The sequence below is a fragment of the Mycetomoellerius zeteki genome, unplaced genomic scaffold (assembly GCF_001594055.1).
Source record: "Mycetomoellerius zeteki isolate Tzet28-1 unplaced genomic scaffold, Tzet1.0 scaffold223, whole genome shotgun sequence".
In the NCBI taxonomy this organism is placed as follows: domain Eukaryota; kingdom Metazoa; phylum Arthropoda; class Insecta; order Hymenoptera; family Formicidae; genus Mycetomoellerius; species Mycetomoellerius zeteki.
This window is the reverse complement of record NW_017257198.1, coordinates 1,192,277-1,256,375: the sequence shown is the minus strand read 5'-3', so window position 1 is coordinate 1,256,375 and position 64,099 is coordinate 1,192,277. Positions and strand designations below refer to the sequence as shown.

The following is a 64,099-nucleotide window of genomic DNA, read 5'->3' as shown; positions in this document are numbered from 1 at the left end:
ATTTTTTTTATGATATAGATAAAACTGGGATTAGTATGACATCAGTCATAATTCAAAGACATTGAAGTACTTTCATATTTAGAAGATAAATATAAGGAATTAGATATTCTTAATTTGTATCCACATGTCAAACAAATTTTTTTTAAATATGACACATCATTGCCGTTATCAGCGCCAGTAGAGCGCCTTTTTATTTGTGGACAACAAATATTAATTTCACGTAAAAACCATTTGTTAGACGAAATGTTCAAAACACTTTTATCCGTAAAAAATAAAGATTAATGAAAATACACATTTTTTGTATCTAAATGCCCAATTTCTTCACTTCCAGACAAGTTGCGGACACCTTCTTATCCAGGAGATATCTCTATTGTATTCTGGAAGATATTTCTTAGATAAAGTTATCTAGAGATGAAGAAATTGGGCATAAATCGTTTTACTGCCTAATAGTTAGTTAAAAACAAAATTATCTTAAAAATTATCTAGATAAAAATTTTTTTAATTTCATCTTTTATCTAGATTAATGTGTGTTGTGTGTGTGTGTGTGTGTGTGTGTGTGTGTGTGTGTGTGTGTGTGTAATCATACATAAGTAAATCCGGCCGGGCAACCTCCACGCGGTACACCTTGGGTAATACTAATGCCGGCGGTACTGTAACTTTTAATCTTCATAACTCGAGATTTACTTAATCAAAAGATACTTTATTATAGGGTTTTAAAAAGCTCTTGACATCGACTATTAGATTCTAGAATAAAAAGTAGGATGTTCCATTTAAAAAAATCAATGTGACCTTGATCTGACCTTAGCAAAGCCACCTAAGGTCAAACTGATATGATCAATAAATACATCTTTTGGAACCCCACAACTTTGGTCTGAACATATTTTCGATTGAATCTCATCCTGCGGAGATACAAAGGGTGTACGGGTGGTCTAAAATACCCTGTATATATAATAGTATATAAAAGTTAACCGACCTCGTTAATCTTGCATCTCATAGAATAGACGTATGTACCTACGTGTCGAATACAAACGTGGACTATACTCGTTGCCTATACGAATACATTAGGAAATCACACCCCTGGGGGGGTGCATTCCAAAATCAACCTTGGTCAACCTTGTTGGTTGGAGGTTTGGAGGGGGATATACTTAACTAAGGTAGCAGTTATTTTGGAACGGTCTTGGATAGTGTGGGATGGTAGGGAGGGATTCCGTTCGTAAATGACCGATTCCAGTGGAGAGCTCAATTCTTCAGCTTTTCACATGGGAAGCTAGCGATCGATTTGTATTGGGAAGCTAGCGATCGGTTTGTGGTGAGTCCCTTCTAAGAGACGATGTTTTTTAACTTTTTAATTTTAAGGTCAGGAAATATGTCACATCGACTTAATGTAGTACACGTATTTTAGTCGGTATTTATTGAGAATCGTTATCTTACCTCCGATTTTAATGAAATTAATTGAAATCGTTCACAGAAGTTTACAACTTTCTACGCGAAACGCGGGGTCGGAGGAGGAGAGAAGGCGAAAACCTTCGCAATCGCTATAAGTACATATACATGTGAAAGATTCCTGCTCCCCTCCTCACCTCGTAAATCGAAAGTTGTAACAGATTTAACGCTTAATATCTCGATTCGCAGGACAGTCCCGCACTTTTCTGCTAGATTCTTTCATTTTGTGCAAAAATGCGTCGAATGAGCCTAATTTCATCGAAATTGGAGGAGAGGAAGTTCTTCTGAATAATCATCGATACATTGCTGTCGTCAATTTTTCCACGCCTTTTACTTTGGTAACCCTTACAACCTTTCTAATTTTCGATGTCATAAAAGTTACCTCTAAAGTCGACCAAGTAAGTGTTTTGGAACGGTGCTACAAATTAACCATGAACCGACCATGATAATTTTGAAACGGCTTGTGGTAACTAAGGTTGATTTTGGAACGCACCCCTGGTATGCAATACGGTAGTTACGATCTCCTTTCCAACAACCACCACAGTCGTATAGTTGCAAGAACAGAAATTATTGAACTCGGAAAATCGAAATCTTTCGGTAAATTTAGGAACTTCCCAGACAACATGCATGTCTAAAAGACGTCATAGAGACATCATTTGGAACACATATATGTCTAATGGGCTCTTTACAATAAGCTATTACTTAAGTTTTAAGTCTTAAATTATAAAACATTAATCAATCACAATCGAATGTATAAGAAGAATAATCGATTATAATTAATCAATTTCTTATAGTTTAAGATTAAAGCTTAGGTAATGACTTTAGGTAATGAGCTATTATAAAAAGCCCATAAAAGATATCTAAAAGACATCATAAAGAGATATAGACAATGTGTCTGGGTTAGAGCCAATATATACCAATATATTTAAATAATACATTAAAAATAATTTTAAAAAACAATTATAATTCTTAAATCATGAAAATAATATAAATTTTTTAAATTTTTTTTCGAATTTGTCAAAAGACCGTTGTTGATCATATCGAGGTAAATTGCTTGTACTGATCGCTGGTATTGAAGAGTACCATCACTTTAAACACTATACGTACTGCAGAGATTGTTGAGCCATCTGTTGGTGATATTTTTCATTCTATAATCGTTATTTATTATTTTACTATTTATTTTTGTAATTATCGAAAGGATATAAATAATTGAATCAAAATGAAATATCATAATAAACGTGTAAAATAAGATTGATAATTCTTTTTTAAGCGAGATAAAAATTTGTACGATTTATAATCATCACGATAAAACCGATTTCAGTTTTTTCACAAAACAAGTTGCAACAAAGTCAATCTATCAAAAAATTCTATGCGAATGAATTTGAAAAGAGAAAAGGAAAAAAGAGGATTGTTAGAAATTTCGTAGAATAATTGCATTAAACATCAGTCAAATGTGTTTTTACTCTGTCATAAGAAAAAATCGAATATTTTTCTAAAAAAAATCGTGTTCAGACAAATAATAAACAACAATGATGTATTTGAAACACTCGGAATGAATTGTATTCTGATTTTCATCTGACAATGAATATCTATTTATAATCCGCTTTACTTCACAGAAAGCAGTTCACGGTGCTCTATAGTTAAGGCAGTGAGAGAAATGATGAACCTTCAGAGAATCTAGACCCTCTATAGGGACGATATATCGTCAGGGAAAAGTTATTTCTCAAAAAAGGTTGAATTGTATGTGAATTGAGCACAGGTAAAATTTTAGAAATTTATTCAGATCGAAAGTTCCGTTGTCCCAAAAAAGGGACCATCTAGGTATACGATGATGAACGATTAAAATGTTGGTGTTAAAAGAGGTTACGCTCTTGAATTTATTATATGTGATTGCTGGTTAATATTGTTGCAGTTAAAAATCGTTATGCTCACTTATCGATAGCCGTGAATATATTTTGATGACGCATTATGCAAACTACATTATTATTATAATAATTGATGTACTCCCTCTTTTGATACCAAGAAAGACATGATCAGTCGAGCGATGACAACACGATGCAACGTACCGACTGGCGTCGTGAACGAAAACAAAATATGTCTTCGTACTCGAGCGAGCTGTCACGCTCGCAGGAATATTTGAGTTTTCGCAGCTCCGTACCGCTCAGAAAAATTGTTGTTGACGCCGACGGCACAAAGGTACTATTCTGTATTATTACAAATAAATTAATTCTGTATTAATTTACACGTTCGATCTCTAGTTAATTTATTTTCCTCTTTTTATTGATTTTCACAAAGTGGCCTCATAATTCTGATAAGTATAAGCATAGAAGTAAACAAAGAAACGGTAACATTTTGAAACGTTTTTACAATTGTTTTAGGGATGGAAGGTATACGATTCTAATCCAAAAACTATCAAATGTCCACTTATATGTCTTCCGCCTGTCTGTGGTACTGCTGATATTTTTTTTAGACAAATATTAGGTCTTGCTGCCAAAGGTTACAGAGTTATCTCGGTAAGTTAAACGATAAGCATTCTGAAGCATTTCAATATATGTAAAATAGTATAAGAGATGCAATTTTTTTTATATCTTGCTAATGTATAAATTAGAGGGTAAATAATAACTTGATTTTTATAGGCTGAGGCACCAGTATATTGGAGTATAAAGGAATGGTGTGACGGATTCAGAAAGCTGTTAGATTATCTAGAACTTGATAAAGTCCATCTTTTTGGCGCTTCCCTAGGTCAGAACGTACAAACAAAATATTCACTTTCAAGTAACAATAATTTAATCTAATAGATGAAATTTTATATTCACAGGTGGTTTTTTGGCACAAAAATTTACAGAGATAAATGCACACTGTCCTCGAGTAGTATCTCTGGTTTTGTGTAATACCTTCACAGATACATCTGTATTTAGTTATAATGATTCCGCAGCAGTGTAAGTGGGATATTTTAAATAGTAATACTTTTTAATGTAAGCGTAGATAAAATAATATAAATTTTTTTTCTTTTCGTAGTTTTTGGATTTTACCTTCATTGGTATTGAAGAAAATGGTAATGGGAAATTTTGCAACGGAGAAAGTCGATGGAGAGATTGTAGAAGCAATTGATTTTATGGTGGAACGGGTATGAATCTTAATTTTCTTCAAACTAATGAAAGATAAAAGATACAAAGAAAAAAATATTTATCCTAAATATTATATATGTTATGCATACGTTTTAATTGTGATTTGCAGCTAGAGAGCTTAACGCAACCCGAATTAGCGTCTCGTTTAACAATGAATTGCATAAATTGTTATGTACAACCTCAAAAGTTATGTCAATTACCTGTAACAGTAATAGACGTTTTTGACGAATATGCGTTATCAAATACAGTTAGAGAAGAAGTGTATAAATGCTATCCAAATGCAAAACTAGCACATTTGAAAAGTGGTGGAAATTTTCCATATCTAAGCCGATCCGCTGAAGTTAATTTACATTTACAGGTAAATACATTTATGAGATACAATTATAATTAAATCAATTATCGATGGCATGACATATAGAAGCATTTATTTACAGATTCACTTAAGACAATTTGAAGGTACGGAATATACGGCTTTAGAAAATGTTACGATTTAGCGCGATGCATTTGCGTTAGGAAAAATGTAATAAAATCTAAAAATTGTATATAAATATTAATTAAACAGAAATTCTCCTTTGCTCATATGCGGATATTAAGACTGTAGATAATCTCTATGCCTTTTGTATCAAGTAAGACGTATTATTTCTCAATGTTCGTTCAATGAAGGAATAATTGTTATATAATGCATAAGTATTCTAAGACATAATTATGTAGCTACTAGGAATTGTATGACATATATTGTTTAAGTCGTTATCTAATATTTCGTTTTTAAATATAAAAAGTATTTATATTTTGTAATAGCTTGATCTCATTTTAATTGTAAAAAAATCTTTTATGACTTATTCATTATCACAAAATAAAACTCTTTAATAATTTATAATATATAATAGCTATTTAAAAAATAAAAAATATGATTTTCTAATTCTTTTAGTATATGAATTTTGTACAAAATATTTTTAATTATTACATCTGTATGAATTTAATAACAAAATATTCTCAACAAATATATTTTATGTATTATTTCCTATTATGTACGAGAACGTATTTAATATTTTCGTAAAATTTCATATATAGTCTGTTTAACATATAATCTAACATAGTTTAACATACAGTCTGTTATTTTTATTATAGAAATAATTTCAAGTTGTTATTTTTATTTATTATGGTGTGTAGTTAGAAGTGACCATAGTTTGCTGGGTCGTCTAACCGGGAGACCGTATAAGAACTTGCTTGGTATCGATTCCTTCGAGTGTGCCTCTCTCGCGTTTCTCTTTTGCAATCTCAGATTACAGGGCCTGTTTTGCCCAGTATACACATGACATTATTATCTATGTATGTTACCTTAGAATTTTTCTCTGTTACTTATTATTTTTTAATAAAATTTTAATTATTTATAGTTTACTTTTTTTGTTACATGAAAAATTTAGTTTATATTTTTGATTATGTTTTTCTGGAAATATACGATATTTGTATTAAAGGACATAATTTTTTAACTTTATAATTTAATGCTAAAATATTAGCATTAAAACGACAAAATTTATACATTAAATACATCAATTCATAATCATAACAGACACTAATGTTGTACAAAAAATATTCACGAGATTTATCAAAAAAATTAATGAGTTTTGACTTGTGCTGGTAGATATCGATATAACGATAAGATTACGGTTATCATTGACTGAATATTATGCCATACTAATCCGTCTGATAGTTTGACACAATCTTTGCAAAGAACGACGTATTTCAGAGCTCAGTCTCTCACCTGCACGTGACGCGAACAGACAGCCGGCATCCGATATCGCGGTATTCATCGTGACATGTGGCGGTAACGATAAATTTAATCGTTTTTATATAAACATTGAAAGAGTCGAACATCACATTCGGATAGATACATCACGTAAATTTAATCCAATTATTTCTTTAATGTTCGCGAAATTTTCCTTCAGTCATAAATTAGAACATACATTAACGAAATGTTCTATGTGCAATTATTTGTGTATTTTTGTGTATTAAATAATTTTTACAGTTTAAGAAAAGAATATAAGATTATATACTGAATTCACAAAAGATTCAATCGCCGTTCAATCTTTATAGTGTAAAACATAAACTCTTATGGTTGTTCTACAATATGCTCTTTGTTTCCTGTTTCTTGCTTTTTACCTTTTGCTTTTTTCCTCTTTGTGATCGTTTTATCGACAATTATATTTCTTGATATGTGTTTTCTGTTTCTTCTGAAGTTCGTTAACGTTTATTTCGAGCAACAGAAAACGAAAAACAGGATAAGAAGCAAAAAGGCAAGATACAAAAAATAGCAAAAAGCAAGAAACAGGAAACAAAAAGCACATTGTAGAATAGGCTTTATGGATGTGTGTGTTTTACATAAAAGTAACATGTCTAACATGGTTTACTGAAATTGGTATTCAAATTTTTTTTAGTTATACTGGTTTTAATAAAGTATACTTTGAACCGTCGAGTACAAATAATCGGATTATCATAATAAGATCTTATGTTATTAATAATCTGTACCTAATCTCTCGCGTGATATTATTAAATGTTTTTCGTGTCGTATATGTTTATAAACTTGTCCGCGATCATCACGTAACTGTCCTTTAACAAGAAACTATCATAAAAGAAAACAGCTTGAAGCAAAATTCAATCAAGTGAAAGGAATGCTATAACCGCAGGTTTGCCTTATTGTTAGAAAGAAATAACGTCGTTACAAAAATTTGTCTTTATTATTATATGTTATAAACCGTAAATTTATTTAACTTTTGAATTTATTGTTGATATTTACGTAATTGAAAGACCTTTTTTCCTTTGCGAAACCGCAGTAAATAATTATTACATGTTATTCGTAATTTATTATAGTTACATTTTTCGCAGAAATAGGATTTTAGGAATGTTATCGTAATGGATTCACCATCAGAACTGTGAAAGTTTCCATCTTATCTTGGAAAGCTCACCTCTTTAAAATGGATAATGAACAAAGGCCTCTCGTGAACAGCGGAAGAATAGCAACGTCCACGAAAATCGCTTATGCTCTTGGACATGTTTTCAATGACCTAGCAGCTGCTATGTGGTTCTCCTATACCTTAATCTATCTACAACGAGTTGCATTATTAGAGCCTATCGTCGCTGGTGCGCTTTTACTCTTAGGTATGTACTCCATCTATTTATGCGCGAACGATGCTACATTAGTCATACTATTGATTAATGTTCGAACGATCTTCATTCAAGGACAAGTAATCGACGCCATTATGACACCCATATTTGGTTTCCTAATTGATCATTATTGCAACAAAAAAATTTGGCACATCGTTGGATCCGTGATGGTTACCCTATCCTTCCCCGTAATATTCGGCGGTTTTGTCAATTTATCAACTACGGTTGTGATGCTTTTATATGTAACAAGTATTACGATATTTCAAACGGGTTGGGCAGCCGTACAAATCTCTCATTTATCGATGATCCCCTCGTTAACTAATTCCGTTCTAGCTCGAGCAGATTTAACCGCAATAAGGTATGTGATTTGTGTAACAATCCTTTGAAAACGTGGGACTCTAGATAGTAATTGTAATGAACAGCGAGGTCTAAATGTTATTTCAAGATAAATTTACTCCTAGATATTCTGCTCAAGTTGGTGCGGCTGTGGTAGTTTTTGTAGTAACATGGATAGTTCTACCAACTAGTGGCAAATCGATGGTTCAATTGGATCAGCAAGATGACTATAAATTCAGAGTACGTAAGAAAAATATGAAGAAAAAAGACGGCAAAAAAGATATGCATGTGATTCTGATTTGCAGAATATCGTTCTGATCCTCACAGTTTTCGGTTTGATTGCGACTGTCTATTTTCACATTTTCCTGAAAGCGAATCTCTTGGACCAAACAATGTTCCTAAAATCGGACATCGAAAAGTCAACCAAGCCGTCGAATGTTTCGTTGAATCGTCGAATATCATGGATCGACGTCACAGTTTTATTAAGAGTCGCGATGCTGTACGTGGCGAGCAGATTATTTATCACTCTCGCTACGATATATTTGCCGTTGTATATAGAAGAGACAAAAGTTGATGGTAAGCAAGCATTGGCCAGTGTGCCATTAGTATCGTATGTATTCTCATTCACGGCCGCTTTACTACTCAAATACCTCAACAGAATTTGCAGTACCAAGGTAAATTTTTATAATAAGAAAAAAAAGAAAAGGCAAAGAGATGCTAAGTGTATTTTTGTTTCGTTGAATCGTAGGCTTGTTACTTTTTCGGCGCTGTAATTGGTATAATCGCCGCCGTTGTCACGGAATTTGTCAGAAGTAACTCAACAGTCGTGTACATCGTCGCCGTATTAATTGGCGTGGGAAGCTCTATCACGATGGTCACCGCATTGAGCGTCACCGCTGAATTAATCGGCTGTCGAACGGAACGTAGCGCGTTCGTATATTCAATTGTCACTTTCCTCGACAAAATCATCACTGGTCTCGTAGTGATATTCATCGAGAAATTGTGAGTAATCATCCAAATGTCATTTAATCACAGATTTCAGCCCTTCCATAATACATTAAAAATTGTTATAAACAAATATAACTTACTTTAAGGAAAATTTTTACTTTACGGTTTTAAATTTATAACGCAAATTAGGTTAATTCATTGTTTCTAAAACTTGTCTTCATTTTTTTTTTCAGGAGATGCGACGACAAAGAACTTTGTCCTACTTATAATCGAGATACATTGTCCACCGTTTGTGCTTCCTCAATGATACTGGGACTTATAACTTTGCTATCTGTATCGCGTTCTCTTACTTAAGACATTAATGAATTAATATTTTTTATATGTTGTGTAAACCAGGGTTGAAAAGTTACTTTTTAAAAGTAACGCGTTACCGCTAAAAAATCGTTACTTTTCGTAACTTTTTTTGTAATTATACGGGAGACGGACCTACTCATCGATTTTGATGAAATTAGGATCATTCGACGTATTTTTGCATGAAATGAACGAATCTGGCAGAAAAATAAGTGTCACTCTGCCCGGCGAACCGAGATATTAATGATTAAAGTTGATGACTATATATATTGAGGTAAGGAAATCTGTCAGATTCGTTTATTTCATGTAAAAACCCGTCAAATATATGATCCTAATTTCATCAAAATCGATGAATAAGTCTTCTGCATAATTACACTTTTTTAAAATATTAAAACAGACTTCTAAGACAGAATGCTATAAGATAGAATATAAACTAAATATGAGATACTTAGAAAGATATTGATCTTTGAACATTTTTATCTTTTATTAATATTTTACATACTTATGTTTAATTCTATGGTATTTTATTATATAACAGATATTTTAGTTTTTAGTGTTCTTATGCTAAAGCGAGGATAATGAATGAAACAAAAATAGACAAAAAGTTTTTGATTTATTTATTACCTACAATCTTTATTGTCTGTGACGGCCGTGGTCTATAAAAAAGTAACGATCAAGAGTAACGAGGTAATTTCGAAGTAACGATACAATTTCGTTACTCGTTATTAAAGATTAAGGAAAATGTAACATACTTTTAATAAAAAAAGTAATTATGTTACATTTTTTATTAACTAATAAAAAAAAGTAACGAAAATGTGAGCAAGTAACGCGTTACTTTCCAACCTGAAGTAAACCATATAATGTATTTTCTTAACATTACTAGCAAACGATAAAAAATGTTTTATATTTTATTTCGTATCATTCTAGCATTATAGCATTGTTTTTTTATATTAAATGGTAAATTTATCATAACGATTACACTAACCTTTCGGAATTGACAAGGAAGTTAGCACGTCATTCTTACGAAGAAAATAATGACAGTAGCACTTTTTACAGTTTTACAGTTCCTTATAAAAATAAAAAAGAATTTTGCATTTTTTTACACCAAAATTAGCACGCCATATTTTCAATTTTGATTTTTTTAATATAAAAAATTCGGAATTCTTTTTTTTATTTTTATAAAGGGAATTGTAGATGGACAGACTATGGAAAGTGCTACTGGAACTATCGTTATTTTTTTTATATTAATAGAATGTCGTGCTAATTTTACAAATCCAACTGACAATCTACGGATCTACTAGACCGTGATTCAATTATAAATCTCTTTATAAAAATGTAAAGGAAAATGAAATAATTCAATTTTCTTTATATTACTTCGACAAATTTAGATTATTCTTATTAAAAATAATAAATATTAATTTTTTTTTATAGAAGTAATATCATTTTGATTTCTTCAAAATTAATTAATGCTGTTTAATTATCATGAATTAAGTGAATTATATCTAGCGTCAGTAATTGTGTTATAAATATTTTGATGTTAACTTCGAAGGGTTAATTATAGCGAGTTCACAAAACGCAGATATTTCTATTTTTTATTTCTTTTTTATATTAACCTTCACAATTTGCTTTGGCGACTGCGTACACAGTGGACCCACATTTGGGTCACCTGCTAAAGAAAGCATTGAAATTGTAGGAAAACAATTATGCATTGTCTACCAACATATAAATGGTCTGGACAGTACACGACGTCCGCGACGTCCGCACAGTCTGAGTTTATCTTTCCAAAAGGAAAAGAGATAACTAATACAAGGAAAGAAAGGTTACTAAAGTTTATTGTTGAGTTTCAAAGAATCCAGTAGCTACCTGTGGGGGGATTAAAGATTATTGAATGTGCACGTACGACCCAGAAAAGATTTCATCATATTAACGTTTCGAAAATATTAAAAAAATATATTTCATGTATTTTAAAAGTTATGTCTAAAAGATACTATTTAAAAGCTGTTTAAAGTATATCTAAAAGATATTCGTTCAAAATTATCAAGACATGACGTCTAAAGATATACAGCAAGATATTTTTTAAAAGCCTCAAAGATACCTTTTTGCCTATCTGAATAATCTTGTGCGGAAGATATTTCTATTCAAATCTCTTAAGAGAATAATCTATAAGAGAAAGAATGATAACGATCCATTTTTCAAATTTATAGTATCTTATAAATTATTTATATTCATCAAAGCGATTTCGACCAAATTCCAGTCAATTTAATCGATGATTAGTCAATAGAATTATAGCAAAATTTCTATATATACAAAAAATTAATATTTCATTTACTTTATCGAAATAATATAAGTATCGCTTGATTAAGTTAATCGGAAATAATAATGCGAGAGATTTTTCATTAGGCAGTAGACACACGTGTTTCACTCTCACCAGGGTGTTTTATCATTCGCGCAGGATTTATCATCCGTGCCGGGTTTATCATCCGCGCAGGTATTACTCCGAAGTTTTAATTCAGATGTCATGACGTTGACGGTTCGTGGTAAACGGCCGTTATAACCGTTCGGACGGAAGGTGGATCGGTGGATAGCCGGATAGCGTCGCTCGGAGCAGCGGTGGTGGCGCGAGAGTACGATGACCCGTCTGTTCGCATGTTACGCGCTGGCTCGTCGCGGTTGCGTCGTAGTACGTCAAGGCAGATATTCCCTTTATCGCGCGTAGAAAGCACACTCGGGACGAAGAAGGGAGAGCGTTAGACGGGCGGCTGCCATTGCGCAGCCGCTTATTTTGTTCGGTGGGAGAGAGGCGGGCGGTGACGGACGCACGTTTAGCGGGGCATGGCGCGGTGCGCGTTCTAGTAAACAAGTTGTGTGCGAGTCGCGCGGGGAATCTTGCGCCCTGACCGAGCAGCCGCGCGATATTTATTTAACGACGCGACGCGTCGCGTCGCCCGTCGACCTCTCTCGAAGGATCTCGCATCTCGCCGTTCTGTCCAGGGAACGCTGGGGGAAACGCGGCCGAGGGATAAACAAACTCGGACGGCGCTTTCGCGTGTTATGCGTTCGCGGGTGTGAATGGTGTTGGTGTACGCGGAGAAAAGTTACCGCCACTGTGTGTTCGCCACCGGTCCTGGGATCTCTAACGAGGAGGCGATCTTCGATCGTGCTCGACGGAAGGAGCCGTCGGCGCCGAGTTATGACACCTCGCAACGCGTTTTTGGGGCTTCCGACTAGACGCCGTGTCTCGGTGAGTCCTATCCTCCTTTCGGTTCGTTCTCTCCTTCGCGTCGTTTTCGCTTTTTCGCCGCACGCGCGCGAACCACCAGCTCGTCTCATTTTTCTGTGACGTTATTCGCGGTGTAATTCGACTACTATCGAGTACGTGGAATACCGTTGCAAGCGTGCGGGCTCTCCGAAATAATACCTGTCTCATGAAACATCTAATGGACTTGTTTTTGTCCGTTTTCGGCTTTCGTCGAAATGTTTTTCCCTGTCCCTCCGTTTATCTACCTATTTATCTATCTCTCCTCTACCTGCTCCGAATCACATTCCTTTCCTCGCTCCGTCCTCAATAGAGAAGGAACTCGATCGGTGGCAGCGGCGGTGGGGGGGGGGGAGTAAGGAAAGAGAGACACGGGGGGAGGGAGAAGTGCGCGCGAATAACACGCGAAATTTTTTCGGAGCAACGCGTCGCCCTTGGGCGTTGTTCCTCACGTCGTCGTAATAAGCTCGACGATGCGAAAGAGTCCTTTTCCACGAAGCACGCATGCTTTCGTCGTGCTCGACGCGGCCGCGGCGTGGCCGCGACGGCGACACGAGTATCAATGGCCTCCGCGAGCGGCGAGCCCGCCGTGAAAATTGCTCGTTTGCTTACGAGAGGGACGAGTAGAGGACTCGGATCGCCGAGAGGAAACGGAACGGCCGGGTTCCACGTACGAGACCGGCGATGACGATTTTTTTTTTTTTTTTTTTCGAGGAACACGACGAGGGGAAAGAGGACGCAGAAGGCGGACCGCCTCGGCCGTCGTTTCTGCGAATCTCGGTGAGGTAAACGTGCACGATGTCGTTTCCTTCGGTAAAAGGCCCCGGCACGTCGATAGGCAGAAAGCAGCGTGGCGACGGTTACATATCGCGTCCCGCGATATTTCTCTCTTTAGTCACTGACCTCGCGGCTGTTCGGCTAACCTCGTTCGCCGCCGCGCCACGCCGCGCCACGCCGCGCCGTCGCGTCGCAAGAGAGCGAACGTCGCGACGACGTCGCCCCGAGCTCGGGGAGAGGACCGTCCGACCGTGTAGAGTCTGTAGAGAACCGCGAATTCGGCTCGGCTTGTCTCGGCTCGCCTCGGCCCGATTTCAGTTCCCGTCAAAAACCCTCTTTCGCGAGCACCTTTGTGCTTCTACTTTGCGGACACGCACTCGCGTGCACGCACGATTATCATAAATATGTATTGTTTGCCCGCGAGGTTTGCGCCCATGTTATTCCCTGCGATTAATCGTACTCGCTCGTTTTATCACGTCGCTTTGATCCGTTCTTTAGCCCGCCCCGTAGAATAAATAAACAACGAATGTCTTCCCGTCTTTCCTTTCTTCTCTCGGATTCAATCTTCTGGAAAATCGAACATTCAGGACTCTTACGTCGGATTGCCGACGGCGTCGTTCGTTTTGGCACTGGATAGATATCGCTGTGTTCTCTTTTCCAAAATCACGCCGGCGGCGATTTAATCCTTGCGAGGTTCTATTTTTCGAAGTCGACGGAATACGCCTTGTTAGCCGGAATCCCTTTTCTCGCGTAATCGCGGCGCCGAAAATGGACGCCGTTCCTTCCTGCGATTATTTGCGAGTTGGCGAACAGTGCTACGGCAGGAGGGTATCGATCGAACGTTCTTCGTGGTTGATTTCTGATAAGAAATGTTTGATTGATAGCAACGTGTCCAATGTTCTTTACTAGATATCGAATGAACTATACGCAACTCACGTATTATATTTGTAAGAAAAGTGCATCTATAAAAAGAAGCGTTCGTTACGCGCAAATTATTTCTCAAGGAGTTAAGAAAACGAGAGAGAAAAAGGGAGACCGGCTTCGTTCAGCAGAAAAAGCAACCTTGCAACCGCTAAGGTCTTTTATGTTTTTTAAATTTTTTTTATTTATACATTCACAAATCCAGTGAGGAACTAAGAACAAGAATCGTTTGACAAATTTTTAAGATGGATTTAAGCGAGATCGTTTAATATGATTAATTCTTACTTAATTAACTCTCACTGGATTGTGAAGTGTATGAAACGATCGTACGAAAGAATATCTTACGACGGTTGTAAAGGTACTTTTTCTGCTGAACGCAACCATCGGCGCGTGCGTGATGATCTTTGGATGACGCCGGAATCGATAGGATCGCATTCGGAATTGAGATCAATTCCCGCGGCATTATTTCGCACACTCGATACCGCGTTGTTAAATGCCCTCTTATTAGGTTGACCGTACGGAAAATAACGTGGAACCCGTATGAGTAACGACGACGTTTACGACATCATAGACATCAACAGAAGTTGTTGCCTGGTGTACCTTAACTAACGCGAAAGAAGTAAAGTGTCCGCGAGAGACGTTTAGCCTTGAAAATATTCGTAAAAATGATATTGGATTATTTGACGGCTGACATTAACGACAAGTAATAACGTTGAGCCGCAATGCTTAACCCTTCCTCTCTCCCTCGATCTTTCTCTTTCTCTCATTCGTATTTTATTATTCCTACGAGCGCTGGCGGTTCGTTTTATCTCCGGGCGTCGTCACAAATTACAGAACGATGTCAATGATTTTTTTTTTCCCGAAACTGTCAGATACGTTGATTCTGGCAAAAGTGAGCCCGTAGGCTATTGTTTCGCATCGATAACAGCAAGGTTGAAAACGTTTGTTTCCCGTTATTTTCGAGCAGCGTACTATACTACCGTTTTATAGAAATGACAATGACGTCTAGACTGCCCGCTTGCGTCGTCATATCGTAATTGGATAGCTTGTTCGTTCCCCGAGCAAAAGTACTGCGCCAACGATGGCACGGAATGTCACCGCTGTTGCGCTATTAACGCGTACCAAGGGCACATGCACCCAATAGAACGATTGGCCGGCATTGTTATACCTACATACTAAGGGGAACTTGTGGCTCCGAATATTGCCAACATTTATGACGCTTGACAATTGAAAAAAATTGACCGATCAAAATCTCATCAAATCGTATTGAAATGAAAATCGATCGTAAAGCAGAAGATCTCACCGACACGCGGGGCGAGCACGAATAATTTCAATAACTTATTTCCCTCAGGGTATCGACGATTGCTCAAGATTGCAACGTTACGAGTTGTCGATATTCACTGAAATCACACATTTCCATGGCGCTCGCGGCTCGGTGCGTTCTCGCCAACGGCAAAGATGCATCTCGTAGTGCAGCGTGTCCCGCTTTACGCTGTTGCAGTGTCTTACATATTTTCCGTAGAACATAAAATCGTCGCGTCATCGCTGCCGCTCGTCATGCTTCTTTTTGGTGCTGAGGTAGCTGTTTTTCTTATCGTAACTACATGTTGCGCGTGTCCTTGTCCGCTTTTACGGGATTTCGACTTTCTATTCGAGTAACGAGAGCGTACTCGTTCGGCACAGAAAATCTAATTACCCTCGTGTGATCTATAGAGTGGCATACAACGTCGAGCGTGACCGTGTAGCGCGAACAGTTATTTAGAGATCGGATCTTAATTTGCTTGCTAATTCGTTAATTGGCTCGTATTACTTGTCAATGGTACCACCTACGGCGATTTTGTTCTAAAAGATTGCGCGAGCGAGTATTGTTTTGCAATAATCACGTGCATAAATACGCCGGCACAAAGTAATTTGCGATTAATTAGTATTATTTGAGCACTTATTATCGCGCTGTTAACACAAGATTGGCGCTCGGAAGAAAAAAATCTATGCTTCAAACTTGAGGACAGTAACTGGGTCGTTCTCTGTCAAAGAAAAGAGAAAATTAGACTAGATCGTGTAATATAATGCAATATTTGAGGGTATTTAAATTTGGAGAATGTAAAGATAATAAAAGTAAGAAAAAAGATTTCTCTTTCGTACTTTTTCTATTTGCGGAGAAATGACGTTTTGAATCGGCAGTTTCATTTTGGAGCAGCAACGTGTTTTCCGTGACGTCTATTTTTTGTTTTTATCACCAGCTAATCTGCATTAACTCATCAGTTTGAATACAATTAACCCGGTTCATGTTTATCGAAGCATCCGTTTCTCGATAACGCGCGCTCGCCGAAGAATTAGCGCACCATAGTTTAGCTGAAAACGTTTTACGTGAGCGAAGGTGTTTCCAAATACTAATTCGGCCGGTGCTAAATCAGCGTTTTCACGCAAGAACGACTATTCCATTCGTACCGCGCCTCGCATCTCGATCACCGTGCTTGTTTTACCTACATAGATGCCGGAACGTAAACCGCATTCCGTACAAAGTGTACCGGGTGTCTTGAGAGTACAACGCGATGAGTGGGGGGGGTATCTCTCTTCAGTTTTTTTTTTTTTTTTTTTTCAAAAGTTTATAGTGTTGTAACAACGAGACGAGAAGCAAACGACGTCACCCTTCTCTCATTGAAACCGTCGTTAAATATGCAAACTACTATAGTGCTGTGAATGCGATTTACGTACCTACATGTGTTCGGACGTATGTGTGTGCGTGTTTGTATGTATGTATGTATGCACGCACGTACATAGGTATACGTGTTTGCTGCACGTACTTTCCAGGAACTATATTTCATTCGAGCCGCATGTGTGCACCTTAGGAACGCTGCACGGACCTAAAACCACTCGCGTATTTCGCCACACTATATCGAGACCGAGATCTAACATAATTGTCGACTTAATGATTATGACTCATTACTGAGCAATTATTTAGTTACCTTTAAGATAGATAAGTGATCGCAATACCCCACGCATAATTATTTTAAAAACTTTGTTTTAAAAAGGAAAACAAAAAGTATTGCCAAGAAGTCTTAAAATTCATTATTTTTATATTCCTTTGTAATAAGAATGTAAATTTAACTCTCTCTCTCTCTCTATATATATATATATATATATATATATAATTAAAATATATAACTGTAAGAGATGAAATTTGTTTGAAATATTCCGAGTACTCCACTTAAGTTAAAGGTTAAAACCATTAACTTAATAGCTTTTTTCATCTTTTTCTTTATTAATATTAGATATTTATTTATTAATATAAGAAAAAGTACAACTTTTTCACAAAGCTGCACATCGTTCTTTTTTCGTCTTTTAAAGTTTCGTTCTAGGATGATTGCATTTTCTCTCATCCATTTCTTTCTCATCTCCTCTCCAAGATTTCCGTTCTTCCTCTTTCTGTTCTCATCTCGTTTTTTTCTCATTGTTCCTGTTTCTAAATGGTGCGGTCGTGCGCTATCTTCCAATATCCTTCCAACGTAGATATATTTTGTACTTAGACAAGTATACTGTAAGAACCTCTTTCTCAATAATAAAGTAGCGTATTATCACCTCTTGAACGATTGTCATCCATTTCTCGTTGTTTTTTCCTATTTTCCGCGTTATTTTCCGTATTTTCGTTCAATGATTAACCGTCGTATCGATCGTATGCAATTTGCCGAACAATGTAGATTGGTTGTCGAATCTACCAAGTATCCGAACGATATTCTTTCATTATTATTGAATTATTCTTCGCTTCGAGTCATATTATACTTAGCATTCGACCGTTGAATAGGAATCTCAAAGAGCTTGCTGAATAGGTTTTCATAAGTGCGTTATCGAATAAATACGCACTTGGCAAGAGTGTGTTGTGCATATATAAAATAATCATAAACATGAAATGCAGTTTTATACATTGTATACGTTATAGCTTTATATACGACGGCGCATAGTGATGTTAATGAGGAAGGGGATGTTAGGTACCAAATTCTTCCGTTGATCATCATGCTACACAATAGAAAGGGGCTCGATCGGTTTCCGGCCCCACCGTTGGATGGCGGCTCTATGATCCCTACGCTCCTCTCCATCTCGAAATTGCGTCATATTCTCTCGAGACCGTTGCTCATATTTGTCAGCCAAAATTCCTTTTATTTATTAACCGATAACTTTTTCTTTAAAGATACGTATATCGAGACCGAGATCTAACATAATTGTCGACTTAATGATTATGACTCATTACTGAGCAATTATTTAGTTACCTTTAAGATAGATAAGTGATCGCAATACCCCACGCATAATTATTTTAAAAACTTTGTTTTAAAAAGGAAAACAAAAAGTATTGCCAAGAAGTCTTAAAATTCATTATTTTTATATTCCTTTGTCATAAGAATGTAAATTTAACTCTCTCTCTCTCTCTATATATATATATATATATATATATATAATTAAAATATATAACTGTAAGAGATGAAATTTGTTTGAAATATTCCGAGTACTCCACTTAAGTTAAAGGTTAAAACCATTAACTTAATAGCTTTTTTCATCTTTTTCTTTATTAATATTAGATATTTATTTATTAATATAAGAAAAAGTACAACTTTTTCACAAAGCTGCACATCGTTCTTTTTTCGTCTTTTAAAGTTTCGTTCTAGGATGATTGCATTTTCTCTCATCCATTTCTTTCTCATCTCCTCTCCAAGATTTCCGTTCTTCCTCTTTCTGTTCTCATCTCGTTTTTTTCTCATTGTTCCTGTTTCTAAATGGTGCGGTCGTGCGCTATCTTCCAATATCCTTCCAACGTAGATATATTTTGTACTTAGACAAGTATACTGTAAGAACCTCTTTCTCAATAATAAAGTAGCGTATTATCACCTCTTGAACGATTGTCATCCATTTCTCGTTGTTTTTTCCTATTTTCCGCGTTATTTTCCGTATTTTCGTTCAATGATTAACCGTCGTATCGATCGTATGCAATTTGCCGAACAATGTAGATTGGTTGTCGAATCTACCAAGTATCCGAACGATATTCTTTCATTATTATTGAATTATTCTTCGCTTCGAGTCATATTATACTTAGCATTCGACCGTTGAATAGGAATCTCAAAGAGCTTGCTGAATAGGTTTTCATAAGTGCGTTATCGAATAAATACGCACTTGGCAAGAGTGTGTTGTGCATATATAAAATAATCATAAACATGAAATGCAGTTTTATACATTGTATACGTTATAGCTTTATATACGACGGCGCATAGTGATGTTAATGAGGAAGGGGATGTTAGGTACCAAATTCTTCCGTTGATCATCATGCTACACAATAGAAAGGGGCTCGATCGGTTTCCGGCCCCACCGTTGGATGGCGGCTCTATGATCCCTACGCTCCTCTCCATCTCGAAATTGCGTCATATTCTCTCGAGACCGTTGCTCATATTTGTCAGCCAAAATTCCTTTTATTTATTAACCGATAACTTTTTCTTTAAAGATACGTTGTTTTAATCCCTTCAACCCTGTGTATATTACAATGTATATCAAATTTGAAGACATTATCCGTTGAAATTATTTAATTTTATCGAAATCAGATGTACGTAATAATGTACATGTTGGAAAAATAACCAAAATTTTGAAAAAATTAATTTTTTAGTATGAATTATTGATTAAAGTGTCTTTTTGAATTGAATTAAAAAAAAATTTTAATACAGTCTCAATCAGGTTTGAAGGAGTCTTGATACTTTGAATCTCTGCTTCCATGTATTCCGTATATACGTTCGCTAACGCTTCCTACTATTATAAAATCTCCGCTTTTTTTCAAAAATACGAAATTGAACAAAAAATATTCTCACGCCCCTTGTTACCTTTTTCTAATTTCTGTTTACTACGCTGATAAAAAAAAGGCGAAAAAAATAAATTGATTACATGGAAAGAGAGACATGGACGGACTCGAGTCACGTAGGGTTGTCTGGAAGCGACGACGAGTGGTGGTGGCGGTGGCGGTGGCGGGCGGGGTCCGTCCTTTCCTTACTGCGCACTTTCTTACCCCTCCGCATTCGACCCCCGATGACGCCGCGGCGCGGCGGTAGTTAGTTCGCTTCGCGAAAAAGGCGGCGGCGCATGCTGTCCCTGTTATCGTACGCGACTACCTCGCGCTCGCTCGATTAAACGCCTATTAACGGCAACGTATCTGCATATGTGTGCGCGCGTGTACGTGCACGAGGTACGACGTGCGTGGACGACGACGTGCTACGCACCGCGGGCGTGCATAATGTACCACGCGTCGCATCGACGCACGGTTAACGTCCAGCCGACACGAGGCTGCCGTGCTCGCGGCCACTTAGACAGCGACGACGGGGACAGCGACCCTTCGCTGCGTACCTCGAGCGCGACATCCGATATCTCGTCACTCGATGTAGGTATTAGATAAGATGACGACTCGCGAACGCGCGCTTTTTTTCCTCCCCTCGCCACGGCTTACACGGCCGCTCGATACGTAATGAATCCTGCGACGACCAACGTTTTATATCGTCGCGTTGCGATAACGCAGCCGAGCGATGATGGAATTCGCACTTTGCAGAGGAGGGAAGTCTCTTATTCACGCAGCTGGACATTGACTTCCACGAGATTTCATCTGAAATGGAGCGTATCGAACAAACGGACGAACGATCGTATCTTCGATATCGAATTGGCAATAATTAAAACGGCTACATGTTGACGTCAATAATGACATCGAACTCGTCGGTGCGTGACGCGAAGTTATCGAATCGCAGAGTTCGCGATTTTAGTTATCTCTCAAAAAATATTGTTTCCACTGATACACGAGAGACTGTGTCGAGTGTATCGCGGCTGCGCGTTAGAATTGGTCATTGTAACTCGACGCATTCTCGAGTAACGAAAACCGTCTTCATCGAGCGGAGGTTCCAGTTATCATAGCACAGTCGTCCCACACGTTTATTTCGCGCACGTGCATCGTCGCCTACGATAGGTTTCCTTAGAACTCTCTGTGCGTCGGAGCAGATGATCGGAACCTTGAGTGGCTGCGGTTTGAATAGATGCGCGTATTGTGACGGAAACTCGGAAATCCATTGCATTGTCCGAGTTTCCCGGAGAGATAAACTTTAACAAGGATGTAGATAGGAGCCTGTCGATACCGCGGGGAGAAATACTGATTCTTTTCCTCGTCTCGAGCGTATTTTCCATGTTGAAATTCGCTCGGTCCTGACGCGACCGTTAAATACCTCTCGCTTATCTCAATTTTTAATTTTACTTCACGATACTTATCAAGCATCGAGTCAAGCGTTCCACGCTGAGAAAAAATATCTGGTTGAAAATAGACTAGAAAATTCTAATTATATCAGTCAGAATTCCAATTACTCATCTAGAATTTCAGTAGATTCAACCAGAAGTTCTGATTTGTAACAAGAATTCCAATTAATTCAATCGGATATTTTTCTCAGTACAATAGTCGCGATTTGTCGAAGAGAATAACTTCTCGTTCTGACACGAGCACGCGGCACGACCAGTAGTAATCTTAACTAGTAGTCATCGGACGGTTCAGCTCGTTATTAAGCATTACCTCGCGCATTCCAATGCATATTATATCCGCTTTCTAACGGCTTTCCACGAGTCTGCGAATCAATTTCGCGACGCAATATCACGGACGTTATGTGGTATATTATGCGAGTGTTCATCCATTACTTTGCCGAGTTATATCTCGGATACGAAATTTCAATTCGTTTCGTATTTTTTTAAGAACAGCTTAATTTATCAACAGCGTATATCACTTTGCTGAATCAACACCGTGAGAAGAATATTCAAAGAAGAATTCAATAACTTTTTTTATTCTCTAATTTTTTTATTATTGTATAATAATTCTAAATTATTAATGTAATATTTACAAAAATTGGGTGATGCGATCCGGCAGCCAAAAAGTTAGCTGACCTAACATAAAATGACTCGACACGCCCACGTTAACGTCGTAATAACGTAATGTGATTCTGAAGCGCCTAAGTCTCGAACTCGTGAGAATTTTGGCATTGTTTCACTGTTTATTCCCTGTTTTATATGCGTCACACACACGGCACGTCACCGCCGTACTCGAAGGCCGATAACATATAAGGCGATATGTAAAGCCCGAACGATGGGAGATCGATCAATCGCATTTCTAACGAACGTAGACGTTCTCGTCGTCTGTTGTGACTTTATCGTGAGATATATGCGAAATCGTATTATTACGCCACACAGCGGAGGAATTTTATACAGCGAATTTCGTACGGTTAGGCATGTGGCAATGTTTTGGCTCGCATCGATCGTCCACCCCTTATACTGCGGCGTAGTATCGCTTCCTTGCCTTCCCGCTACTTTCTTCCTCGCCAATCCACCTACGCCCTGATTCAGTCAATTACCCTCGGACAGCAACGATTCTCAATTATCAGGTGCGAATTCATTCGAGTTCTACTAACAACGTCGGTTCTTATCGCGTAGACATCTCCCCGATACTCGATGCGACTGACGTAATTGCGTCGATTTTACTTCGTAATCGTGTCGCCGTTACAAGATGGGAAGTCAAAATTAGCCGCTGACGTTGTATCGTTCTGGCGCGCTCTGGAACGCATTATTTTCATTTGGAACTGTTGGAGGTATAACGTTTGAAATGTATTATGCACAGCTTGTTTTACGCTATTTATATAAATAACAAACAAATGTACAAAATTTAATTGCGATAATACGAAGAGAATTCCGATAATTTGTTATGTCGTAATATTTTTGCGAGCACGTAATTTTGTTGAAAATTGCGAGGAAATTACTCGTAAAATTCATGAATGCTATAATTATAACTGAATCAATTGTCGATTCTAAAAGGCAGAAAAAAATGTATATTACGTTATTACGCTAATCATCGCATTTAAATTTAATTATAGTACTGCGGATACACTAAAAAAGTGGATGCCATGTCGATTGCGTGTAATATTTATCATATCGTAATCTAATAATTATATATTCTGGTTTTATATAATTCTCATTATGAATGAATCGATGCTAACGATCTCTCGGAAATAAATTGTGTACTTAATGAACGATTTGATAGTCGTTAGATTAGAATCGTGAGAAATATTTTCAGTAGGATTAATCGCCTTGGCTCGTTGCCCTTCTTTTATTTATTGATTTATTCTAATTGAGCCATATTAACAATTATTCAGTAGGATTATTCGAAAATACGAAAATCATTGACAATTGAATAGAAAATCGTCACGCTCTCTTTTGGCACATACGTGAAATGCGTAATTTTGTTTGTGTGATAAAGCGATAGTCGTATTTGTCGCTTTTTGAAAATGAGAACGTTCTATCTCATTGCGCCGGTTTTATCGACCGCGATACTATAAATTAGGATTCGTTACTGCCTCCGATGTTTGCCAAAACGTGTTTTTATTTTAGAAGTGTTTTATTAAACATTACGACGCGTAAGTATAATCATAATTAGTCTTAAGAAAAATATTTCTGACGCACACGCACACATACACGATGACAGCAATAGCGTCACGACCTTCGGACTGCAAAGGAAGCGTCATGTTTCAAACATCGTGCGATAACGTTTGGTATACGAAGATATTCTGCATAGTTATTCTGCTTGTTGGTAATCTTTCTTAGAAACAGAAAGATTAATTTCTATTTCATTAACTTATCGTTTCCTACAATTATGCAACTGAAAAAAAAAAATCGATTCGCTTGGGTATAATTTGTCAAAGCTAATTGATATTGATAAAACCGTCTATTTTATTATTTTTAGAAATTGCTGAGTTTGAATAAGGAAAATAATCGCAACATGGTATGAAAATAAGTGATTACGATAATATTAATTTCGTATCTCGAGGCATTTGATTCACCGTATAGAAAGCTACGCTGATCGTCATACCGTTTAATGACACAGCGTCGTGACATGACAAGCAGCAGAGATATATTCCTCGATGATATTAGATGACGATATCTCCCTCCGTAATAAATAAGAACGAGAGTGTGTGCGATAAAAGAGTCAGCTGGAAAGAAGTTGAAACGAAAAAATAGCAAGTGTGATGATCTCTTTATTGGCGAGTTTAAATCAGCGGAGACATCACGTGTGTCTAAATGATTTAATATTAGTAGGATCGGAGAAAGGAAAATAGAGAAGTTATTATTAGTTGCATCGATGTATGTGGAACATAACGATTTTAGGGATAATAATGACGGTGAATTGGCAATGGCGACATCAGGCCGGGATCAGACTACGCATTGAAGATTGAGGTTGAAGATTGAAGATTGAAATTTGACCAATAAGAACAAAGAAATTTTAGCTTCTTTCATTTCGATTGGTCAAATTTGAATTTTTCAATCTTCAATCTCAATCTTCAATGCATAGTCTGATTCCGGCCTCAAACAAAAATGTGCAAATAAACAGTAAGAATGAAACCGCAAATTCGAGCATTGCGGTCGTACTACAACGTAAGTTCGAGCGAGCGTATGCCGTTCTCGTCTTCGGATTGGTCGAAGATAGCACGACGAACGCGTAGAAGTCTGCGAACCGTGTCGTGCAGCGGGGAACGGTGGTCGATCGACCATCTCCTTCCATTCAGTTTGTCCTCGTGGAAGGGACCGACAGGCCGATGAAGAGACAAAAATATCAGCGCGACGTTCGGTGGAGGATGATGAGAACGAAAGCACCGCTTAACGAGGAAGAAAGATAAGCGACTTGGCGCGTTATGAAACGTACTTTTAAAAGAGCACAAGGAGAAACGTGCTATCACTCACCGCCCTTGACAGTGTAGTCTTTGTTGTCTTATTAGTTCGCGGAAAGAAAACATTTAATTCAATTTCTCGATAGAATATCGTTTAGATAGGATATCATTTATCGTATCGTTCTTTAAATCGATCACCGTCCTGTGTAGTTTTGGTCCTCTTATTAATTCGCGACGATATTTAACTTTATTACAGCAGATTATGATCTATTCAAATTTACTATACGATCATATATCGTTTGGGTTAATACGATTGAAAGCTCTAAAAAATAAAAAAATTCACAAAAAAAAAAAACATTAATAGACATCAAATATCAAAGAAAAGATTTTAAATAAAATATTTGTAAGGGAATTAATTACATTTTAGATCAAAGGCTCAAATAGACAGAAGTTAATTTAATTTCTCGGTAGAATATCGTTTAGATAGGATATCATTTATCGTATCAGTGTTCTTTTAAATCATTCACCGTCCTTGACTGTGTAGTTTTTGTCTCCTTATATTAGTTCGCGACAAGGTTTAATTCAATTTCTCGATAGAATATCATTTAGATAGGATATCATTTATCGTATCTGCGTTCTTTAAATGGTATCTACGTCCGCATCGCATATCTACTGCAAACCCGCAACGTACTTGATTATAACTGCATCCAATTAACTGCATACATTTTTCCTCGGTACATCGATCGATCGTGCCGCTATCGTTGCGCCAGTATTGCATCAAGTTACAACATAACAAAAAAATCTACATACAAGCTCTTACGCGTTCTAAAACGCTTCGAGTGGTGTTACGTAATAGCAAAAATAGCAAACAACCTGCGAAAGCGAAAAACCGCGAAGATCGTGACAATTAGAGGTAGACTAATTCGCGATTGGTATGAGCGCAACGAGCGTGTTGCCGTCCTTTCCTCGGTTACACCTCATTCAATTGACAACTAAACGGATTACGGTGCGACGCTTGGCAAAGAACGGACTCTAGCGGTCGATGGATCGGTGGGTGGGTGTCGGCGAACCTGTAAATGCGACAGCACAAATACCTCGTAGTAGAACGCGGGACGGCGACTCGGACCGGCGGCGTGGCGAGTGGCGGCGGTGAATGAAACTCGCTTCCTCTCCCTCGCCCTCATCTTCGACGGTGCCCCTCTTCGAGTTTCACGTCGCCCCCGGTGTTCCCCACTACATCGTTCTCCCGATGCATCCTTGTTCCTCCCGCTCGAGCCGGTTCGCTGCGTTTACACGCATTACGCACGCGATATATACTCGCGTGCCGCCGACGCCGGCAATGCGTGGTGTATATACATACGAGATGCACGTACAGTTGTAGACGAGCAACGCCCCGTGTTTTGATGCGATAGTCGATCACCGTGCAAAAAGGATTTTGCGCTGTCCGGAACTCGATTATTTTAAACCTCCATCAGCTTCCGACCGGATTATCTTGCTTATCGTTTCACGATTTAGCTAGCTATTTCTCGGCAAAAGCGATTCTCGATTTGATATTGATTTGTCATACGAATAGACGAATAATGAAAAACCAATTACAATTTGCAGGTTCGCATTATTACATATAGCCAGATTATCTTTGTCAATATTTATACATATCGTTGATATCTCAAGAAAGAGATGTTTCAAAGATCAGGAGACACGGTAGTATTGGAAGATAGTGCGTTTGGAGATCATAAATAATTATACAGCTCGTCCGTGTACGCTTCTTTCGCTAATTTAAAAATAAAGTCTTTGGTATTTAAAATTATACTAGACATTTTTTTAAGCATATGTATGCGTGAAATTAGTGGTGGCTCGTCACGATAACAAACGTGTCGTTCCATAACGCATTTTCGAGTCGTGTTTGTCTTCGCTTACTACAAATAAAACTAAGAATAAGACGGCGTAGGTGGTGGACCTACGCACATTGCGTGAGTATTTTCTACACGACTACACCTACACGAAATGTGTTGTATTTTGTTACATCAGCAAAATCTTGCATTGTAATATGATATTTTTTAAATGTTTGCATATTGCTGCAATCTTAGAATTCGTTCCAATTCTATAAGAACCAATTCTATAAAGTGACGGTCCCAATTATGGGCTATTTAAGGTTAGAGTGATTTTTACAAAAATTTATTATCTATAATATTATAAATGTGTATTCACACATCCGTTGACGAAAATCGTAGATAATACATATTTATGTAATAATTAATTTTATCAACTAATTTGTAGATATATATTTATATATTGCAAAAGGCTTGTACAAGCAATAATGAGAAATGACTCGTAATTGAGAGCGTTACTTTATCCCTATAATTTTGCTATAATATTGTACCCGAAATTGACGAGATTACAACGTTGCGGCAATCTTACTGAAAGATTGTACGAGATAATATCTACTGAATCGTTCGCTAAATGATTATACACAGATGATTACAATTCTCGGAAATGAAAGACCCGTTAGCCTATATGAAGTTGATTATTAGCAAAAATAGAAGTGATTTGTTTGTGTTTAACTAGTGAGATCGAATTTACATAGGATATAAATATTCCCGTGCGTCTGTAACTTTTCCGTGCTGTAGAAAATATAAATGCAAATCTGCACAGATGCAAATGCTAATTTCTTCTCGCGTAGTAAGCGCAAAATGCGTGTGAAGCAATGTTATATAGAAAACGATTGGATCGAAAACAAATTCAATGAATCGTAAATCGAAAATGTTTGCGAGTAGTCATTTGCAGCAGGTCGCGATCGTAGAGGTACAATCGAATCTCTCGATCCCGCGTGCCATAGCGTACACATCTCGTTACGGGTGACAGCGTGAGTGACCCTCTTTATATACGCAATAAATCAATTACCGTTTGTTATTAAGAGAAATCTACGTTTAATCAAATTATGTTACTTAACCCGAGAGTCACGGCAAGCAAGACAATGTTCATGCGATCAGACGCTCCAAATTTTTTGTTTTGCAGCCACTTAACCGTCCGTGGGATCGCGCGGCTAGTCTCACTCCCGTCGACACGGCGAATTACGATTCCCTACAGTGTATTTCTAATATTACGTTTCTTCGGACTGAAAAATCCATTATTTACCTACGCGATTATGATTTCGGGATATTATAATTAACCACAATATCAGATATGTAAAACGGTTATAGAACAGATAAATTACAAATGATTAATTTTAATTCAAAGAAGTTACTGCGACGGGAACGAAATATTTTAAATTTATCTTGTTTCACACATCTTTTATATAATGCATTAAAAAAATTGTAGTGATATTTAATTATAATAATTTTTTAAAAAGTAGCGTCATTATCCAACAGAATAGTACGTATATTTCTGCTTTCTCTCTTTTACTTTGTTAGTATACCTTCTTATAACTATATGTACAGCTTCCTGCATAATGAAAAGCAGCGTTATTTGACATATTGGTTGTCGGCATCGTAAACAACGCGAATATTGCATCTAGGCACCACAATTGTGGTTGGTCGTGCGGTTCTTAGAGCTTAGGGTTTACTTTTCTGTGAAGAGTTTAGTAACGGGGATCATGCTGTTTTCTCGTCGAGACAAGGCAAAGTATATGAGGCAAGGTCTCGACATTTGCTGAGTCTACTTTGTGCCCGACAGTTTTATACGTCGACGATACGGGTGTTGCTATGGCGAGCGCGGTTGCATCGTCGATTCGAGCACCCCAGCTTATTCGATAATTTGTAAATCACACAGACATTATCGCACACGCTACACCACCGCGTCGCTATAAATATGTTGTGAAGATATTGTCACGAAGTGTCATGACCCCGCTACACGGGATAAGAATTATAAAAATGTATAGAGTGTTGCGGTTCATAAAAATGCGCATAAAACTGAGTGCATGTGATACTCGCGACAGTCATCCGAAATTAGCATACATAAACTATTTATGCACAATTGATGTTCCAACGGTATATAAATAATCTATTGTGTGCAATTTATCGTCAAAAATTGTAGCAAAACATAGCAAGAGAATATTCATAGCAACTTTGAATAAACAGGCTTGATTTAATTTCGCGAAACCCTCGGGCTAAATGTTCGTTATTCAACAAGCGCTTTTCTCGCGAAATATCGAAGAAAAATCCGTCGATTGAAAATACGCACAATTTATCGAACGTATTTATTCAGTCGTCAGCTAAATTCAATTTTTGTTGGAGATACCATCTGGTCGTTTTTCTTCGCGTATCGTTACCACAATCTTGCACAAAGAAACGGAGTAATTTAAAATGAGCTCTTCTACCGAGTTCTTGTTTAAATTTCGAAACAGGCACTAAATTCATTCACTAAATTCAATGCAGTTTTATAATTTATAATAAATAATTGCACAGGAAAAACGAATATTTTCTTGCTTGACTATTTGTGAGTTAAGGTGTTATCATGCAAAAATATTATTGTGTAAGAACGTCGTGCGTATTCGTATGAATTAATAAATAAATTTCAAGTCGATAAGACGGAGCTATGTCGAATATCCTCAAAGTAGCAACGCGCAACAACGTTATTTTTCAGATACGTTTGAAACTTACGTCGTCATCCAGTCATATAATTAGCTGCAATTCACATAACGAGGTACATTTTTTTATATCACGTTATTACGCGCGCGGACTGTTCGTTGAATGGACGCACACAATATTCATTTACGATAATTTATCTATACGAAGCATTTTTTTCAACATAATGACCATAATAAACGTGACACACGCTTGGCGCCAGTGATCGCTATACATTATAAATAATGACTAAGTATAACTACTACATTTATTGATGACTACGTAAGCATTTTGCGAAAGCTATCATCATAATTTCCAGTCATCATCTCAAGGTCTATATACATTTTTCGTGAAGTGCGCTCGCATTATCCTTTAACAAGTACGAAAATTAATACTTCAAGATGTTTCTTTGATTAAATTCAAATAAAAACCTACGCATGAGCTAATGTAACTCCTTAAAAAATGACATCAAGCGACTCGTTTAATGCCATAAAAATTAATGTAATACTACGATTACATCAACCGCATTTACAAAGTATAACTTTGTGCGTTCTTTTTCATTCCAGGACGATAGACTGTCTAGATATCGCCGAGAAGGCAGGATCATCAGCATGGTGAGGAGTGTGCACTGATCAGTGTCAAGATTCCCTATCAACTCGCGAATCTCGAATCGGTACGCGTTCGGCACACTTAATGGAGCCGTCTGGTGTGATGACCTGCTGGTGGTGCCAATCTTTCAGCATAGTTGGTTGATATATCGCATACGTGCGTGTGCGGTCTCTTCGTCTCGTGGTACGCCCACGAAGTCTCTCGCGCGGTTACGAAGGGGTCAAACGAAGCCGACAAACGTGTTACGGACAACGTTAAGAGAGAGAAAAAAAAAGAAATCTCCGACGTCTTCGAGCGATCGTCGTCGAAGTTGTGGCCGCATTGACTCTCGAGCCCTCCGTTCGCTCGTACGTCCGCAAGACAAACAGGCAGAAACGCCGAAGAGGCTGCTGATTGGCCGCATCGACGGCGAAGAGATGCGAGCGAAACGTGACGCTTTACCCCTTTTACTCTGAATTCGCGGAGAACGTAGAATCATTTTTCTCCGTCGGGAAAACAAGTTTCGTTCTTCCGACGAAGATGAAGTCTTCGGCCACGTGTTATACGCGCAGACTTCGTGGCGCGACGTTCGACGAAGACGAGCCAAGCGTCGTTGCATCCTCTTTTTCGGAGGCTAATTCTACCACCTGCCACTGCCACTGTCCGTCATCGAGTTGTGGCGTATTCGAGAAAGACGATGGCATATCGTTCCTGCCGTCACCGGCGTCGACGACAGCGTGCGATCTTTGCGAGCGTCTTCGCGGGCAAACGGGCTACGAGTCGATGAACGCGATGTGGACAGGGGATAGCCACATGGCTGATCGATCGAGACGAAAACGCGACAAAAATGATTTATTGACAAATAATTCGAAAACGACTATTGAAAAGCGCGACAGAACTTTGAGGTGCGATAGAACTCCGCTCCGCGAATCGTCCGCGAAATGTGCTTCGAGCGTAGTGCGATGGATTTTCTCGGTTAGATTCTACAGAGATTTCAAATCGACCGAATGGCGGAGGCTCCTCTGGATTGTTCTCCTGATACTCACGGTACCCGACCTCGCAGCAGCGCACGATACCGGTCCTGACAACGGAGGTGAATATATCCTTTTTTTCCTATATTCGCTTAAGTGGCACTTTAAGGCCAGTATTTGTAGTTCCGTTCTTATTACAACATCGTCTTAAATGATATCTTAAGTTGTTAATACGACTCTCTGATTGGTTCGTAACTTCTTAAGATTGTATTTAAGGCCAATCTTAAGTGTAAGGGCGGAATCCATAGACGTTGCTCAAGATTCGACATGGTCTTCAATCAGAGAGCCAATATTACCATCTCCAATCAGACAGCCGTATTAGCATCTTAAGACATTGCTTGAGATGGTCTTGAAATTAAAAACGGACTACGGATACCGGCCTAAAAATCAACTATGAATATCGGTTTGTTTGTGATTGACTTATAACATCTCAAGACTGTACTCGAGACCGTTTTAAATATAAAAATTGACTACGAATACCAGTCTAAATCGATCCATATTCTAAAAAGATCATTATTACGCTTATTGATATCTAAATTTTTTCTTTAAATAATTTAATATTTTAAATTGTCACATGTGGCAAAAAATAGGTTTCGTTTGTAAAATACTACCAACATACATATATCGATTACACAAATTGATCCATGCAAAAAAGAAACTCAAATGCGCATTTAAAATTTAAAGTGTGGATCAACAGCTGGCCATCACGCTATTGACTAAACTTCCATATTATGTTTACGTAAAGCTTCACAAATCTTCAAACAACGAAGCATCGCGAAGCGTGAACCGTATTGTTAGATCATGTATAATGCAGCACAAAGCAGCAGGTCAGACGAAACTTCTTCGCTTAAAATTTCACGATTATGATATGCGCATATTTATTCCAAATAGAATCTGGATTTCGTTATAACTTATCAATGACTGACTGGAGCAAAATTTCATTGTAGTTGAACGAAAAAAGAAAACTGCTCCAGTTTACTTATATCAAACTTCAGTTTACGTATATGTACTTTTACAATTACGCATCTGCACTACTTGAACGTTGAAGAGGCATAGAGATTTCATTCACCGATATTTAAGCCAATATATGTCACGATTCGTGTACAAAAAGAAACCGGGTTCCATAACCGGCTTGCGATAACGCAGACTTTTCACGTCACATTTGTAACAGAATGACTTTTTTTTTTATGTTTGTGACAAGTGACATTTGTAACAAGTGACAAATTAACGATGCAGATATGTAGTATGTAATGTAACACGAAAATGGAATTAACAATGTGTGTCTTACTTAGTATGTTTACAAATAACATGTAAAACTATATATTCAATGGTGCAACAGTTTCTCTGTTAACTTTACATTATAAATCGCTAATCAGCTACTAATCAAACATAAAAGAGAGAGAGAGAGAGAGTCAGAAATTTTTATATTTATTCATTTGCATTTAAATGTGAACAAGTGACCTTTTGAAGGAAATGATAATTCTTCGGCGATAACTAAAATAATTCAAGACTATAGATGTGTTGTTTCTGTATGTATAACGAGATTTTAATACGGCTCTACCGCAATAACTGACAAGTCTATTATCGAACAAATTGTCCTTTAGGCCATGCTAGCAATTCGTAAAATCACACACAATGTTTCGATTCATTTTCACTGTGCATTCGTTCATTTATTCGAGAGAATTTTCAACAATATTTATTGATTGCCGATATTACGTTACACGAAACACGATCGTGAAACTTCTCTCATTAAAATCTGTCGTTTAAGTGACAATTAATCAATGATTGATGTACGACATCTCTTTAAGCATTCTATACATTAAAATAAGAAGAACATCGTTAAGCAGAGAGAACATCGTTAATTGCTAGCGAAGATGATTCATGTAGGATTAACGTTACGCTCGTTAGAGAAGAATAATGCCAAAGGCATTGAGGAGAAAGAATGAATCGCGGATGAGCATGTTTTAGAGTTGCATCCGAGAGGTTATCGCGACTGGTTTTATATTCCGTTCTCCTCAGATTCTACCGTTCATTCCTAGAAGTCTGAGTTCTCCTACGCTTCGTAAGCTTGCTTTGCGATATATAAAGCGACGGCGAGTCTCGACGATGTGAACGCGTCTAAATTGGTGTCTACAATAGAGCTTTAAGCCGTAAAAAATTGACCAACTATAGTCGAATGTGAGGAGAATAATCGACTATGATTGGTCAATTTCTTACGGCTTAAGGCTTACTGTTTTATTGTAGATACCACGTAAGGAGTACATCCTTATAATTGCAATTCAGTCCGTATGTAATTTGCCCCGAGAGGTTGGGAAGATTGCTGATTCTTTAATTACTATCCTTTGCCGGTCTGCGGAATGATGTATCGATTAATTATATCTCGTTTATACGATCGATGTAAGTTAAGGTAGAATTTCTGATAATATTAAGCGTGTCTACATGGGAAGGACGATTTTGCTGAAATATCTAAAGAATTTAGCTAAATACATATCTGAACATAATTTTGTCGGATAAAAATAATTATGTAAGAAACTCAAGCATAATGAGCAATGCTGTATAAAGTTTCGATCTTCTAGTTATTAGCCTGAACGTCCTTCATAATTATTTTGATAATTTAATAAAATTATTTTCAGATCTGTATTTAAATTTTTAAATACTGTTCTTTCCGCGTGTTAACGTTAAATAACAGCTGAAATAACAGCAAATTCCTTGCATGTTTTCTCTCTATCGAAAGAAATATGAAATCAAAACAATAGATTTAGTCTAAATGATTTGTTAAATAATTAAGGCGAAAAAATGACAAAGATGCAGACACACCATTACATTATATGTTTGTAGAATCCGATTATGTTCCGTCCCCAGAGATTGTACAGAGTATCTATAGTGTATTTCAAAAGTCAGGAAATGATTCACATGTTCTGGAATGTCTTTCAAAACGATTTCAAGATGTCAATCATAATCAGCTACGAGCTGAACATAGGCAACAATCTACTTTTCGTCAGTTTTGGAACACGATGACGCATGGGTTACCATTGGCAAATAAAATTGAATGTACAATGATGATCGATTAATCATTTCGTCAGACTTGTCAATATAGGCATTAGAGGCACGTACCTCGGGCGATAAGATTTTAGGGATCACAAATATCTAACATACTTTGTTGATTTCAATAGAGGATATATCAATAAAGATGAAAGTAAACTTGCTCTATTATATATTTAAAGAAAAAGAAAATATAATAAAGGATAATATAAAATAAAAATTATGATTTATAAATTTTAGCAATTAATTTTCCAAATAAAGTTTTTTTTTAAATAATAAGACGAATTTTTTTATCATTAGTGGATATTTTCGAAAACATAATGTTGAAACACAGATAACTGATCATTTTATATATATAATAATAAACACGAAAGTATCGAAATATGATGCTACCAGTACTTTTTTAATTTAAAAAATGAGATTATACATTTATTAAGCTTGTATAACGAAGAATATTTTCCAACTTGTACCAATATTACGAAGCATTCTTAAAGTTGGATCCATTTTCTCGAAGCATGCATATTTCGAGGATAATGAACTCATTTTACGCTGCATTGTTGCAATTCTCATGTGGCATGATGATGTGAGAGAAAAATATTTTTTTATTGCGCTGTTTTCGAAGACTGAATTTCCACATTGCTATCGTTATGTGCTCATTGCCATAACCTGATACTATTTTCTTTCTACTACAGTCAAAGTTATTCTAAGAATAACGATAAAACAGTTGAAATGGATTTAAAAAGTTTCATGTAAATACGCCCGCGCTGGTAAATTATTTCGTGTCCGAATATAGATAGAGAATTCGTCTATCCATCCTGTTTTTTCTTGAAAAAGATCCTTGCTGATCCAAAGAAATATTTCAAGTCAAAAATCGATCTAATTCGATGATATGTTCCCCGAGAGATAGTAGGTGTTATTGTTGGAAAAAAGAAGAGTGAAAAGCAGACGAGAGAAAGAAAGAACGGACGAGAAAGAGAGAATAGAGGCAACGAAAGAATACGAAGAGAAAATGGTTCGAGAAGAAAGAAAGAGAGAGGACAGACCGCATACTCCGCCATAAAAAGGCAGGTCACTTTCGTCGTGAGAACAACAGATCATTCCTGCGACGCGATGCGATGCAAAAATGGCTCGACCCTCGTTCGTCCCAGCTTGCACGGCGTCATCTCCCTTTTCTGCTCTCCCCTCCCTCCCTCCTCTCTCTCTTTCACCATCGAATCAAGTCGAAAACACTTTCGTGAATTTTCCGCACCGTCTACTCGGTATGGTAGTCGTCTCTAACCTCTTGCATATATCGAGTTGCCAGGAAGGTAATTCGAGCGGCAAGTTACCGTTATATTTACCTCTTCTACTAGTTTTGGTTGAAATAAGGTAAATAAGAAAAGCGTGTGCCAGTGATGGCATATTTAAACATTGATCGCTAACGTAGATTAAGGTAAACAAGCAACGTAATTATATTAATTATACAAATATATGTCATTACTTGTACGTTATAACGGAAGGCGAGCGTGTTTTTTTCCCAAGCATCTCCTTTATTTAATCTAACATATGATGAAACTATATTCTGTATAATTGGTTTTTTTAAATTTTCCGTTCGGTTTTTCTTTGTTCGATTTACATTCTGCGTAATCGAGAAGAACATCCGGAAAATCCTATGCGCAACTGGTGGATTGTATACAATTACTATAGTAATTTGCACATTTTTATTCCGGAATCGGACTGAATTAGAACGTCATTGCCCGTATTCATAGTCGGGTCTTATATTTAAGGCTTCCTTAAATTTATCTTCAGATACTCTACGAATTATTTCATTGGCTACTGAGCATCTAAAGATAAATTTAAGGAAGCCTTAAGTACAAGGTCTGACTATGAATACGGGCATTAAATAATCAAATTTTGCAGTACAATGATATACAATTCAGCAACACGGAAAAAAAATGTTTCTGGTTTACAGCTAATTCTGATTAGCTGAAATTTCATTAGCTACTATAGCTATGAATTCGCTATATAACTATAAAAATAAAAATTTGCTACATAAAAAGGATTTGCTGCTGTAGTTAATATAAGGACGTGATAGCAAAATATGCATGTCTGTTACAGATCGATTTATTTAGCAATATGAAGTTAGTTGTCGCAGTTATCGGATATGCTGTTGTAAAAGAAAATTGTCTCTACCACAGTTAAATATGGTTTGCTGAAACTGTACTTGCTACCAAATTGTCTGTTGCACAGAAAACGTTTGCTGCAATGATCAATACATCGACATAATAGCAAAATGCTTGTCTATTACGATGATAATATATAGGCCTTACAGCTAATGGAAATTAGACCTCGCAGATACGACGTTAGGTGTCTATATAATGCTACTGAATTTGGCTGCCATACCTAATTTTTAGCTGTGGCAGCTAATCTTTTTTTTTTTTCGTGAAAGATTATGCAATTATTTGAATCTGCGAGGTTCCTCGTTATTATATTAATTTCGTTTGTGCTTTTGATAAATTTGTCTTAGAACGATATTCATAGCGCTTCTCGAAGAAAAATTTCTTATTTATACCTAACCTGGATGCAGATACATCCATGTATAAATAAGCAATCTTTATTCCTTAAGGAACAACTATGAATATCGTTCCCTACGCTCACATCTAGCGAACTTAATGGAAGGTGCTTTACTGACGAGGGGAAGAAGTTATCGGGATCGTACACGGAAGAGAGAGCAAAGGAATGGGAAGGATAATCTAGGAGAAGTGCAGAATCGGAGGGATGGGGAAGGTTGATGTAATTAAGGCGTGTCAGCTCGAATATTAAGTGGCGTGCCTCTTTATGGTGAGTGGAGACGGAAGTCGTTCGGTGACATTATTTAACGATATCCGTTCATTCAAAAGACTAACAGGCCGACGATTCGTATGAATACATTGACAAGATACCGCGACAAATTTATCTGTAACACGTGAACTAATCGGGCTTACGTCACGCGCCAAAAGTCAATGCAGCCTAGATATTTAATCGCTCCAGAATGCATCGACATGGCGGACTTTGATCAAAGTTAACTCTTCAGCCGTAGTGATATAGTTTATACAAGTTACGAGAATTTGGGCGCAGAATATCTCATACTTCACAAACCAAAAGGTGAGACCACAAAATAATCATAGGCGTGGTGGTAAAGGTACCTGCCTTGATGTTAGGGGAGACCGGAATGCCGCAGCTTGCAGAAATTTCAATCGCGATGCAAAGATGCCTTTAGGCAATCATGTGCATCGCGAAGGCTGGAATCAGAAAAGAGAGTGCGGGTTGTCTAGACGATGACTTCCGGCATCGCGTTTGAAAGGCACAGGGAGGGTTCCGTTGACCTCCGGCGCGTGTTGCACCTGGCGCTACGAATACTCCGTGTACCTCACGAAGCATTTGTCTGCGCCGTAAAGACGCACTTCGTGTTAATAAGTTTACGATGCATCCTTAATGCGACCACCGCGATCGTATGACATTGACGGGTTTAATAAATTTATCGCCATCGTTTTTGCGTCGTCATAAAGGCTCATCGAGATTCAAACGACACGGGAGAAAAGCGCAAAACGTAGCAAAAATCTATTTTTAGATCATCGAGCTATGAACGTATTTTGCGCAGAAGACGGCCACGATTCGCTGTGCTCGGTCGCACAATAGCGCAGCACACGATACGACACGGACTCTATGTAGCTGGTTCGACTGGCGCCAAGCCGATGGCTTCCGGCTTTTGATGAAACTTAATGAAGCAAAAGTACGAGAAAATGATAAGCGTATGTAGCTTATTTGCTTATTTATAGGACAGGACTATCCGATATATTTTTACTCACATTATTTTCGCCACTAACGTTGATTAACAACTTACAAACGTTAAGATTCAAGGACAATTTTACTTAAAAAAAAAAAGGTATTTGATTAATTAATGGACGTTTTTCGAGTATAGTATGGTTGGTCGTGCAATAAATTTGGATGTAGAAGTGACGCAGTTTGTAGATTTCTCTCTCTTTTTTTTAAAGGAACATGGTACATTTGAAACCTTGGCCGAATTATCGATCACAACATGCAACAACGTATCTATGTATAGAGTCTGAGAGTGACACAGGACCGTTTCATCTTCCGTATGGACCGATACTTTTATTTTTTATCGTTCGAGTAATTACAAAATTTATCACAGAAATTTATAACCCGTGATTAATTTTCATATATCTTGCTCGCAGGTCGACGCACGAAATGTATAAAATATATTTGAATACATGTTCGCGTTCTTTATTGGCTGCTGCGTTGTTCATTTCTTTGACGCCACATCGAGCCAGCCCAACCATGCAGTCGCGCTTGCCTTTCATGCTGCGCATCATTTCTACAGCCGGTTTAGTCGAGGACTTTTGCAACAAAGTGTTGATCACGGATAACGAACTTGGGCGCTGTAAAAAGAAATCTGCAAAGTAACTGATGGAAAAATTTTTTTTCAATCATTGTCTTTAATTAATTTATTTATTTATTGTTTTACTGTTGTAATAATTTATTTATTGTTGGTTGAAATTGCGGTGCGATGTGAATATCTTTTCAATTTGTTAATTTTAATCTTTGCTTTATTTATCGATAAGAGTAATTATAGCGATAAACAAAAAGAGAGCATTAAAAAGAAATATTTATGGTATGATATAAATATAAAAATGTACGGAAAGAGAGAGGGAGAAAGAGGGAGAGAGACATATACACGTCAAAGATACAATAGCAATGTAATAAAATAGAAATAACAGTAATAATTGCATTAGGTGTTAAACCATAAATTAACTAAACGTTGAAGCTAAGGTAGGCGTTACAAAGAGTTTCTAATCTTAATTTAACAGTTTAATTAAAGCTTCGATTCTCTATTAACCCTTCACAAAAAGACGATTCAAATAAACCGCACCGGATCTTTCGGACGTTTCATTCGACTAATCCTCTGTTGTATCCAATTTTATATATCGTACCAGTCAGGACAGCCGGTTTAACTCTGGATATAATACAACTACATTCCACACGATCTCACGTTGATGTTTGTAATCTCTTTGGCTCGTCGCGCGTGCATGTTTCAGGATCTCTCGGCTCTTACTGCCAACATGCTATTGTTATAATCCAATTGCAATTTTCCGGTTCGATATATAGAGATCATCAATTAAAGGGAAATACTATGCACGTTGGAACTTGTCTACTTTGCTATGCCGCTTACAAATTAAAGCTATGCAATTTACTCAATAATGGAAATGGCAGTGGAACTGAGATAAGGGGCTTGTAACGATACCACGATGGTTTGAAATTTCCTCTCTCCAGTTCCTCTCTCCAGTTCCTCTCTCACAGAGAGCGCTTTTGCGTCGAGTGTGTTTGCAGTATCGCATCAATGATCAAGATAGCGTACTTGGCCGCGAAGCATCGCGCTTCCTTGCGACACGTTCGTCAAAATCAGAGAATCTCGTTATGTCTGGGTCTCATGGGTTGGCCGAGTGAGTTTATCGAGAATACAAAGTAGCAATCAGTCGAGAATTGTCGGCGCGTCACGCCTGATATCGTCATGTATGAGTTGAGCCGGGCCAAGCAGGTAGACCGGGCCGAGGAATGCCACAGGGTAGCATCACACGAATGTGCTGATACACACGCGCAGACATCGAACACATCGTTATACATCGTCTATGTATAGAGCATCCAAAGTGCTTCGGCCTTTAGGTGAATGGCTAAGCAACCTTGACGAAGTGTTTGGAATGCGCCGGCCGTTGCAATTTCTTAAGTAGGCTACCCAGAAGCGATGAATCTTCCGACCGTTCCTTTGTATCGCGCGTTGGCTGCGTACCGGGTGCAACCTCGCAACACACGTGTTGCCACCTTGCAATTTTGCGTCGTATCTCTCTCGTTCCCTCCCCTCCCCACACTTCCACGTATAATTTCTACCGCTGCGAAATACGATCGATGGCGTTTTACACGGAAGGAGCTGATTCTTATAACTTTGTTAAAAAGCGGAACCCGGGTGTTAAGCGAAAAATGTACAATTATGCCTGGCGCGCTTGCGCTTGCGCTCAACGCGATCAAGTTTCCTGTAATATTTCAAAGGCATACCTTTTCGCTTACATAATTAATTGTTTGGTTCAATGCTCGCTTCATGCTCGCAAAGAATGAAAGGAATCGGTGAACAGCACATCGCGAAACACCTTCATGAATGCGAGCACACGCCGAACACCTTATATATTAATGTACCTGATTATACATAACAGCCATCCATTTGTTTCTGCATATCTATATTTAGCGTATTTGTGCTACGCTAATTACTACTATTTGCAAAAGAGTGTACGTTAACTTAAGATAATAATTATTCGTTACATTGGTAACTGATTATACGAAGACAAGTTAAAATTAGACGAAAGATAATGCACGTACTAAAGATAGCGTACAAAATTTGAAATTTTTTCTTTGCTTATCATAATTTTAAAAGTTCGCTGGAAACAAAGTTTCTTCTTAATTTTTTTCTTGTCTCGACTAGCTCGATTGTTTAAAACATCAAATTGAGGTTTATTGTGCTCTATGTTGTTCCGCTTTGATGCTCCGTACTACTTATGTATTATACGCACGCAAATAGTACACTCGTTGCCAGTACGTCTGCACTGCGTCGTGCAATTCGTTATGAATGAAACCTTCGCATCTTCTACGGCATCGCTTCGCCTCGCCTCGCTTCGTCTCGCTTCGTCGCCATCGACATCGCTGCTGGCTTTAGCAGCTTTGACGCGGCGCGACGTTATGCTTTCTCGTATATGATGTTACACGATGAAGTAATTATGAGACTCGCATATAATTAATTGTTAATTTAATAATTATCAGTACGAATCTTTCATGTACGAAAATTTATAAAAATTATAAGTCGTCTGACCTGCAGTTAAGGAAAGGGATTTTTGTTTTTATCCAGAAGGAAGTCACGTAATTAAAATTAATATCTTATTAAAAAATCTTATATCTCCCCCTTTGTTCAGTGTCGTAATTAAAAAATAGAAGACGTATATATGCGCGAATTAAATTATTAATAGAATGGTAAATAAGATAAATAAACATTTCCCCGATGTTTTATCGCTTATCGCTCGACAATGCTTGAAGTTTACCGACAAATGTGACAGAAAACAAATGTCTGATGATAATACTGCCAGTGCACCTGTCGACAACGTTATTACTGCATTTGAACACGTTGTTTACGTATTTTGGCAACGCGCATTGCCAAAAAACGTATGACTAGACTAATAGTTTAGCAAGACGTGACTTTATTGTCATATTTCGACTAGACAATTTCATTTATCAATTTCTATTATCAAGAGATAATTCGTGAAGGACAGTAACACACGCCATCAATTATCCTCGAGTACAAAATAATTTATAAGTTTGGCTCCTCTTATCGTTAGTGTTGAAAGTCATTGCTGATAACACTATTATCCTCTACTATTTTTCGAAGAGTGTGCAACATATTTCTGCAAACAAATCGATGCTATATGGAGAGAATTTTTTCTTAGAATTTACCTTGAAAATATGGTAGTCCTGGAACAACATTGTATTTCGAAAAATTTTATATAAATTTCTCTCATTCATTAATAAAACTATAATAAAATATAAAATTAGTTTGATTAATTTTACTGAAGTGCACGGTAAAAATCTTTAAAATATTGTATTGTACCACAAACTACCATATTCAGAGTAAATTTAAAAAAAATTCTCTCCGTGTACACATAACATAAAGTATTTTAGTGTTTCTTTCTTCGTGCAAATTATATTACGAGGCAATCATTCGCTAGAAGAGACATCATGTATTATAAAAGCATCCGTGAAGGAAAGCTTGGAGAATTTGCGTTTCGCAGATACGTGGCTTATCCCTCTAGGATAAAATGGTTTTGATAAAGCGACTCTGACAATGATATAGCTCGTGCGAATAATAGTGGAGGAACGACGTCTCCTTCTGTTGATTTCGACGGCAGCTGATGGCGCGACGAGTATTTTTAGCGTCTCTCGTTGAAATCGAGCACGTCGACTCGACTACGTTTCGTTACGCCTGTTCCAATACGACGATTAGCGAAACCAAGGAAGCAAGCTGCAGTTTAATGCACCGGCTTAACTGCTGCACGTTGCTGTTGCCGCGTGCCAGACGTGACTTGGCACTTGTTAGAACACGCTCGCAATCGCAAAAATCACATTACACTGATTTTTCAATTATGATTTTTATCGGATTAACACAAAGCAGTTTTCATTAGCCATTCTATGATTTCATTTGGTACTATATATAATTAAAAGTTTGTGTGAAAAAGTCAATATTGTGCGTATGGAGTTAAAACAACTCGAAAAAAGTATATATGGTAAATGAGAATAAACGTTTAATTATCTTAAAAATTCTTAAAATTCAAAGGCTTGCAGATAAATAACTTTGACACACGACGGACACGATTCCTTAATTTTGCACTTTCGCGGTTTCAGCACAGACAATATTATGATAGTCAAGTCCAGTGAGTGTTTTTTCTTTGAGATTTGTCAATGATAGCGTGTACAGCAATTATTGATCCAAATTGTATAGTTAACATAGTAGGAATCTCTGTTGCGTTATTAATTCCGTCACGATACGGTTTCCTCTGTTGCAGTGTGCCAAAGTATAGACATAAGAAATAGCGTGAGTGAATTCTCAAAACTAGAAGGATGCCGGGTGGTCGAAGGTTTTGTACAAATTCTCTTGATCGATCGAGCGGAGCAATCGGCCTACGCCAATCTCAGCTTCCCCGACCTGGTCGAGATCACTGGATACCTTATTTTATACAGGTACAACTATTTACCAATCATTTAACCCTCCGTCTGCAATTTGGGATGCATTTTGGTCTTTTAACTCAAATTTTAACTTAAAACCTTTATTTAATAAAAATTGAAACTGAACAAAAATGGAAATTTGTTTAAAAATGTATAACTTAGCAATGAGGAAACTGGGACTTTGTCCCCTTTTATTTCAGAGAAATTTGAGAAAAATTTTGCTTCTGCGAATATTGCAGACGGAGAGTTAATACTGTAGATAATGTAGCTTTAAAGAAACATTTTCTCATTAGCATAGCAGACAGTCTATGCGATGGTTATTCGCATATTTTAACTTTGGACTTGTTTGCTGTATTTCCAGGGTAAGCGGACTGAGGACTGTCGGTCGTCTGTTTCCGAATCTAACGGTCATTCGCGGTCATTCTCTCTTTATCAATTATGCCCTCGTAGCATTCGAGATGATGCATCTTCAAGAAATCGGTCTTCATTCTTTGACCAGCATTTTACGCGGATCTGTCCGATTCGAAAAGAATCCGACGTTATGCTATGTCGATACCATCGACTGGGATATCATTGCCAAAGCTGGCAAGGGAGGGCACTTTATAAAGGTGAGTATCTTCGATTTTTTTATTACTCAGTGCAACACTTAAACAGAGACGGCAAGTTATTATTAGAAAAATTCGATGGTTAAGATAAGTATGTTTGTCCAAGACTCGAATCGACCGAGAATCCTATCTTTATTTGACGCCATTCGACGAGCAATTCACATCGGCAACATCCAACTGACATTAAAATAGCATAATAGCTTACGATAGTTGCCCAGATTCTTTTGAAAAGATAGCACGAATTTTGTATAGTTACAATTTTTGACCAGTGTACTGCAATGTGCGCGACTCACCATGCTTCGCAGCGTCTTTCGTATCATCGAATTGTTAAGAGATAAAAAGAACTCAGGCGGAAGCGGTAAATTACTTCATTTACTTTACAATGAAACGCGTGTTATGCAAAGTGCGGTAATGCATCGTGAAAACTCATATAAAGAAGCCGTTAGAAATGGTATAATGGTGATACAACGCTTTGCCATGATACAATATACACTTTCTGAAGCGATCAAATCGCTTTAACATCATGTGAGTAAAGCTATAGGACTGCGTATTTATGATCGAATAATATATGAATACAACATAATAAATATTTATGGCGATAAAATTATTTATGCGTAAATTTTCCTTTTTACTGGTTTGGCCGATCAATCAATCAATTTCGCTCTTTGCTCAGAAATAGTATCGAATATCTCGTGAAAAGCATATCGTTGCGAGAAACGGTAAAGGTATTGATCATCGAATACGAGCCTTTCGCAATGTGTTTTTTGACCTTCGTATCGGCTTCGACGTAGTATAGTCTTGCGTCTTGTCTTACTTTCTTACACATAGTTTTGCACGATAGTGAAAGAATTTCCTATGTTCTAAAAAAATCTAACGCGCCCGTTTCTCTTCCCTAGTACATACAAATTACATTTCGTTGATTCGCGTGGCTTTTGAAAAAATAAAATACGTCAATATAGAATAAGATCAATTATACGAAAAGATAATGGCAATAAGATGACTAGATTAGATTCCGACGATATATCTACATGTAAAAGACGTCAGGTTAGAAATGTTGATGTATTTTCATTGCTTCACATGCTGTAACACTTGTGCTTTAAGCAGCATGTTGAAAAGTCATAATTCTGTAGTGGCATTTTGAAATAAAAAATCAAAATTTCAAGAGAAATTGTAAGTGGAATTACGTGCAAATGCACATATAAATAGAATTGTTACAGCGCACTTGTATTTTGTTTACAGGATAACAAACCAACAAATGGTTGTCCGATGTGCGACAAAAAATGCCCAACAAGACAGACGAAACCCGATCAGACTCTGTGCTGGAATCGACAACACTGCCAACAAAGTAAGTTACTGTTACGATCGATTATATTTGCGATTATATTACATCAGATTATATTACATCAGATCTTTCATCGAATCTTGAACCAGATTCCTATAAAAAAATACCACGGATATAATAACGATATTAAACTTTTTTGGAATTTAGTTAAAAACGATTTGAATTTAGTTAGAGGATTTTAACTGCTTGTTGTTCCACGTTGTGGAATTTACAGTTACATATTTCATCTTTTTAAGAGTGTCGTATATAAACACATCTGGTTAGAATACCTCCACAAGTACAATGAATATAAGCACATATAATTAATCTATCGGCATAATTTGCAAGTTATTATTTATTTAAAACGCGGTAAATAGCATTTTATTTTAACGTAACGATTTATTTTTATAGTATGCGACTGGAAGTGCGAGAATAGAGCTTGCAACAATACGGGAGAATGCTGTCATCCGTTTTGTTTAGGTGGATGCACAGGACCGACGGCCAATGATTGTATCGTTTGCAAAAATGTGATAATAAACGAAGAGTGTAAAGATCGTTGCCCAAAACGCAAGTACGAATTTATGAATCGACGTTGCATCGAAGAGCAAGAATGCCTTCAGATGCAGAAACCGCGCGAGGCGCCGGATGCTATGAAGTCACGCCCGTATAAGCCGTTCAATGGTACCTGCGTAATCGAGTGCCCTCCGGGTTACATGGAGAAAGATGAAGAGCATGGTAAGCCCCCAACCTGCCAGAAGTGCGAAGGTCAGTCGTGCTTAAAGGAATGTGCTGGTGCAAACGTGGACAGCATCGCTTCGGCACAAAAATTACGCGGATGTACACATATCGCAGGTAGCCTCGAGATACAGATACGCGGTGGCAAAAACATCGTAAAGGAACTTGAGGATAGCCTAAGCACGATTGAGGAGATAGATGGCTATTTGAAGATCGTCCGCAGCTTCCCGCTGATATCTCTCAATTTTTTGAAGAATCTGCGCGTAATACGCGGTACAACACTCGAGAACGGCAAGTATAGTCTTGCCGTGCTCGATAATCAGAATCTTCAGGAACTTTGGGACTGGAACACGCACCCGAATATTACAATCTTGTCCAGTGGGGGCCCCGCTAAGCTCTTCTTTCATTTCAATCCGAAATTGTGTCTGCATGAAATCGAAAAACTACGGGAGAAGGCCAAATTGGAAGAGTTCACCGATCACGATGTGGCATCCAGCAGCAATGGAGATAAAGTCGCATGTAACGTTACCGAGCTAAAGACTAAGGTCACCAAGAAGTCATCTAGAGGAGCTATTATCGAGTGGAAGGCCTTTACGCATCACGATACCAGGTCCCTCTTGGGTTACGTTGTTTACTTTATCGAAGCGCCTAATCAGAATATAACTATGTACGATGGCCGTGATGCTTGCGGCGGTGATGGCTGGCGGGTGGAGGACGTTTCCGCTGAGAGCACAACGCCGCAGCCCCACAACGGCACGGAATCACAAGAGCCTGTCTATCACACTCACATACTGACCCTGCTGAAGCCGTATACTCAGTATGCTTACTACGTTAAGACTTACACCATAGCCACGGAAAGGTCAGGCGCGCAGAGTAAAGTCAAGTACTTTACGACGCTACCGGATGCGCCTAGCTCTCCCAGAGCCTTATCGACTTGGAGTAATTCTAGCAACGAGCTGGTTATATCCTGGTTTCCACCACTTCAAAAAAATGGAAATCTAACGCATTATCGTATTGTTGGTCGTTGGGAGCCCGATGATCCGAATTTCATCGATCAGAGGAATTATTGTGACGAACGTAATTCAAATCACTTAATCATTTTTTCAATAATATATAGTAATATAATAATGTGAAAGAATTTTTTTCTAATACTAATGTTGTCACGGTTATATAATAATTATTACGATAATAGTATGCTACATTTTTTAATGCACTGTAAATATTTTTACAGTGAAAAATAAAGTTAATTCATTATTAATAAATTACTACTAATTTTAGCTATGCCGTTACCTGAGGCAAAACCACCAGAGGAAGTCATAGCGGAGGAAGAAAAGAAGCATAATGAGTTAGAGAAGGAGTTCGCAAAAACTGATTCGTGCGTCTGTTCCGATCGTGAAACGACGGATCAGTCGATGCGTGAGAAAGAAGTTTCCAGTTCGATTGCCTTCGAGAATGCGTTACACAATCAGGTTTATGTTAAACGACTGTCGCAGCAGCGTAGAAGACGCCACACTAGTGAAATGTTAATCGCAGCGGATCTAGCCAGAGAGTCTACGTTCGGCGATCAGGTAAAATTTCAGATTCCCTACGTCAGTAACGATTATTAAGTATAAACAAACAAATATAAAAATGAAAAAAAATTGAGTACTGCACTTTATTTACTTATTTGCTTTACTTATTACAAGTGATATTTCGAACATGATTCTTTCTATATTTCACATCACGTATATTTGTATTCAAATCAATTAAGAGATTAATTTAACTTCGACAGAAATAACGGTGAAAATATCAATACGAAATGAATCAATAGTAACATTTCATTAATTACGTTCAATTATGTAAAACAGTATTTTATATTGTCGTTTAAAATTGAATGTAACTCTCGATATTTCATGTTTAGGATAAAGAAAGTACTAATGATAAAGTGGAGAATGGTACATTCACGGTATTCGAGCGATTAATACCCAGCACCAATTTTACTTTCGTTATGAGAAATCTTCGGCACTTTGCTGCGTACAATATTGAAGTTCAAGCTTGCCGAGAACGTGTTGGGAATGATACGAAGAGTAAGAATTGTTCAACGAAGAGCATGAAAACGTACCGTACGTTATCTATGGAGAGCGCAGATAATATTCCATCGAACACCTTTGAATTAAAGACTTCTGGCGAGAATAACAGTTTCACTATAGTTACATTGTCTTGGGACGAACCACCTCAACCTAATGGCCTAATAGTCACGTATCAGATTGAATATAAAAGAATTGACATAAAAAATGTGAGTAATACACAATTTTTAGTTTTTATTTATTTTAAGTAAGAACATTGTAAATGTTTTCGTTATAAAAACAAGGAAGAATTTAATGAAAAAATATTTTTTAAAAAGAGAGGGAAGTAACTTAGAATGTATCTTGTACGTACTATCATCTGTAATACAATCTTTTCCCTATATTGTATAGATACAAGCAACAGTGGTATGTATTACAAGACGCGATTTTACCAACATGGGCAACTCGTACGTCTTGAAGGAACTTTCTCCTGGAAATTATTCTGTAAAAGTACGAGCTACGAGTTTAGCTGGAAATGGCGCGTATACCGAAGTGAAATATTTTTATATACCGGAATATGGTACATTTGGTACATTCTGGATTTTCTTCTGGTCGATATTGGGTGTTGTCATAATGTTTAGTTCTTTAATAATATTCTACGTATTTAAAAAGAGATCAATGCGAAATGTGCCTAGTATGCGACTTATTGCGACAGTGAATCCAGAATATGTAAGCACAAGTTACGTACCAGACGAATGGGAAGTGCCCAGAAAGAAAATTCAATTATTACGAGAATTAGGGAATGGTTCTTTTGGCATGGTATACGAAGGATTGGCCAGGGATGTCGTGAAAGGTAAACCGGAAGTACGGTGTGCCGTGAAAACTGTAAATGAAAACGCAACCGACCGTGAACGGATAGAATTCCTTAACGAAGCGTCCGTCATGAAGTAAGAAGAATTAATTACTTCCTCTCTAGCAACATGTACCTGTTTCTATCTTTCTGACTTATTATAATTTTCTTGTTAAAGGGCTTTTAATACTCATCACGTTGTCAGATTGTTGGGCGTAGTGTCGCAAGGTCAACCTACATTGGTAGTTATGGAATTGATGGTAAACGGTGATTTAAAAACATATTTGAGAAGTCATCGACCGGATGTATGCGAGAACTCTAAACAACCTCCGACGTTGAGAGATATCTTGCAAATGGCAGTCGAAATTGCAGACGGCATGTCTTATCTCGCCGCAAAGAAATTCGTCCACAGAGATTTAGCTGCTCGTAACTGTATGGTAGCCGAAGATCTTACTGTAAAAATTGGTGATTTCGGCATGACGAGAGATATATATGAAACCGATTACTATCGAAAGGGGTCCAAAGGACTGTTACCAGTCAGATGGATGGCACCAGAAAGTTTGAAAGATGGTGTATTCACTAGTTTTTCTGACGTTTGGAGCTACGGAGTTGTTCTCTGGGAAATGGTAACATTAGCTTCGCAGCCATATCAAGGCTTGTCGAATGATCAGGTAAATACAAATTGTGCAAGAATATGATTTTTGATTGTTATACGTTTCTCTAAATTATTATTGTATTGCTTTTAGGTATTGCGTTATGTGATTGAGGGGGGAGTTATGGAACGACCGGAAAATTGTCCTGACTCACTGTATAATTTAATGAGGCGTACCTGGAATCATAGAGCCACGAGAAGACCTACCTTTATAGACATCGAGACGCAGTTGTTGCAAGAAGTTAGTATAAAAGACTTTGAGAATGTTAGTTTTTATCATAGTCCGGAAGGAATCGAAGCTCGAAATCAAAATAATTCGCATTCACCACAAACTGACCAGTAAGTATATAATTTCATATCAATTAATATGTAGATAATTAAATGTATGTAATTTAATTATTTAATTTAAACAGAGATCTAGAAATGGTTGCTCTACAAGATTTACGGGAGGAAGAAATGGAGGGAGAAGAAGATTCGCCACTGCGTCAAGACTTTGGTGACTTTGCAAGTTTTGAACCTCGCAGTATTAAAAATACCTTAAGTCCACGATACGCAGATTCGTATGGCGAAACCTCAAAAGCTACTTCCAATTTCCATGACATGAATTCGATAAAAGTACCCAAAGCTGGATTCGATGAATTTGGCGGTATCTCCGGAGATTCGCTCGTATCTAGTAAGGACACGTTAAACTCGCCTTTTGTAGAAGGCAGCCTTAAATCAGTCAGGAGCTCGCCTTTTATATATAAGAAAAGTACTTCCCGCAGTAACGTAAGTCAAGGTTCTCTAGGGAAGCCTGGAAGTCCACAAAGTTTAGTTAAACGAAATTTTCTCGATAGCCCAAATCCGTCTAAGCTTCGGGATGATCCCGATTACGAAAACAGGAGTCCTGAAATCATGTCAGGCATTGAAAAAAAGGAGATTACTTCTTTACACGTAGAATTTCCTTCAGTGGACGTTATGGATATTCAGATTAATGGTGACAAAACGGAAAACAACAAGCGCACGGGAGACTACATGAACAAATCAGAAATGTTGAATAACGGTTACATCAGTAATACGACCACGTAGCTTCGCTGTACGAAACTTTATCACTTGGAGTGAATCGGATATGAATATTCCAACAAAAAGGCAGTGTCTGTGCCAAATTTCTCAGCGTACTGAATTATCATTTTGAAAGGATTACATTGAACAATGTTTTCTGTATATGAAAGGGATGTTAGTGTGTTCTAGCTCTAACAAACAAGTTATACTCGTAAGTCTATATTTTAAACGTCTAGACGTAACTAAGAGTACAGGTCCTAACAAACAAGTGGAGTTTCCTTATACGGGTGTTACCATGTCTTAATTCCGTCTCTCTAAATGTAATTTATCGCTACGCGTGTACAGCTAATTATATATTTGTTGCGCTGCGATGCATGTTGGAAAAGAGCAGCGAATATATTTATATCAGATACTGTCTTTTTGAAATTGTCGCTATAGTATATGTTAATACGGAGAGTTACTTTATACTAAAGACGCCGTTTATCGTGGAGTTATTACAGACAGTTGCGATTTAAGTCAAATGTCTCTCCTTAAGATTGGGCCGCGTACACTATGTACATGCGACTGTCCATTGGCAATGCACATTATCTGACAAGCATATAGTAACTTCTCTCTCCATTAACCATCTAGCGTGTAAGCGTGTATCAAAGAATTAAGCAAGTTTATTATTTATATCATAGACTTTCTGTTTCATTTTCAGTCGCAAGATGCGTTTTTTGCGCGATTTCTGCTGTAACTATATATTTGTATAGCATTGATTTATTTTTTTTCCGAGTTTATAGTAAATATGGTAAACCAAAGTGGCAATTAGGTCGACTACCGCGTTGGTACGACATTTTGTTCACAGCAAAAAGACCATATTTTATAAATTTTGTGAATTACACCTAGTCGCCACTTTGCATGATTTTAAGCTTTGAACTCGTATAGTGATATAGATATGTTGGAAAGTATATGTGTAGAGGGTGATTCAGAATAAGTGTATGGACTTAGCAAATATATCGCGTTCCTCTAATTTATAAATTTCTATTATATTTATGTTTTCTACATTGTTTTAATATTTTTGACTTTATTGTATCAGTTCATCTAACAGTTCTGAATTCACCAATTGTTCGATACATAGTAGGGGAATTAGAAAGTAAGGACCCTTTTTCAAATTGAAAGGCTTCAGTAATGACCATATGATTGATGAGCATTTGCGATATATACATATAGTTTGCAAAAAGTTCATAATCTTTTTCTTATTTTAATTCTTATTTTTATTGTAATTATAGTGAAAATCTACTTAAATGTAAAAACAATTAGAATCTAATTTTCAAATTTAATATTAACATTACATTTTAATTTCAAAAATGCTATCACGAGATCAAATGCGTTACGTTTATAAAAACACTAGTATTAATTTAAACGGCGCCTTGTTTTTCTTATTCTGTCTATTTAAACAATCTTGCATATATAAAGATAAAAATAAACAAAAAGCTGTATATTTCATGGGTTAAATAAGTTAACGATGATAATGATATGCAAAAGAAAGATTGATGTTCATCTATCCCAATGTGAACTTTACTGAACCTGATGCGTTAAATATTTATGAAACAAGCAATAAGTAATTCCATCAAAATTTTATGTTGCTATTGTGCTTCTGAAATTTTTCCAACGTACTCTGTACGTATGACAGATTATATGCTATGTACGCAACTGTACTATTTCGTGGAGCTGGCACATGAAATCGCGCTTTGTCTCCTATAATATGTCTCTTAAAACATCTTCCAATGAGGAAGATATAGCATATTTCTCACTGCGAATGAATACCACTTTTCGACTGAAAGTTAACATATTCTGCAAAGATTCACCGTGCAATTTACAGTCATGAGTTTGTAGTCTCCATAGTGCAATAGGATCATCCACATTTTTATTTATACGTCGTAAACGACTACAATAGTCCGCGGCATGAGATATCGCTCTTAATCCGTTGCGTAATCGTTTCTGCGTTGCTCCACGAAATAAACTATGAAATTCAGAGGCATGCACCATGCTTTTGAGTAGAGACGAGAGAACGTAGACTGTCTTAGAGCCCAGTGAGAAACAGATTAACGACGGACGAGAAAAGGTTGAATCCATGTAATCGTTACAGTCGCGAGATGAATAATATTGGATGAATCCTAATGGAATGAGCTAAGAAAAGAGTTATTATACGAGCAACGCAATGTAATGCAGTTGAGTCTAGACATAACGAGCCTCTAACACAAGACTGATTAGCTAATCCCACTATATATCCGTAATCTCTCAGTAAGTTAAAAGATACAAGACAAAATGGTAGAAGTTCCAGATTGTTCCATATCCGCAAAAACCCTCCTTTTGATGATTTATTTCGTTTGTTCTTACACCGTGCATCCGTTTGAAAGTATATTTAGTCCACTATGAGATTTATTAATGCGATCCATGGTTGTTTCGTTCCTACAACGTCGCGTACATATGGTCGTGCCACTTTGATTCGATGCTTATCAGAGCAAAAATGCGATAAAGCGATATATAGGGTATCTGAAATTATTGTACAATTTTTTGTAACAGATTTCTTGATAAATTCGCGTATGATATTAATCTCTTGTCGATGCTATTTAGAAGAATATTATTTCTCATTGGAGTCGTTTAACTCTCAATATTACGCATCTAATCCATTAAATTGTCATTCAAAAATCAGATTTCTGTTAAAATGAAATTAATAAGATCTCTCTTTGTTATCTACACTCTTACAATATCTAGTAATGTGTATATAAATAAAATGATTTTAAAATGCAATTTGAAATGAAAAATAATTATATGACACATGTATACACATGTATGCCATTTTATATATTAAAATTTTATTTTATCATTTTTAAATTAATTCTCTCTCATGTACAAAATTTTTTCAAGTTTCCTTAGAATTATCCGTTCGAAAATTAATTCTGAATTTATCAAAGAATTTTTTTATTAAAAAAAAATGCTTCAGTCTCAGGATACCCTATATATCAATGAATAAAGTACCAGTGACTTAATAGCAAATATCTAATGCTATTCCTAACATTTTATACAAATACATCAGATACAAAAAAAATTGTAATATCATAGCTTGTGTACAGACACAAGACGATGCAAGAAATGTGAAGAAAAATGTAATTAGATAAAATATGTAAGAAGCGAAAATCTTGTACGACATGTCACGATTGTTCTTTTTAAAAGTATCTGTTATTCAACACTTTTCTTCTGCATCGCTCTTAGCGATTCTAGACTAACAATCCGTAGTTATCACATTTTCTTTTTTTATATGTCCGGAAATTTTGTTCACTTCCAACGTGCCAAGTTAAATGATTAGGCATTTATTTATTGGAATGTTGTTATCTCTAATTGATGCACCGATTGCATAATGCATTCTCTTGCTTTTTGTCAAAACTCTTGACGAAAAAATCGAATATCGAGATAATGTACTTACGGCACCTTAGATCACACTAAACTTTTTTTGTAACTCGAATGATTTCGTTTAACGTACAATACATATATTATATAAAATCTGTTCTGTTCAGTTTAAATTTTCTTGAAAGCAAAATGCTTTAATACGCGCAAAACGCACGTTTTGAAATGAAAGGTGGCAAAAACTCATGTACTCATTAAACGGAATTCGGAATATTCCCGGAATTAAGCAGAGAAGGAACACGACTAATGACGGATAAATTATCGGCCGATGTATCGTAATAATAAGCCTCGCTCGTATTGTGAAATATCTAGTATATAGTAATAAACAAACACAGTTAACGCTTAGACCATGTACATGTACCATATACGAAATAAGTATCGTAAGATTAACACGAAATGTTTCCTATATGGCCGCGAGTCTCCGTATTATAAGAACGGCGCGCGATCGCTAAAATTTAGGCCTATAGTTTAATAGTTCTGTAATATATTAAGAGTTACTTGAAAATTTTAAGATAGTACGTAATCATGTCTGGAAATGTGTATAACTATAAAGTGTGCCTGTTGACGCGCAATTGATCGCATTTGATAATAATGTGATCCGTTTGAACGTAAATCACAAAGCAGAGATTCAAGGGTGTTTGGCCGCTAGATCAATGTACATCTGTATCAATGTCGAAAAAGATCGAGGAATATCGAGCAGGTAGAACAGCATTTATTTTATCGTAAAAATTAACATTTACTTTTTATCGTAAATATTAAGCAAAGCGCGTACTCCGACTGCGTCACGTGAATAATTAAGTCCTCCGCTAATCTTAGACTGAAGCATAGCTCTATTCATCCTCAACGTTGAGAAACACTGACATAGGACTACATCTCGATCTGTAATTTATTTGTATTTATTCTGTGTACATGAAGCAGACGAATTTACCGCAATTTTGAGACGCTATTGATTAGTTGATATTTAATGGCATACGTTGCACTTTAGCAAATATATATGAGCATTACACGGTGACTCAATTCCTTTTGCAATCGATATCACGTCCTTCGTATTTCGAACTCATTACATCAATATCTCATGTAGAATTTGAAAAACGCATTGATTTTATATCAAGGAATATTTTGAATCACGTCTTGCAATCCAATATTTTTGTTATATATGATTCTTTTGTTACGAATAAATTTTTGCGGTATACATCTAATAAAAAAATCTTGCAGTAAAATAAAAGCCCCATCATGAGGCTTCTTATTATGATTATATAGTAATGGCTTTAATTAATATCCCACATGCTGTTTTTATTCAGTCTTCTTTAATCTAATCTTGTTCGCAATTATGTTCAGTTCCTATCATATTACATTTATACGCGCAATAGACAAGACTCTGATACAACATTATGTAGTATAATATGCATAGCGTTATATCAATATATGCTAATATATAATTTCAAATCATATTTATGTTTTATCACTATTTAGTCAATTTACTACTTTTCACTTTGCGAAATAAGTTGGTTGACTGTACAACTGCTCAATATTAGATTGCTCAACTTCCGTGACAGTAAGATAATACAGTAAAACTAACATTATTATATACACCGTGTAAAATATAGATCAAAGTCTTTTTATTTCAACTGAATTCATGAAACGTTTTGTTCTATTTTATAGTCTGATCTTTTTCATTTATTTTATAGTAGATACGATCTTACTTTTTATACATATAATAGACTATCAACAAAATCACGTTAGTTTTAGCAAAAAAGTAAACAGGTTAAAGATTAAAGAGAGAGAGAGAGAGAGAGAGAGAGAGTTAAAGCTGAGACCCGTATTACAAAGTTATTCAGGATAATTGTACTTTTTTATGTTCTCTTTATACATTTAGATTTTTCAAAGAAAATGATTCAAAAATATCATTTTAATTTTTTATTGAAATTACGTGTATTTTGACAACGCATAGTGTCCAATCGTTCCTATTCTACGAACATTGACACTTTTTATTAAATCGTTTTATATGACAACTGGTATATGTATATATTGTTAATTATATGTTTTTTGTGTGTCTATCATAGAGTTATCACACACTCATAGAACACGTTTATTTAAGTGAATGTACGTATGCTTTAACTGTTCATTGTATTTATACAATATTACGATAGTATACAGACAAAAAGATTTATTTTTGACAATTATACACAGAATATTTTTTGTTTATTTAAACAAAAATATTATACTTTATCAAAATTGCTAAAGATTAACCATGGTCATACACTAATGCTCAAACTGCTAATTTGCAAATGTAACAGAAGCAAAATTATCTGGACAATTTGCGATCAGCTATCTATGATACAGATGTGCAAAGATTATAAATTGCGAAGCTTCCTTTTTTTTTATTTCCGCTTTTCGGCGATGTTTTGTGTACCGGTTCAGTCTGTAAATGCTTGTAAATAGTATTTCGATTGATTTTTTACTAAAAATCTACTTGGCAAGCATGCATTGGACGGAGTGAGTTGTATAATGTTGGGCTATAAAGTGCGGATGCGTTTGAACGGAAGTGTGTTTATAGTATGTCAAATAAAATTAATGCACACATTATTTGACAAGACGAGTACGCGTTCATATGCAAAGCTTCTTAAGAACAAAGTGCGAATGTAAAAAGAAAAAAAAACGAAATACTCGTTGTTTCCCCCACAAGTTTAATGCCGAAGAATATTTTATCGTTAACATCGATCTCTAGGGAGCTGATGTATGCTTGAGTCCTTTGTTAATGATCATAGTCACATTAGGTGGATGTATCCACTTCCGATGCAATGTTACGCGTTATAATAAATAAATAATTCGTTCTCGTAAAAGGACGAAAAGGGATACTGAATCAAAGATTAGCCTAACGTCTTCTAATAATTGTGCATAATGCTGCGATACATGCACCGTTCACAATGAAGTGTTGTATAGGGTGGTTTTGAAATACAGATCGATTAATATATCTATGAATAATATTATTTAATGTAAAGCGATATAGATCAATTTTAACAGAGTTTTCAAAACGTGCGGATTTACACGACTTTGAGAATGCGTCAACATTTCATACACTACATAAGGAATACAAATAATAAATACAACATTACGGGGGCAAACAATTTGCTTGGAGATTTTTTTTTGGATGCTATACGCGTGTGCGCCCGCGAATGTAGTGTATATTTTCTTTTTGAGTTTAAAGCAAACGCCACTGCCATAATGAAAGACAAACCTACGAAAGGAAATAAAACAGATACAGTATGAATGAAACGTAAGCCCGCAATATCAGTATCTCGGAATTGAAAAATCCTCGTCTCACAAGATACCCGTCATCTTTAACTTTTCGTTATTCGCCTCGACGTATCACGCGTAATCGCTTGTATATTTGTAATTTTGCGTGTAACGTTATCGAGCGTCATACAGAAATTCAATGATTCTTCGCTGTACGGTACGATATAGCGTAGCAGATAATTGGGTGTTTTAGCGAGAGCACTAACGAATTAGTAAGGCGTTATTTTTTTCTCTAGATTAAGGATAATTTTTGTTGCTTGCGCTAATAGTGCGACGATTTCTATTTTCTTCTGTAAGTTACACCTTTGAGTGTCGCACGAACGTGTATAATACGGGGATATAAATAATGAATAAAACGTTCGTGTGGACAACGAAAACCGAAATGCACCTCGGAGTCAGTAACAAAAGCCGATGGTTGCTAGGCACAGCCATTGCTACAGATAGTCGTAGATGTAACTTTAATTTGTAATATCGTTATTGTAAGAATATAGAACCGCGCTATGGATTAGGGCGACGATCCCTTATCTGTCACTGTATTATCTTTAACTGTTTCCATCTTCCCTCCCGTCGCGCATCCCTTCGAAGGTATTGATGTGACCGCGCCCGGGCAACGCTTGACAAATTTAGATTATCTTGCATTAAAAATTGTATTTACTATTATTAACTGTACGATTAACTACTACGCGCTGTACGCAGAGGAAGAAACAAACTTTATTTACCAAATACCAGTTTTTTAATAAAAATCTTTTTGTGAAAGAAAATATTGAACGCTTGCTACCTCGCCATGTATCGAAATTATTACGTTACTATTATTTATATTTAATTTTTGCGTAAAATTCAATGCGCAATTAACTAGAATTTAAAATGATCTAATAATTAACAAATAACACGCGCAATATTTTCTGCGTATGCTGTGTACATACAAGATCGATATTCGATTTTTACTTACAATTAGTTTAGTATATGCTTCGAATTTTATAAATAATTTGCGACTCCTTAATATATTTTTTATATGTTTGAAAATTATCAAATTCTTAAATTAATACTTTGATTTGTTACGATTAACATTTACTGACGTATCTCCGAGGATATTTTTTCCATTATCTTCCTTGTTATCATCTTCTATTATCATTTTACGCATTGATTAGTTCCTTACTTTTCACTATACGACCGGTCGCGAGAATATTAGCGTATATTATCGTACGATATGATCGTACGAAGTTTACTTGATAGATCTTTGGCCCACGCAACAGAATTCATCAAAAAACTAATTCATCGACGACGCAATTTTATACATGCACGTACCTAGCAATAATGAACCATCTGTTGCACTTTCGATGTATTTGATGGAAAAAACGATGAAATATGCGAAGATACTTCGATAGATCCAAACTCCGAGCCCACCGCCGTTGACTGCGACTCCCCGAAATCTTGTTATTAAGCACATAATAGCGATAGCATTCAATATTTTATACATTACAATGATCACTCGACACTTCCGATCACTATTTGCATTCACGAGATCCTTTCTGAGCAATAACGACTACGAGAAGTATGAGACAAGTCCGTACATGTCCCGAAGTGTCCCGTAACTGATATGACAGGTTCAATCGCAATATTGAAATTCAAAGTTTCGAGAATCGTAACTATCGAAATGGCTGCGGCGCAGCCATTTCTTCTTTTGTGTATTTGGTGTGTGTTTATATAATTTATGACTACGTTTACACGCCTTGCTTTCCAGCAAGGACACTGTGTAACGTAGTGAGTCGTTTTATCCTTGTTTAACGTTGGCAAACGACAAGGATAAAACGACTCACTGTGTTACACAGTGTCTGATTATGTCCTTGCTGGAAAGCAAGCACGGTCACCTTTAATCGGATTTAATAACATCCGTAGTTAGGAACTAATCAATCACAGTCATTCCATTCTTCACAGGAATAGCTATGATTGGTCAATTTGGTCGTAAAACAAATGAAAGGGACATGCACGCACGTACGCACATACTCGTGTTGACAATTGTCAAATAGTTGTCATGCAAATTCATTGATAATATATAACATAAGAAGATAGCGTAATGAGATCGCAAATGATCGTTCATTCGATATAATCAAATCGTCTTCATAGGACGCTATTTCATAGCGTTTTGATTTGACAACTGAACACAAATGTGATTGCAATAACAGGCTTGCTTTGACGATGTGCCGCAAGAATTTTCACGTCGCAGTATGAAAAATCGTTTATACGATTACATCTGCATTTTCGTCGTGCTCGAGATATTGCAATCGTCAATTTGTTATGCGAAAATCATCAGTGATACTCGCAGGTATTGACAATAATTTTCTTAAACTCTACATCACCCGTATGTTTCATATAATTTGTTATGGATTTAATGAGATTTTCACTTTCCACTTATTATCTGTTATGTATTGTCTGTACGTAAAATATTCTTCATACAGCACAGATTATGCCAAGCAAAATTGCAACGTTCCAGCAATATTGTAGTAACATTGGAAACGTTGCAGCAATGTTGCGAACTTCTGTGCTGTATGAGTTTTTCAAATATTTTATATTGCTTAGAAGATTACATGTTTCTAGAACAAAACGGGAGATATCTGTTGCTGAAACGTCACAATTAAAAGAAGACATAAACTATGCAAAAGAAATAAATTTGCAACATGAAGAGAAAAGTGATAATGATCTTGAAGAGGATGGTACGTATCAAGACGATACAAGTAAGAAACGCAAAATTTCGAAGAAAGCTGCAAATTTCATGAGTTCCACCGACTTTTGCCCATCAAAGGCTGAAGAATCTTTCAATCGTGACAATGTATCCAGCTATCTTAACTTGCAACGCTCGAATGAGGATTTAGAAACGGAAGAAGCGACAAAACAAGAACGCGATAAAAATGAAAAAGCAAGCAATTTCATCCGCTTACCTCGGAACATAAATGACGACTTCAACAGGTATACCGATCAGAATGAGAGATCGAGTTTGTACGACGATTACGAGGCAAAAGATATCGCAAAGCGTGGTATTCTAAGCGGCTCAGAGGATTACGAGGAAATGGAAGACGACTTGCCCGGAATAGAAGATATGGCTGCAGTGCAAGAATTGACAAATGAAGCTGAAAAGAGAGAAACACAGAAGGATGCTCGGGTGAAAAGGGACCAAGCGGAAATTTCAGAAATGCTTGATAAATCCAGATCAAACCTAGACAATCCAGCAAAGTTAGAAGAATCAAAAATTGTAGAAAAAAATCCTTACTCGCGCGAAGTTTTTCATACTGAATTATCGAAAAGTTTTAACGAAGCGTCAGCACCCAACACGATTAAAGATTTCGAATCAAAGGACGTAATCTCAAAGTTGAGCGGTTCTTCTAAAATCCAAGAACCAGCAAGCATAGTTGCTCCGCTCAAGAAAGACGAATTAAACGCAGAATACGAGAAACGCGTGGAAGAGGAGATTCAACGGAAGATTGATTTTATTAAGGAGGAGATTAAACGAGATATTGAAGTTCAACAACGAATAAGAGACATCGAGAATAATAATGCTAGATTCGACGAATTGCAGGATCAAGAACATGAGGATGAAGAAAGACAGAACTTCGAGAATGAATCAATCAAGAAGCGGCAAACTGTAGCCAAGAAATCTGTACAAGAGATTGCTGATGATGAGAAAAGTTCTTCTCCTGAGAAAAGTGAGGAGAAACGGTCTTTGAAAAAAGAACAGCATAAAAAACGGCAACATCGATCTAATAAGATCAGTACATCGGATACTTCAAAGCAGAATGAAAATCTGAAACGACAAGTCGTGGCCGATTACGACAAACCTTCTGAGCAAGTGCCTTCGAAAGAGCTTTTCAAAAAGAAACGCGAGCGTGTCAGACAAATTTTTTTGGTGAATAACGATCAGCATCAGACAAAGAGGAGACAACTGAGAAGCTACTCGTTGCCATCTGCCCAGGCAGTCGTCAGATCCGAAGATGAATTATTTATGAATCCCAAACTGAATTCGTATCTCCGTACGGACAATAGAATGGTGAGGCTTAACAGAAAGCAGACTAAAACATTATTGAGCGATATATTATTAAAAATTGATTAATATATTATATAAAACAAATTGCTATTATATAAAATATAAAACATAAAGCTACTACTTAAAATATAAATATTAATATAATATATATAAAAATAAGAAAGTAATAAAATTGTTGCAGTTCGAAAAATCTTTGCCAGTTGGCAGCGAAGATGAAAATAACGAGGAAGAACAGAGCCCTACAGCAGAACAGTCAGATTCTTTGGTATCTCTTATTGGAAGTTCACAGGAATTAAGTCCATGTTTAGAAAAAGAGTACAAAGAAGCCTTTGGTGGATTGCAAAGTGAGCCTGGCAACGCTTTAGCCAGATTCAAAAGGGTCAAACGTGTGCTAACAAACGATCCTAACGCAATTTAAAATTTTGATTAAAGTATAAAGATGACATAGATTAATCTTCCTTTAATAATCTTCAGGATGAAAATATTTCTATCATACAAAATGAAATTATAAAAAAATATAACGATATTTTTTTAATTATGATTAATAGCAAAAGGCTACATAAATAGGAATATGTAGGAATAGATGTATGTAAAAAAATATCAGAATAGATTAAATAGATATTAAAAAAGCAGAATAATACATTTGTAATTAGAGAAATGATTATAGCTATAATAAAATGTAATATCATTAATTACAAAACATTTCGAGATTGTCGGTCGATTTAATCCTAGCTTAAATAAATGATATATAAATTCTTGACACAAATGCCTAATTATGCTATTTAATATTAATTTATGAATTTCTGTGCCGACTCTATATAATCTTAAAAGATATCAAGTTAAATATCAAAATATTTGTTTCTGTTCAGCTAAAAATGATTAAAAATATTGGTAATACTTATAAAATAAGAGAAATGTACATGTCAATCAAAATTTTCAATAACTGCTGTTAAATTTTTCTTTTCCTCTGTACTTGCAAAACTATATTGTACAGATAATGCAGACAGTTCTTTGAGCTGTTGTTTTCCAATATTAAAAACAGAACTTAATATTTCCAATTCTTTTGACAAGCATGTATTAAAAACACCTTTATCATCAGTCTAAAAAAAGTTATATTTTAATTTTTTAATTTTAAACAATATATTATTTGTTATACTCACTCCAATAGTTATGGGATGTCCAGCTTTGTACAGATATTTAAATTGATGATACATATAAGATGACACTGTTTTACATTTAATGTTTGATGTTAAGCATAATTCTAGATTAAAAGGAAAAAATAAAATATGTTTACCAGTTTGTACATATTAACCACATTCATCAAAATATCTTTGAAAAGGAGAATTATCTCTCTCGAAGATCTCTTACCAACAGGAATTTTGGATTCCAATAATGTATCAAATAATTGCTGAGAACCTTGCAAACTAGGATGAATGCAAGTACAATGTCCCAAACGATCAGGTTTAAATTTTAATATATCATTTGTTTCCATTTCATTTGGTACCTGCATATGTATCTTATATATATATGTACTATATCTATTACATACAGAGACAATTGATTTTATTTGGAAGATAATTTACCTCTGCACAATGAGCTGTAATTCTAAGTCCTACTTTCCTAGACGTTTCTAATAATTCTAAAAATGAATCACCCACTGTTGGATCACCACTAAGATCAATACCTACAACATGTTCTGGATGTTTTTCCATAAACTGTATAGCAAGATTTATGTTTTCTTCTGCAGGTTCGTAACCTTGTTTTCGATTGATTGATACTAGTAGTTTTACAAGAATTTGTGGAAATTCAGATTTCGACGCTCTGTACATATCAGATGTAATAATACTGATTATTTCAAGGAAAAATAAAAAATGTGCCCCATATATGTATATATATATATATACATTTAAATCACAATCTGCTATACAAGCTAATATACAGACATTACTGAGTAGTTACTTACTCGATAGCTTTTATTATAGCTTGAAGATACTCTGTTTTTGTCATTACATCCTTTACAGCACGAGGTGTGCTCCTTAATTCTAAATAAATCACATTATCTTCGTGAAACTCTTTTATCACATCACAAGTAGCAACAAATACAGCTTGTGGTGTAATTGTTAGTGCATGAGCTATATCAAACATTTTAAAACATCTGGAAAATTAATAATATATAGCACATTTTTTGTTGAACAATTTATTACCTCAAATCTCAACGTTTTATAAAAAAAATAAGAAAAAGCCTGTGTACTCGCTTAAAGACGAAAAATTGGTGGTATCCAGATCCATAAAAGTTTCATTACAAGTAGTGTCTGAGCGTTGCATTTTACATAATTTTTGCAACGTATTTATACTTAATGAACCGTTTAAATGTGCATGAAGTTCCTAATAAATAATTAAAAAAAATTAATTATTTAGTTTATTAAAAGATTTATGAGGTTATGAAGTATAAAATAAAAGTGGTAATTATACAGTTTAGTTATAGCACCTCAAAAATCAATAAAATTAGGTTTATTTGATGCGTTTTTGCATGAAACGAAAAAATCTGGTAGAAAAAAGTGTCGCTCTGCCCCGCGAACCGAGATATTAAGTAAAATTCACGACTATTGAGGTTAGGAAATCTGTCACAGCCACGCAACGAAATTTCCTAACCTCAATAGTCGTGAATTTTGCTTAATATCTCGGTTCGCGGGGCAGAGCGACTTTTTTCTGCCAGATTCTTTCGTTTCATGCAAAAACGCGTCGAATAAGCCAATTTTATTGATTTTTTACTACTGTACTGTAAATAAACTGTATAATTATCATAAAAGCACTCATTTATCACAATAAGCGTTATTTTTAGATTCGACTTAAAATATACTTACCACTTTAGGTAACTTTCGGCAAAACTCTGGTATATCCATTTTATCATTCAATATATCTCTTACCTTTATAAAATGATCATTAATGTTTCATAAAATAAATGTTCATGTTATAAATGCAGGACGCGGTCAAGTTGCTGCTACGAATGCATCTTAAGCCCAGTG

General features: G+C 36.4%; 5 protein-coding genes across 5 annotated transcripts; 4 read left to right on the top strand and 1 right to left on the bottom strand.

Annotated features, from left to right (window-relative positions):
- Positions 1-3,125: 3,125 nt before the first annotated feature.
- LOC108723086 (maspardin) lies at positions 3,126-5,198 on the top strand. The gene is made up of 8 exons (XM_018448576.1): positions 3,126-3,202; positions 3,356-3,639; positions 3,822-3,956; positions 4,080-4,185; positions 4,262-4,382; positions 4,462-4,570; positions 4,681-4,929; positions 5,006-5,198. Exons 2-8 carry the CDS (start codon positions 3,499-3,501, stop codon positions 5,063-5,065), a joined length of 921 nt encoding a protein of 306 aa, XP_018304078.1. The 5' UTR covers positions 3,126-3,202; positions 3,356-3,498; the 3' UTR covers positions 5,066-5,198.
- Positions 5,199-6,332: 1,134 nt separating this feature from the next.
- LOC108723082 (major facilitator superfamily domain-containing protein 12) lies at positions 6,333-9,407 on the top strand. The gene is made up of 7 exons (XM_018448573.1): positions 6,333-6,396; positions 7,455-7,727; positions 7,809-8,091; positions 8,195-8,309; positions 8,375-8,743; positions 8,818-9,071; positions 9,251-9,407. Exons 2-7 carry the CDS (start codon positions 7,544-7,546, stop codon positions 9,369-9,371), a joined length of 1,326 nt encoding a protein of 441 aa, XP_018304075.1. The 5' UTR covers positions 6,333-6,396; positions 7,455-7,543; the 3' UTR covers positions 9,372-9,407.
- Positions 9,408-30,715: 21,308 nt separating this feature from the next.
- InR-2 (insulin-like receptor-like) lies at positions 30,716-51,459 on the top strand. Its single transcript, XM_018448551.1, has 11 exons — positions 30,716-31,268; positions 42,882-43,056; positions 43,403-43,649; positions 44,886-44,991; positions 45,379-46,779; positions 46,981-47,270; positions 47,603-47,977; positions 48,159-48,694; positions 48,776-49,268; positions 49,344-49,588; positions 49,663-51,459. The coding sequence occupies exons 1-11, from the start codon at positions 30,716-30,718 to the stop codon at positions 50,315-50,317; spliced, it is 5,076 nt and encodes a 1,691-aa protein (XP_018304053.1). The 3' UTR covers positions 50,318-51,459.
- Positions 51,460-59,175: 7,716 nt separating this feature from the next.
- On the top strand, positions 59,176-61,581 carry LOC108723079 (glutamic acid-rich protein). The gene is made up of 3 exons (XM_018448565.1): positions 59,176-59,360; positions 59,633-61,076; positions 61,255-61,581. The coding sequence occupies exons 1-3, from the start codon at positions 59,263-59,265 to the stop codon at positions 61,489-61,491; spliced, it is 1,779 nt and encodes a 592-aa protein (XP_018304067.1). The 5' UTR covers positions 59,176-59,262; the 3' UTR covers positions 61,492-61,581.
- Positions 61,582-61,996: 415 nt separating this feature from the next.
- Ada (adenosine deaminase-like protein) lies at positions 61,997-64,053 on the bottom strand. The gene is made up of 7 exons (XM_018448575.1): positions 63,938-64,053; positions 63,325-63,458; positions 63,037-63,228; positions 62,657-62,894; positions 62,442-62,577; positions 62,234-62,334; positions 61,997-62,173 (listed from the first exon to the last, which is right to left on the bottom strand). The coding sequence occupies exons 1-7, from the start codon at positions 63,974-63,976 to the stop codon at positions 61,997-61,999; spliced, it is 1,017 nt and encodes a 338-aa protein (XP_018304077.1). The 5' UTR covers positions 63,977-64,053.
- Positions 64,054-64,099: the final 46 nt, after the last annotated feature.

What these genes read in the sequence shown, in the direction of transcription:
- LOC108723086 (XM_018448576.1), top strand. Translation starts at nt 3,499, where the DNA reads ATGCAACGTACCGACTGGCGTCGTGAACGAAAACAAAATATGTCTTCG. An exon ending in TTGACGCCGACGGCACAAAG is followed by an intron (nt 3,640 to 3,821) that starts GTACTATTCTGT and finishes CAATTGTTTTAG; the next exon opens with GGATGGAAGGTATACGATTC. An exon ending in TATAATGATTCCGCAGCAGT is followed by an intron (nt 4,383 to 4,461) that starts GTAAGTGGGATA and finishes TTCTTTTCGTAG; the next exon opens with TTTTTGGATTTTACCTTCAT.
- LOC108723082 (XM_018448573.1), top strand. Translation starts at nt 7,544, where the DNA reads ATGGATAATGAACAAAGGCCTCTCGTGAACAGCGGAAGAATAGCAACG. An exon ending in TGGTGCGCTTTTACTCTTAG is followed by an intron (nt 7,728 to 7,808) that starts GTATGTACTCCA and finishes TCTTCATTCAAG; the next exon opens with GACAAGTAATCGACGCCATT. An exon ending in AAGATGACTATAAATTCAGA is followed by an intron (nt 8,310 to 8,374) that starts GTACGTAAGAAA and finishes TCTGATTTGCAG; the next exon opens with AATATCGTTCTGATCCTCAC.
- InR-2 (XM_018448551.1), top strand. Translation starts at nt 30,716, where the DNA reads ATGAAGTCTTCGGCCACGTGTTATACGCGCAGACTTCGTGGCGCGACG. An exon ending in AACGAAGCGTCCGTCATGAA is followed by an intron (nt 48,695 to 48,775) that starts GTAAGAAGAATT and finishes TTCTTGTTAAAG; the next exon opens with GGCTTTTAATACTCATCACG. An exon ending in CATTCACCACAAACTGACCA is followed by an intron (nt 49,589 to 49,662) that starts GTAAGTATATAA and finishes TAATTTAAACAG; the next exon opens with AGATCTAGAAATGGTTGCTC.
- LOC108723079 (XM_018448565.1), top strand. Translation starts at nt 59,263, where the DNA reads ATGAAAAATCGTTTATACGATTACATCTGCATTTTCGTCGTGCTCGAG. An exon ending in ATCATCAGTGATACTCGCAG is followed by an intron (nt 59,361 to 59,632) that starts GTATTGACAATA and finishes ACATGTTTCTAG; the next exon opens with AACAAAACGGGAGATATCTG. An exon ending in TCCGTACGGACAATAGAATG is followed by an intron (nt 61,077 to 61,254) that starts GTGAGGCTTAAC and finishes AAATTGTTGCAG; the next exon opens with TTCGAAAAATCTTTGCCAGT.
- Ada (XM_018448575.1), bottom strand. Translation starts at nt 63,976, where the DNA reads ATGGATATACCAGAGTTTTGCCGAAAGTTACCTAAAGTG. An exon ending in GCCGAAAGTTACCTAAAGTG is followed by an intron (nt 63,459 to 63,937) that starts GTAAGTATATTT and finishes ATTATTTATTAG; the next exon opens with GAACTTCATGCACATTTAAA. An exon ending in AATTTTTCGTCTTTAAGCGA is followed by an intron (nt 63,229 to 63,324) that starts GTACACAGGCTT and finishes TTAATTTTCCAG; the next exon opens with ATGTTTTAAAATGTTTGATA.